The 70,795-nt window shown below is 45.1% G+C and overlaps 3 protein-coding genes across 6 annotated transcripts in view; 1 reads left to right on the forward strand and 2 right to left on the reverse strand.

The window, feature by feature from the left end:
• Window positions 1-2,975, forward strand: part of Kat6b (K(lysine) acetyltransferase 6B) — a 173,181-nt gene extending 170,206 nt beyond the window's left edge. For 3 of the 4 annotated variants that reach the window (XM_013025667.1, XM_013025666.1, XM_013025668.1), the window contains exon 18: window positions 1-1,535. This exon is cut by the window's left edge and continues 1,167 nt beyond it. In XM_013025667.1, coding sequence (XP_012881121.1) covers window positions 1-1,391 — 1,391 coding nt within the window. In that variant the 3' untranslated portion in view covers window positions 1,392-1,535. The other variant, XM_013025669.1, reaches the window with a different exon arrangement.
• A 5,944-nt stretch (window positions 2,976-8,919) lies between these two features.
• On the reverse strand, window positions 8,920-34,334 carry Dupd1 (dual specificity phosphatase and pro isomerase domain containing 1). The gene is made up of 4 exons (XM_013025602.1): window positions 34,270-34,334; window positions 34,027-34,158; window positions 16,351-16,571; window positions 8,920-9,149 (listed from the first exon to the last, which is right to left on the reverse strand). Exons 1-4 carry the CDS (start codon window positions 34,332-34,334, stop codon window positions 8,920-8,922), a joined length of 648 nt encoding a protein of 215 aa, XP_012881056.1.
• A 31,134-nt stretch (window positions 34,335-65,468) lies between these two features.
• Window positions 65,469-70,795, reverse strand: part of LOC105992656 — a 10,719-nt gene continuing 5,392 nt past the window's right edge. Inside the window, exons 3-5 of the mRNA XM_013025615.1 lie at window positions 69,199-69,345; window positions 66,764-66,984; window positions 65,469-65,849 (exon numbers count right to left, since the gene is read on the reverse strand). Of these exons, the coding sequence (XP_012881069.1) occupies window positions 65,647-65,849; window positions 66,764-66,984; window positions 69,199-69,345 (571 nt within the window). The 3' untranslated portion in view covers window positions 65,469-65,646. The remainder of the gene's footprint in view (window positions 65,850-66,763; window positions 66,985-69,198; window positions 69,346-70,795) is intronic.

Below are 70,795 nucleotides of genomic sequence, written 5' to 3' on the forward strand. Positions count from 1 at the left end.
TCCGTTCTGTCAGCAGCCCCAGTGTCCCTGCCCTGGAGAGCAGCTATGCCCAAATCAGCCCAGATCAGAGTGCCATCTCAGTGCCATCTTTGCAGAACATGGAAACCAGCCCAATGATGGATGTTCCATCAGTTTCAGATCACTCACAACAAGTGGTAGACAGTGGATTTAGTGACCTGGGCAGTATTGAGAGTACAACAGAGAACTACGAAAACCCAAGCAGCTATGATTCTACTATGGGTGGCAGCATTTGTGGAAATGGCTCTTCACAGAACAGCTGCTCCTATAGCAACCTCACCTCTAGCAATCTTACACAGAGCAGCTGTGCCGTCACCCAGCAGATGTCCAACATGAGTGGGAGCTGCAGCATGCTGCAGCAGACAAGCATCAGCTCTCCCCCAACCTGCAGTGTCAAGTCTCCCCAAGGCTGTGTGGTAGAGAGGCCTCCCAGCAGCAGCCAGCAGCTGGCTCAGTGCAGCATGGCTGCTAACTTCACCCCGCCCATGCAGCTGGCCGACATCCCCGAGGCGGGCAATGCCAACATTGGCTTATATGAGCGAATGGGTCAAAGTGATTTTGGGGCCGGGCACTACCCACAGCCATCCGCCACCTTCAGCCTTGCCAAACTGCAGCAGTTAACTAATACACTTATTGATCATTCATTGCCTTACAGCCATTCCGCTGCTGTGACTTCCTATGCAAACAGTGCCTCTTTGTCCACACCATTAAGTAACACAGGGCTTGTTCAGCTTTCTCAGTCTCCACACTCTGTCCCAGGTGGACCTCAAGCACAAGCTACCATGACCCCACCCCCTAACCTGACTCCTCCTCCAATGAATCTGCCACCGCCTCTTTTGCAGCGGAACATGGCTGCATCAAATCTTGGCATCTCCCACAGCCAAAGACTGCAAACCCAGATTGCCAGCAAGGGCCATGTCTCCATGAGAACCAAGTCGGCATCTCTGTCACCAGCAGCTGCCACCCATCAGTCACAGATCTATGGGCGCTCCCAGACGGTAGCCATGCAGGGTCCTGCACGGACTTTAACAATGCAAAGAGGCATGAACATGAGTGTGAACCTGATGCCAGCCCCAGCCTACAATGTCAATTCTGTGAACGTGAACATGAATACCCTCAATGCCATGAATGGGTACAGCATGTCCCAGCCCATGATGAACAGTGGCTACCACAGCAACCACGGCTACATGAACCAAACGCCCCAGTACCCTATGCAGATGCAAATGGGCATGATGGGAACCCAGCCATACGCCCAGCAGCCAATGCAGACCCCACCCCACAGTAACATGATGTATACAGCCCCCAGCCATCACGGCTACATGAACACGGGCATGTCCAAGCAATCTCTCAATGGGTCCTACATGAGAAGGTAGACATCTTAGGCAGTCCGCCAAACCCACTGGGCGTCACTATTGGACTGATCTGCACAAATACCTTTGAAGAGTACGATTTCAAAACCAGCAATTGGTGTGAATGCAAAAACATTTGTTGGCACCATTTATTTAAAAAAAAAAAAAGCTGTATGCAGCAGAAAGCCTTATAAAAGTTGTTTTTCTTTTTTTTTTTCCTCTCTCTCTTTCCTTTTCTTTTTTGGTACCTTTGTTTCTGTTACTTTTATATAAAATTCTCTGCAAAAGAAGGCCTCTCCTTGGACTACAAGTTGGAGCAGCCACTTGTGCCTGCCCCGATTAAACAATATGGATATCAAGCCCCAAATTATCTGTTTTAATATTGAGCCTAGAGCTTTTGTTTTTCTCTCCCTGTCCACTCCATGTAAATGCCTTTAGCATTTCAGTTATTGTATATTTTGTTTAAGGAGACACTTCAGCATGCCGCTAATGTCTTTGTTAGTGACAGTGCATTTTGTAGTACTGTACAAGTGTTGTGCTAACAGTAAGCCATTTCTTAAGTTTTTTGCCTTGATTAGGGTGCCCTAATTTGAGGGTTTTAAAAAAAACTATATTTTTGTTAATTATAAAACTGTAAAGAGCTATAAAAGCTGTTCCCATTTGGTTAGTCAAAAGGGTTTATTGCTAAATATTTGGTGTAACGTTGAGACCCTTTTCCATTTTGGTGACAGATTTCTTTGGGAAAAAGGCAGCTTTCTGTTTTATAAATGCAGACTTCTGTTTATTGAATGAAGCATATCTCAGTGTTTATCTGTCAGGTTTTGAAACATTTCATATATGTCCAAATACTTGGCAGGATTTAAAAAAATAGTGAATTTGGTGTAAAGTTGCTATTTTATGGAAATGCCTCTAACTTTACATTTTCATTCCATCTGTAGATTTTTCTATCTTTATAAAATATTGGAGTTATTTTTTAAGGAAAAATAGAGAAGTAGCTTGTGAATAGCTCAACTAAGCTTACAAATCGCATGTACAAAAGCAAAAAAAGTTATTTGTGTCTGTTTATATTGCTTCCTTTTTGTAGCCTTTGTACCTGTACAGGGTGACAGTAAGGGCCAAGCAGGAGAGGCGTAATCCTTGTATAAAATAGGAGCCAGCGACACTCTTGTATTTATCTGTTCTCTTTTTAGTCAGTTACTTCAAAAAAAAAAAAAACCAACAAAAACAAAAAAAAGCTGTACATTTTAACATAAAATAAATTATGATGAGCCATTTTTAGCCTCTGTGTCCTGTCATATTATGATTGATAGAGAATGACCAATCGAACTGTATCATGTGTGTCACATCTCAGAACACATACACATTTGGGGAAAATAAATTTAGTGTAAATTGGACTTACAAGGTTTTCTGATTTGTTTCTGACTTTGGGGAAGGGGTTGGCAATAATTAAGAGTAATATCTAATAAACCATCACATATACCAAATACCTATTTAATAAATTAATTTATAATGGATTTTAATGCTTTTCATGAAAGTTTATTTTATGCTAGTGCATACTTTCTGTATGCCAATCATTGTCTTTAAAATAAAGCGATTTTTTTTCTTTTTGACTTCTATCTTCATTTGCAAAGAGATCCCACACAGACAGCTACCTCATTATTCTATACCTGTACCATGGTAGTAAACTTTGTTTTTATAAAGATTAATATGAAATAACACCCAGTTTGGGATTGTATGTTTGAAAGTTTATTCCCTTTCAAAAGGTATGATCTGGGTCCTGGTGGCTCACACCAATAATTCTAGCTACTCAGGAGACTAAGAGCTGAGGGTCACCATTCGAAGTCAGCCAGGGCAGGAAAGTCTGTGAGACTCTTATCCCTAATTAACCATCAAAAAGCCAGAAATGGGGTGTTGGGAGGCATGATGCAGGTGGTAGGTTGACTGCCAATGAGTGGAATGTATCAGATATAGAGCTCCAATCCTGGTCTCAGACCAGAAAACGCCAGAAGTGGAGCTGTGTCTCAAGAGGTAGAGTGCCAGCCTTAAAACACAAAAGCTAAGGGACAGCATTTGAGTGCTGTCAGGACACTTAATACTCGACTGGTATTTTTTTAAAAAAGGAGTGAATGACTGTATGTTTTCTTTAGAGCCTAAAGGTTTTGTTTTTTGTTTGTTTTTCTGGCGGTGGTGGCACTGAACTTTGGGCCCTGGGCGCTGTCCCTAAGCTCTTTAGCTCAAGGCTAACGCTCTACCACTTGAGCCACAGTGCCACTTCCAGCCTTTTTTGCTCATGTGGTGTTGAGGAATTGAACCCAGGGCCTCATGCATGCAATCTATTTTTAAGTGCGTGTTCAGACATTTTGTAGCATTCAAAGAATGTCAAGAGTTAAGACATTCTTGATTCAAGCAGCAAGTTTAGAAATGAGTGCTTAGCACCTCTGTGAATCAGTCACACGTAACTCAAAGTGTCCAAACATGGATACTACTCTTAGTGTGGCACAAATACTTAGTTGTACACAGCAGAGGCAAAGACCTTGAAGTGGGCTCCAAATTAAAAGGGCAAGAGAGTGTACAGAACAGAAGGCCCCTGGGAAGGGAAGATACATGGCAAAGTTTAGCCTTGTGTTCTCACCCCTTGTTCTTTTTTTCCACAGCTACAAGTGCAGTGAGGTTAGTACTCACGTTTTACCTTTGAGCCTCTTGTTCCTTCACCTGCAATTTAACTGTAGAGACAGAGCATCCAAGACACTGCTGCAAGGGCCAAGCAATGGCAAAGGCAGAGCAGAATTCCATGCTGATGGGAAAGGAGATCCGCAGTTCATCTTCCAAGTGGCAAGTGATTGGGTGCTGCTGGTAGGAGTCAGGAGAGGCCAGATCTGCCGGCCCCTGAGCAACACATCATACATCCCAGACACCAGATGATAGGCACACACAACAGTCCCCACCTCATATAGTTAATCTATGGAGGCTGAGACTTACCTCCCTTCCCTTTGGCAAGGGTCTACTAATCACACCCTGTTTGCCTTGAGGGTGCTTAGGGACTAGTACCAGTCACTGCCTCAAACCTGCCAGACCAGAATCAGAGCCTTGGGTGTGGGGCGGGGGTAGGGGTGCAGGGGGAGTGTCTGGTGTCTCACGGGCCTTAATAGCTCACCTGGAGTCTGCCTAAGTGTGCTGGCATCAGCTCTTCATCAGCATGAAGCTTTAGAAATCATGGCAACATTGCCACAAAGTGTTTTGGGGACCAGTCTTCCCATCCCTCATGATGGGAAATGGAGCAGTTGCTTGCAATTTACAGATCAAGATATGCAGGCACAAAGCTGACTTGCGTGCCCAAACCCACCCAGGTGAAATTAGTAAGCTGAAACTGACCCAGGTGTCTCCAAATCACAGCTTTTTCCTAAAGCATTATACTTAGTGAAAAGACTGTAACTTGTCACCTATTTGACTTAAAGGCTAGGTAATGAGCATATGATGCTGTAAAAACTTTAGTGCAGCCTGTGCTGGTGGTTCATGCTTGTAATCCTAGTTAGGAGGCTGACCCCAGCAGAAAATTCTTTTTTTGGGGGGGGGGTCCGGTTGTGGGGCCTGAACTCTGGGCCTGGGCGCTGTCCCTCAGTTCTTCAGCTCAAGGCTAACGCTCTACCACTTCCGGCTTTTTTCTTCTTATGTGGTGCTGAGAAATCGAACCCAGGGCCTCATGCATGCAAGGCAAGCGCTCACCACTGAGCCACCTTCCCAGCCCACCCAGCAGAAAATTCTTGAGACTCCTCCAATTAACCAGCAAAAAAGCCAACCTGGAGGCATGGCTCAAGTGGTACAGTACCAGCCATGTGCTGATTGGCAAATAATTTCTAACTAATACTCTGTTGCAAAGCAAGCCTAAGGTCTTAAGATACCCAAACTTCAAGCACTGTTGTATTAGGGAGCAGTGTCTTCAACTTGTCTTTATCTAGGCTTTCGTAATTCCTTCTTCATTCCCTTCCTCGAATTTCCTTTACCCAGGCCTGTCTCTACATACTCATATTGAGCAGTCCTTGGACCTAGACACATCACATCTCCTCAAATAGTGAGCCAATGTGGTTCCACCTCTCTATAGGTAACACCTAAACTTTTTTGTTGTTGTTGGTCATGGGGCCTGAACTCTGGGCCTGGGTGCTGTCCCTCAGCTCTTCACCTCAAGGCTAGTGCTCTACCACTTGAGCCACAGTGCCACTTCTGGCTTTTACTGCTTATGTGGTGCTGAGGAATCGAACCCAGGGCCTCATGCATGCAAGGCAAGTGCTCTACCACTGAGCCACCTTCCCAGCCCAACACCTAAACTTTTATCCTCAGTAGTGAACATTCCTCCAAGCTCTAGATTTCAGGTCAAATGACCTGGGACACCTATTTGTGTCTCATGAGCATGACTTACTGAAGTGGTGATTTCCAGTTTTTTGTTTTTTGTTTTGGGTCCAGTCATGGGGCCTGAACTCTGGGCCTGGGTGCTGTCCCTCAGCTCTTCAGCTCAAGGCTAGCGCTCTACCACTTGAGCCACAGCGCCACTTCCGGCTTTTTTCTTTTTGCTTATGTGTACTGAGGAATCGAACCCAGGGCCTCATGCATGCAAGGCAAGCGCTCTACCACTGAGCCACCTTCCCAGCCCCATGATTTCCAGTTCTTCATCCTTGCCCTGGTCAACACAATTCCAGTGTTAGGGCATCACTAAACCATTATCTTTGATTTCTCCTCCCACTCTTAGAAGACCCTTTCTAATTTCCCACTTCTGTAATTCCAAAATTACTTGAATATTAATCCCCTGGTACTGTCTCTCTCTGGGCCACCTTTCCCTTTCCTGTTAATAGCCAATAATAGCCTTGCTCCTTCTTAACTCCCTAATACCTATTCTCCATCCTTTCCAAAGTGAATTTGATTTCTGGAGTGAACTTGGAACAGCTCACATTGTTCCCCTTGGGTCTCTTAACCCATATCCTCCTATTCCCCTCACCTGACATGCATTCCCTCAGCCTAGCAACTCTCCTCAATTGGAAGGAGAATTTCTTCAGGTCAAAGCCCATCTTCTTGGAGAAGTCATCCTCTACCACCCCATCCATCATGGGTTTATCCCTCTCATCCACTCTCCACCTTGGGACCTATTTCCCTCATTATTTATTACAATCTGTAAATTTATTTTTGTGCCAGTCCTAGGGCTTGAACTCAGGGCTTGGACACTGTCCTTAAGCTGCCTGTGCTTAAGGCTAGTGTTCTACCACTTGAGTCACAGAGCTCCACTTCCAGCTTTTGAGTGGTTAATTGGAGATGAGTCTCATAGACTTTCCTCCCCAGGCTGGCTTTAAACTGTGATCTTCAGACCTCAACCCCTTCAGTAGCTAGGATTATAGGTGTGAGCCACAGTCCCTGCCACAATCTATATTTTTGTTTTGAATTTTGGCTTCCTAACCCAGTGTTTGGCATATGATGAATCTCAATAAATAAGTGTTAACTCAATAAATACTGAAGACATGAAATAGTACTGCAAAACTTTGTTCCTTCACAGGAAGTGTCCAGACCTCCAACATTTATTCTTTGCTTCTGCTGTCCTCAGCTCCACTCAGCCTCACAAAGATATGGCATCCTGGAAGGAATGCAGAGACAGAGGCTCAAGAAAATGCCAGTGGTGAGCCTATACATGTTCTTTCTATGCATAAATTCATTTAGACGTAAGTACCTTATTAAAATAGAAATATAGGCTTATCTGGACATAAAACAGATTGAACCTAAGAGATAATGAAGTTCACAGGAACCATCATGATGCCATGATGAGAAGGCCTAGGGAGGGACCACTCATCTCAGGTCCCTGTAAGCACTTCTTTCCCAAGAGCCTATGCATGGCTTCCATTACAACCAGATCTGAGTCATTAAGCAATTCCATCTTTGGTCATTTTGCCCCTACCATGTTCTTTTCCTCACAACCACAAGAGTTGACCACAATGGGTAGATCTGTCTAGCTTAATACTGTCCCAATTTTCAGTGGCCACTATATTTGCATTTTAGTTTTGCCGCTATGTATGGTGTATGGGTATGTGTGGGTATGCCAGTACTGGGGCTTAAACTCAGGGCCTGGGCACTGTCCCTGTTCTCTCGTGCTCAAGTCTAGTGCTCTACCACTTGAGACACAGTTCCACTTCTGGCTTTTTGGTGCTTAATTGGATATAAAAGTCTTGGGACTTTCCTGCCTGAGCTGGCTTTGAACCATGATTTTCTATCTCAGCCTCCTGAGTAACTAGGATTACAGGCATGAGCCCCATGGCACCCAGCTTCTTACCACAAAGGAAGTCTCAGGTAGCATATACCACTATGAGGACCCAGACTCCTTCTGGGCAGGGGTCCCTCCCAAAGCATACTCAGGGAAATCCTAGGATACCAGGCCCAGGCTCAAGGACCCTGGCCACAGGTCCTCTCTTCAGCATAAAAGCAAGGCAGCTACCAGAGTTCACAGCTGCTAGGCCATACTCTATCCTCCCTACCCCAAGAATGAACAACCTAACTGGAGAGCTAGGTCCTTTGCATGGCGCCTGCTGGCCTTGAGCACTCTCTTCTCTGGGCAGCCTCCAATTCCAGTCTCTGGCTATTACATCTCTATCAGCTGTATCCCTCTGGGTTCTGTCTGGTTCAGGTTTCTCCTTTCCTGCTTCCTGCTGCTGTTTTCTCAAGAGTGAAAAGCATACCCTCAAGGCAATCAGCTTAGCTCTCACGGAGAACTTACACCTGAGCTCACCTGGCTGTTCTACCTTCTCATTCCACAGCAAAAAAAACATTTACAAACAAGCCAACTTGGCCTTGCTCTAACTAGGACCAAAATGAAAGGATTTTTCTAAGTCTCCTGAAAACTGTCTCCCCTTTCTCTCTCCTGTCTCTCTCTCTCTCTCTCTCTCTCTCTCTCTCTCTCTCTCTTTCCTAAAAGTTTAAAGTCACAGTCTTACTGAACCAAACAATTATCTGGGTAGTGGCAGCCTGAGAGAGGGTGCACAAGAGCCCAAGGTCCCTAAGAAAGGTAAGAAGCCAAGGGCAGAGACTTCCAGGCTCATCTCCCACTCTTGCCAGCTAAGCAATATCTATGTATGGAGACCCCCCACTTAGGGGGTACCCAAGAATTCCCCCTCCCTAGTAAGCTATAAAAGCTCTCCTATAACAGCTTGCCCAAGTGCTATTTTTTAAATTATTTTTATAAGACTGTAGCTTTCAGACAGCTCCAAACGTTTAATCACAACACAATGTCCACATTTTAAAAAAAAATCTTTCTGTTTCCTCCATCTTTAAAAGAAAAAAATACAGACTTTGTGCACAATGTCATGCTCATCTGCCACCAGTTCTGTCTGGAGCCCTTCTCACCCATGGCAACAGGGAATCCTCCTGGTTCCCCATATACACAGAGAAATTGAATAAAATTGTTTGGGAAAAAAATCAGACTTAGATTTCACTGTTCTTTGTCTTGAGGTGAGTGAAGTCAAAGGCCTGTCATGTTCAGCCCTCCCCTCTCTACCCAGTGTCCCTGTTTGGCCCTAAGGAGGCCTTACAGCTTCAGCTTGCTGTCCTCCAGCTGAGTCTGTCGCCTCTCCTCCACCAGCTGCTGGTCCAACTCTCGAAGCTGCTTCAGAAATCCCCTGTTTGGTAGGACACAGCGGTTCTTGGCCACTTGTTGGATGGCGTCCACCAGAGTCATGTTCTTGTAGATCATCAGGTAGGCCAAGACAAGGGTTGCTGACCTGCTGCGGCCCATGGCACAGTGAACCAGGATCTTACCTGCAGATGGAATAGAGGGAAGAAAACCCACGCAAGGGGCAGTGGCTTGGCTGGGAAGGACTTGTCCCAGGCCACAAACAACCTCACTCAAGCTTGGATCACTGGATTCTCTCCCACAGCCTAACTCTGGGCCATAGCTCCTTGCTCATTTCTATAATGGGTATCTTAATGCCATCCCCTTCTTAGGGATACTGTGAAGGTGATTGTATGCGGTGCATGTGTGCATTATTTGGCATATTAAAGGCTCAGTGGTGGCTCATGCCTGTAATTCTAGCTACTCACAAGGCTTAGATCTAAGGCTCAAAGTTCAAGGCAGCCCAGGCAGGAAAGTCTCAGGATCTCTTATTTACGTTTAATTAACGGAAAGCCAGAAAATGGAGGTATGGTCCATGTGGTAGAGTGCCAGCCTTGAGTGAATAAGCTAAGTAAGTGTTCAAGGCCCTGAGCTGAATCCCCAATACTGGCACACATGTGCAGCATGTGCACACAAACTTTTTTTTTTTAAACAGATTCTTTCATGTGTCCCAAGCTTGCCTCAAACTCTCAATCCTGCCTCAGTCTCCCAGGTGTGGGGATCACAGGCATACAACAACCACATCAGTCAGAAAAAAAAGGATTTTAATGTAACAGAATATGAAGCTCATTAATATGGCTTCAGAGTCCACATCACAGTGGCCTTTAAGAAGCTATCATTTGTCAAGTTTTCATGTAGCATCCTAAAAGAATGTCCACAATGATCTGGAAAGGCTACCAAAATATTCCTTCCTTTCTGCCTTTTTTCAAGCTTCATTAACATCATCTCTGCTTCACAGATGTGAATAGGCTCAAGCGGGGAAAAGCCTTACCAGAGGTCATTCACAAAGGTGATGCCAAGACAAAAGATAATTTGAGATCCTGTTGTGTGCTAGCCACGGCCAATGTACTCTGGGCACAGGAGAAAGCAGAGATTTGGCTTTTTGTCCAACCCACTACTTTCTCTCCCCTCCCCCTGCACCTGCACGACGGTTCTCTGCTCTGGCTGGTGGGATACCCCTGCTGGGACAGCTTAAACTGTGTGGCCACAGTGCTGCTCAGTCTAAGCCCTAGGGAGCCAAGTGACAAGACACACTTAGACACCAAGGGGATAACAAAGGGAGCATCAGGGAGAGGAAAGGAGCTGTCTGCAAGGGCTTGGCCTTTTGTGCCCTCTTACTCCACCCTCTCCTCCTGGGACCACACCCACACCGAAGTCAAGGCAGCAGTTAACTCTTCATCTTAACACAATTGGGACAAGCTAACAGGCCTTCACTTGGGCCTCACATCCCACTCACTCTGTTGCTGGGCTCTCAAGAATGCAGCCAAGGCCTTTCCTTCCTTCACAAAGGAAAGGACTGGAAGCAGGCCCCCTTCTTGACTGCTTTATAAATTTGGGGGGACACTGGTCCCATGTTTTCAACCAGTAGGATGTGCTCCTGGAATGTGGATGGGTCCAGGACATTCTAATCCGTACGGACTGTTCTAGAGGCTGGCTGGCCCCTGGCCAGCTCTGCTGATAAATAAAGCGTTTCTTCCTCTCCCAGCAAAATGGGTAATTCTTTCTGTCATGATTCAGTACTTGAACCAGATGAAAGCTGTAGTTCATTAAGCCTTTGGAAGCTTGAAGTCTGTTATGTGGGAGGAGGGGAAGGGGAGAGAGAAAGAAAGGAAGATGAGGAGGTTGGGGGAAGTGGAGGGGGGACCTTCAGTTCTGGCAGGAGCTCCTGGAGCTGAGTTTGGTTTTCATTAATGCTGTCAGACCTGTGAGTGAGGTTGGCCGCCCTAGGGCAAAAGCCTGCTGTTCTCTGGGGGCCTCTGGTACTGGTTGGGCCCCTGGGCTTCCTTCCCCTCCCCACCCTCCTGGGCCTTTCGCCAGAACCTCAGCACCCTATTCCCCCCTGGCTCTGTAGCTCTGCCAAGCACTACTCTTTGGACTGTACTGTCAGGTCATAGGAAATAATCTCTGGGGAGTTGGGGAGGTCCCAGCACAGACCACACAGAGAGGCCACAAGGCTCAGTGAATTAGAAACTAGCCATGGTAGGGCCTGAGCAAAGGGAACATTCAGAGCTGGCTTTTAAACTGTTTTGTGGATGTAGAGGTGTGTCTCAAGTGGTAGAGCACCAGCCGTGAGGAAAAAAAGCCAAGGGACACCACCCTAGGGCCCTGCGATGAGACTCCAGTACACACACACACACACACACACACACACACACACACAGGAGAATAAGTTAAAAAAAAAAAAACTGTTCTGTGCAACCCCAGAAAACACAGAACGACAAAACTCACACCTAAAGAATAGGTGGTATCTGGTTGCTGGCTCATATACCTATAATCCTAGCCATTCAAGAGGCTAAGATCTGAGGATCATGGTTCAAAGCCAGTGGGGACAGGAAAGCCTGTAAGACTCTTATCTCCAATTAACCACCAGAAAACTGGAAGTGATGCTGTGGCTCAAAGTTGTAGAGAGCCTTGAGCAAAAAAGCTCAGTGACAGCACCCAAGGCCCTGAGTTCAAGTTCCACAACTGACCAAAAAAAAAGTGTCTTCCCACCTGCACATCTCAGCACTTTGAGACATGGCCTCTCCGTATAGCCTAGGCTGGCCTAAAACTAGAGATCCTCTTGCCTCTTCTTCCTGCATGCTAGGATTAAAGGCAGGAGAAGCTACACCCAGCCACCAGACACTTTATGTATTTTGTCATAGTCAATTTTCAACTCCCCAGTGACATCAACAAAATTGTCCCTGTTGTACAGATGAGTTAGCTAAAATGCTTAGAAGCCACTTATCCAAACCACACAGCCAGCAGATCCGTGGCCCAAGCCCAAGCAGTGAGTCAACAGAAACTAGGCTCTGCTCTGCCAGTGTTCATACCAGACAAAAGTTTTACAAAATAATATATACCTTTGCCTCATGCAATAGGTACTAGTAGTTATCTTTTCCTATTCTTTTTTTTCCCAAAGAAATATTTGTCACACCTACCAAATTGACTTACAAACCACTAATCTCTATCTGAAAAATGCTGCACTCAATGAAATCTTTTCTTCTGCCATTTTCCAAAAAGTGAGTTTCCATATTTTATGAGTACCCAAGTTTGAATCTTTACTGCTTACAATGATCATTCAAATCAGACCTGTCAGTCAGCTCTTCACCACCAATATTACCCTGGTCCCTGGCCAGGTGTGTATCTTTAACATGTACCTCACTCCTTAGATTTAGGAGGGGGTACCCTTTTTAGCCATCCACTCACTGCTTTGGAACAGAGTTCCTACTCCTTCCAAAACTGTTCTGGAAATGTAATGGTCCTCAGGAAAAGGAATAATGTGTATATGGACTCCTGGGTTTTGTGTGCAACAGTACCATAAGGGACTCTCAAAATGCTTAGTGAATTTGGTACTGGTGGCTCAAGCCTGTAATCCTAGCTAGCTACACAGAAAACTGAGATCCAGACTGAAGTTCTGGGACAGCTTGAGCAGAAAAATCCCATGAGACTCCCTTTTCAAAATAATGAGCAACAAGCCAGGTTGGAGGCATGATTCAAGTGGTAGAACACCAGCCAAGCAAGCAAGCCAAGTGAATGCAAGGCTTTCATTCAAACTCTCAGTATTGGTCAAAACAAAACAAAAAACTGACAAAAGCATAGTATTCATTTCAAGTTGATCAACTGTTTTAAATTTTTAAAAAAGGATTCTGGTGATACTGACATGAAGTTTTCAGAAAGCCCTGTGACATCTGACCTGAAGTTTCCTAGATTTCATTACACTGAAACCACACTAATTCAGCAGGAGGAGGCCCCAGCAGGAGCAGTAAAGGCATGCACAGCAAGTTCTCTGATAAAGAAGTATGAGTTCAGTTGTGCCAGATCCTACAGCCAGTTGGCATGCCTTGCCTTCTAGGATATTTGGTGACCTCATACAGCTTAGTTACCAGATGCTCAAAATAGGGATGCTTACATGAGGACTGAGTAAAGGGAGGAACCCCTGACAAGTGGGTGTCATAACCATATTGCCTCTGTTAGATCTGCAACACTTGGTTTCTCTAGGCCAGAACAGCAGATTCAGTTAACACTCAGAATTTTCCCCCTAGTGTAAGTGAGGCTTCTTAGGAAGTTCTTGAAAGGTTAAACCAACATAGTATAGGGGAAGGCTCCATAGCACTGCAAGGGATGTTTTTCATAAAGATGCCAGGTGTGACTTTGTGCATGTCTGAGAGTCTAGCACTCAGGAGGCTGAGATAGGAGGATCTTGGGTTCCAAAGCCAGCCTAGGCTATGAAGCAAGGCTCTGTCTCAAAACAAATTAACAACATGAACACATATACATGGCCCTAGGTTCAATCTTCAGCACCACAATAAAATAAAATAAGTAAAAATAATAAGAAGGAACCATGATGGGTTGTGTGAATTAGAACAGGTCTGGTAGAAACTACCCAATAAAGGACAGGAAAGGCAGGGAGAGGCAGGAAAGAGGCCTGCCTTCAGGCCAGCCTGACCATCAACATCTCTTACATCAAGAGTATAATAAGAAATCTACGACTGGGTCTGACTCTGAAATGCCACAGTAATGTTCCTTGCTTTTCCAGTGCATGCCTAGACATAAACAGGCTACATACTGCCTGTGGCAGGCGGGCCAAACACCTGTTATCCACTTTGCCTAGAGTCGATGGCAATGCTGTCTCTGAGCTAATCAACATTCTGTTTTGTTACCCGCTCACTCTGGGCACAGGTGACAAGTTGATAGCCATTGAGTCGTTTTTTGTTTTTGTTTCTGCCCTTTATAGTACTTTAAGAAATTTCATTTTGTTGCCAATACATAAAATATGGGTGATTTCTCCAATGTGAAATCCACATTGGAGGCTTTTCCTGGAAAATCCAAAGTTCTACCACAGTTTTACAGATTCTCATAAGAACCCCTGGCTTGCAGCTGAGCAGCAGCTGACACCTTACATGTAGCTGGCTTCGTATGCTATGCTGTGCCTGGTGTAAGCATTGGTGTTTGAAACACTGGCTTGAGGAAGGCTTTAGACACCCAAAAGTAGAAGACACCAAGGACACACCCTGGGCTTCCACATGACTGTGTGGTCAGTCCTTCTCCCCCTAGAGCAGCCAACTAGGCTAGATTAGGTCTAGTCCTTGTACTCTGCCTATCCATTCTGTTTCCTGAATGTTCTCTGAACTCTGCATCTACTCTTTCCTCTTGACCCTTCCTTTGCTAGGTGCTTTTGCCCACCTGGTCTAACACTAACCTGACACCTCTTCACTGATGCTCTGTGATCTTCCCAGGGCCTAGCACCTGACTCAGAGCCTTATTCTTTTCTGATTTGGCATTTCTCAAATGGTGTGCCAGCCTTTCATGTGAGTATAGGATATGAGTTCAAAGTAGGAATGTCTTTTTTCCCTTTTCTGTTCTTTGAGGACTGGAAGGTTTATGATGATGATGTGCACATGTTGGTGTAGTTATATGCTTCACAGTACATGACCTCTCTTTATCAAATACATCCGAGAGCCTGCTGTGCACCAGATTCTATGCCAAATGCTTTATATGTTAGTTGATCCTCATTATAATCTCTCAAGGTAAATATTTTTATCACCAGATGGAGACACCAAGGCTCCAAGAAATCACATTTTTCTTCCATTCTGTGATGGAACTCTGAACCCAGCCCTATCTTCTTCAAACCTGCCAGGCCCCTTCCATTAAAGGAGAGTTCTACGATCGATATAAGAATGACAAGTCAGCACATGAAACAGAAACTAAAGGGTCAGATTGTAGACTTTTTATGTCAAATGTTTTCAGTTAACTTCAAATACTATGAGGCAGATTTAAACTCGTGGAGATGAACTGATACAGTTGCTTTTTTGATCCTGTATGCAAACCCAGCATGTTCAGAATACAAAAGATGGCCCATAAATAGACTCATAAGAAGACCATTTAGAAATGATACAAGCCTCACATACAAGTGGTTTGGATCTGTGGATCTTTTTCATTGTGATATTTTTTGAGGGACATGACAAATTGTCAGTAGCTATTGGTTGGCTGTGGGACTGGTACCACCACAGGATAGCCACCTAAGTCTACCAGCTGACAGACCATCCTAGTCCTAGCTCCAGGTTCCAAGTTCCCAAAGCAGGTCAGTGGGTCAATCAGTGAGCCTTGTAATCTTAACTTCGTGTGTCAAGAAAGGCTTTCAGTAACTGGATACCCTGAATTATGTGATGACTCACAAGTTTGACACATGAGGCTGAAGTCAGAGCATAGATCAAGGAGATGAAGTCCCTCTGGCCTCTGTGGAATGTACTGAAGCCCACTATGCAGCACTAACTGCATATTGTCTTACCCTGGTGCATACCTAAGCCATGCTCTTCTCTCCAAAATAGCCTTTTTGGAATTTGCGTGGCTAAAACTGCATTTTGAGCACAAGGACTAGCACTGTGATTTGAAAGATGGGTAACCAATGTTGTTAAACTTGGACATGGTACGTGCAAAACCCAGAATCTAACACCTTACATTCTTAGCTAAGGTTTTCTATGGGAGGCCCAGTATGGGTATAGGAGGAGAAATGAAAGATGGAAGGGGTAGCCTGTGGACTTAAGGCTGTAGGCCATACAACTTAAAAGTTTCCCCTGGATTCCTACTCAAATCAGTTCTAAAGTTTTCTGGCTTTGAAGTCCTTGGGTATAGTCAGGTTTGAGCCTAGGCACAATTAGCATCTTGGCTGCAGTTAGCTAGGAGGGCGCCCAGACCACCCTTGCCTTTCTTAAAGATGTCTTACGTTCTTTGGAACAAAGACTCACCAAAAGACTTTTCCCTCTTCTCATGCATACACACCCAAATAGCCATCCAGGTCAGAATCCCGCTAGAAGCACATGTGGTGAGCCAGAACTCCAAATCCTGACAATCAATCTCTAGGGATTGAGACGTTCATTTTTCACACCAAAACCCAGAGAACTGGGTTTGAAAACCACACACATTTCCTGCTTCTGGCCTGGACTTTAGGGTCCCACCCTTGAGGCGGGGCCTGGGGCGGTGACTCTGGCTGGTGCAGGGCCTGAGCGGTGAAGGGGGTCGGAGGGGGTGTGGCCTGAGGCTGGGCTGGACGTTGAGGGGCGGGGCTCTGACCGGGGCGGGGCTGTGAGGGGCGGAGTCTAGAGCAGGGCTGTGAAGGGGCGGGGCCATGCGGGGCGTGTCTCTTACTCTTGTCGCAGCTGAGGGCCGCGTGGATAAAAGAGGCAGCTGTGTAGAAGAAAATGCTGAGGTCGAAGGTAGGCACGTCGTCAGCCTCGACGCCGAAGTATTGGATGGCCAAGTCACTGTAGAAGTCGGGCCCGGTGTCCACGTTCCAGCGGCCATGGGCGGCGTTCAGCACATGCGTGAAGCCCGCCTTCTGCAGCCCGTAGCGGTCCAGCGCCGTCACCCTGGACCCCGGAGAGAGGTCAGTCAGCGGAGGGAGGTCAGTCAGCGGAGGGAGGTCAGTCAGGGGAGCGAGGTCAGTCAGCTGAGGGAGGTCAGTCAGCGGAGGGAGGTCAGTCAGCTGAGGGAGGTCAGTCAGCGGAGGGAGGTCAGTCAGAGGAGGGAGGTCAGTCAGCGGAGCGAGGTCAGTCAGCGGAGCGAGGTCAGTCAGGGGAGCGAGGTCAGTCAGCTGAGGGAGGTCAGTCAGCGGAGCGAGGTCAGTCAGGGGAGCGAGGTCAGTCAGCGGAGGGAGGTCAGTCAGCGGAGGGAGGTCAGTCAGCGGAGGGAGGACAGTCAGCGGAGCGAGGTCAGTCAGCGGAGGGAGGTCAGTCAGCGGAGGGAGGTCAGTCAGCGGAGCGAGGTCAGTCAGCGGAGCGAGGTCAGTCAGCTGAGGGAGGTCAGTCAGCGGAGGGAGGTCAGTCAGCGGAGCGAAGTCAGTCAGCGGAGGGAGGTCAGCGGAGGGAGGTCAGTCAGCGGAGCGAAGTCAGTCAGCGGAGGGAGGTCAGCGGAGGGAGGTCAGTCAGCGGAGGGAGGTCAGTCAGCGGAGGGAGGTCAGTCAGCGGAGGGAGGTCAGTCAGCGGAGGGAGGACAGTCAGCGGAGCGAGGTCAGTAGGCGGAGAGAGGTCAGTCAGCGGAGCGAGGTCAGTCAGCGGAGCGAGGTCAGTCAGCGGAGCGAGGTCAGTCAGCTGAGGGAGGTCAGTCAGCGGAGGGAGGTCAGTCAGGGGAGCGAGGTCAGTCAGCGGAGGGAGGTCAGTCAGCGGAGGGAGGTCAGTCAGCGGAGCGAGGTCAGTCAGCGGAGGGAGGTCAGTCAGCGGAGCGAGGTCAGTCAGCAGAGCGAGGTCAGTCAGCCGAGGGAGGTCAGTCAGCGGAGGGAGGTCAGTCAGCGGAGGGAGGTCAGTCAGCCGAGGGAGGTCAGTCAGCGGAGCGAGGTCAGTCAGCTGAGGGAGGTCAGCGGAGGGAGGTCAGTCAGGGGAGCGAAGTCAGTCAGCGGAGGGAGGTCAGCGGAGGGAGGCCAGTCAGCGGAGGGAAGTCAGTCAGCGGAGGGAGGTCAGTCAGCGGAGGGAGGTCAGCGGAGGGAGGCCAGTCAGCGGAGGGAAGTCAGTCAGCGGAGGGAGGTCAGTCAGCGGAGCGAGGTCAGTCAGCAGAGCGAGGTCAGTCAGCTGAGGGAGGTCAGTCAGCAGAGCGAGGTCAGTCAGCGGAGGGAGGTCAGTCAGCGGAGCGAGGTCAGTCAGCCGAGGGAGGTCAGTCAGCGGAGCGAGGTCAGTCAGCGGAGGGAGGTCAGTCAGCGGAGCGAGGTCAGTCAGCGGAGGGAGGTCAGTCAGCAGAGCGAGGTCAGTCAGCGGAGGGAGGTCAGTCAGCGGAGGGAGGTCAGTCAGCGGAGCGAGGTCAGTCAGCTGAGGGAGGTCAGTCAGCGGAGCGGAGGTCAGTCAGCGGAGCGAGGTCAGTCAGCGGAGCGAGGTCAGTCAGGGGAGCGAGGTCAGTCAGCTGAGGGAGGTCAGTCAGCGGAGCGAGGTCAGTCAGGGGAGCGAGGTCAGTCAGCGGAGGGAGGTCAGTCAGCCGAGGGAGGTCAGTCAGCGGAGGGAGGTCAGTCAGCGGAGCGAGGTCAGTCAGCGGAGCGAGGTCAGTCAGCGGAGGGAGGTCAGTCAGCGGAGGGAGGTCAGTCAGCGGAGGGAGGTCAGTCAGCCGAGGGAGGTCAGTCAGTGGAGGGAGGTCAGTCAGCCGAGCGAGGTCAGTCAGCCGAGCGAGGTCAGTCAGCGGAAGGAGAACTAGTCAGCCCAGCGAGGTCAGTCAGCGGAAGGAGAACTAGTCAGCGGAGGGAGGACAGTCAGCGGACAAATAGAGGAACGGAGTGGAGGGGTTCCCTAAATAAGGCATTTGCAAGATACATCTGCTCTCAGTAACGCCTTAGGCCACCGACCATTTTGTCTTTTCTGCTGTTGCACTGCACTGCAAGGAGAGAGAGGATTAGAGGTTAGGTAAGCTATTCCAAATTTTCCTTTCCCACCAGTCCAGCACTGGACACTGTGGTGGTTCACAGGACTGGACCTGCCAGATTGCCCAAAAGACCACTAGAATAACCCATGCATAGAGCCCTGATAAAATTCTTTGAATAGGCCTCTCTGGAACCAAGAATGGCTTATAAGTCACACTGGTGTCTCAGGCCTATAATTCTGGCTACTCAAGACTGGCTACTCAAGAGACTGAGGTCTGAAAATTGCCATTCAAAGCCAGCCTGAGCAGGAAAGTCTGTGAAACTCTTATCTCCAAATTAACCAGCAAAAAGCTGGAAGTGGAGGTGTGGCTCAAGTGGTAGAGCACCAACCTTGAGTAAAAAAGCTAAGGGAAAACATACCCAAGCCCTGAATTCAATCCCCAGCACTGGTTCCAAAAAAAAAGAAAAGAAAAGAAAAAAGAAAAAAAGGTTTAATGATAGTATTTATATGGGAGGATTTCATTGAAGATTGAGCAAAAGAATCTTGGGTTAACTTGGTTGTTAGGCACAACATGAAAATGATTGCTTGTGGATCCTTTGCCTAGTTGGGCAAGTACTGTTTTGAAGGGAGCTGGTTTCTCTGGGTTATAAATAGCCTTACCTTTCTGGACAAGAATGTCTAGAATATGGTTATGTTGAGGTAGGTGGCCTCAGAACACAAAAGGCAGCCTGATAGATTATCAGAAGGCATAGGAATTGTTTCTGGAAGGGGCTGGAGTGAGGGAATTTGGGAAAGAGAGGCCTTTGAGCTTCTGAGCTGAAGAAGGTAAGAGCAAGCCCAGCCAGTGAAAGAGCACAGCCTAAAGTGTAGAATCTGAAGATAATGAAGGCCTTTCAGCATGTTCTAAACTTTCAATCATGTATCTCCAAGTAATGGTCTGTTTTTACTGTTGGTACAGAGGACACAGGATAGTGAATAAATAGTAAATGAATGGATATGAAGAGAGAAGAGAGAGCTGAAGCCCTGTGATATGATACAGCCTGACTTCCCTCCTGCTTTTGTAGGGTGATCCAGAAGGTCTTTGTGGGAAGGCAATATTGGAGTGAGGCAGGGGAAGAGCTGGGACCAGAATGCTTCATCTAGGGAGAAGAACCAGAAAGTGCTAAGAATACAAGGGAAGCCAGTGTTTTAGAAAAGGGATGAGCAGTGTTTACGCTGTAAAAGATCAGTCTGGTTGAAATGGGAAGATAAATTGGAGAGGGGCAAAACACAAGTAGGCGCTGGGCACCAGTGTCTCAGACCTATAATTAATTCTTAGCTATTCAGGAGGCTAAGATCTGAGGGTCACAGATTGAAGCCAGCCTGGGCTGGCAAAAAGCTGAACATGGAGCTGTAGCTCAAGTGTCAGAACACCAGTCTTGAACGATAAAGCTAGGACTCAAGTTTAAGCCCCAGTACCAGCATACAAACACACAAAAGAAACATTTGCAAGCTATTTGAGAACTATCATATGGGAAGCTGGGACGTTCTACTGAGTCCCCCTGTTGGCTCAGTGTGCTGCCATCCTGACTATGGAATATATTTTGCTTTCGATTTTTCCTCAGAAAAAAAATCTGCTTTTCATTTTTCTTCTTGTCCCAAAGAATGTATACAACAAACATGCTTTTGGAACACAGATCTGCACTCAATTAAAGCCTCCTAATGCAGTCGTCTTGCTGAGTAGCAATCAGCCTTGCTTTGAGGTTGAGCTCAGTGGAAAAATTGAACTGTTCTTGACAGGAAGCTCCTACCTACCAAGGAAGGCCCTTCTAGCTGGGTTCAGCAACTAGATCTCAACAAAATCAAATAGCCTTAGGAATTTGAATATATAACGGTATGCACTTTGCTGCTTTGGGGGTGGGGGTCACAAATCAAACTAGATATACAACAAGTAATGTCTGATACTTCTATGTTTACCCTTCTCGGCATGCTCTGACCGTGTCTGAGAGGAAGAGGCTTCTAAGGAACATTAGACCTAGTGGGTAAGTGAGATTTTCAAGACTCTGCCTCCTGGGCCAAGGAGAAGCCACTCTGGGGACTTCCCCCAGCTCTGTTTACTCAGAATCCAGAAGAGACCTTGGAAGAACATCCACAGCAGAATGGAGTGTTTGCAAATAAAAGAATGCCTTTTTAAATCACACATACCCAGTTAGGCCATATGCCCAGCTCAGCAATTAACACTTCCTTCCATGGCTGGGATGACAAATGTGTACCAGTCCATCCAGCTATTAGTTGAGTGTGGTCTCCATAACTTTTAACCCACAGCCTGGCCTTAAACTGTGGTTCTCCTAAGTAAATATTGTAAACATCTTCCACTGTCTATATATGGCCTTCAATATCTGTCTGCTATTCTTTGTGTGTATATGTGTGTGTGCATTCTATTCTTTTACACAGATTAATCACAATTTTTCCTCATCCAGCACTTCACTGTATTTCTTTAGGCTCATGTGATTATGTCCTTAGGAAAGATTTTGTGTGCTTGTGTGCCAACTCTGGGGCTTGAACTCAGGGCCTTAAACTCTCACTCAGCTAGTGTACTCATGGCTGGTCCTCTATCATTTGAACCATGCCTCCTGCCTGGCATTTTGCTAGCTATTTTGGAGATAGTCTCTAAGACTTTGCCAAGGTTGGCTTCAAACTAAAATCCTCCAGGTCTTACCCTTTTGATGAGCTAGGACTATAGGTATTGAGCCACTGGTACCAGGCTCTTAAAAGATCTTTTAAAAGTAGAGTTGAGGATTCATGGATATATATTTTTTTTGGGGGGGGGTCCGGTCATGGGGCTTGAACTCTGGGCCTGGGCGCTGTCCCTCAGCTCTTCAGCTCAAGGCTAGCGCTCTACCACTTGAGCCACAGCGCCACTTCCAGCTTTTTTCTTTTTGCTTATGTGGTGCTGAGGAATTGAACCCAGGGCCTCAGGCATGCAAGGCAAGTGCTCTACCACTGAGCCACCTTCTCAGCCCGATTCATGGATATTTTAAAATAATATTTTTTACTCACTAATAAGCCACCTTCCAGAAAACAAATTGAAATTTACATTTCATTGTTTTTTGTCAGTCATGTAGCTTGAACTCTGGGCCTTGGCACTGTCCCTCAGCTCTTCAGCTCAAAGCTCTTGAGCCACAGCTCCACTTCCAGTTCTTCTAGTGGTTTATTGGAAATAAGAGTCTCACAGACTTTTCCAGGCTGGCTTTGAACTACTATCCTTAGATCTCAGCCTCCCTGAGTAGCTAGGATTACAGGTGTGAGCCACCGGTGTCCAGCTTACATTCCAGTTTTTATTCTTTGCAAATTTTATACACAAACAAAAAGATGTCTCGTTCTAATTTGTCTTAGTAATGAGGCTGGACATTTTGTCACAGATCTGTGAGATTACTGACATATTCCCTCCTGATCTAACTCAATTCTCTTCACTTCTCTGGCTTGTCTCTAGAATCTGATCCAAGTTGGGGAGCTGAGGAGGTGACATCCTTCTTACAAGGCTCAGTTTCACCAATCAGAGCCCCTTCCCTCTCCCCCTCCTCAGGCTTGGCAGTGGAGTTGCCTTTGCTTCAACCCCCACCCCTGTGGCAGGATCCTGAGATCACTCCTTATGTACAAGTCTCCTTGGCAGTGTTCTTGATGATCCATTTGACAAGACCCTTTGTTTCCTTCTTGATCCCAGTCCAATCCCCTTGCCTCTGCCAGCAAGCCCGTTTTCCCAGGTGTATGCTCATGCTGGAGAGGAAGAGACAGAAGCCCTGAACATCTACATTTGTGCAAACTCCCTGCAGCTTCCTTCAAGCAAAAAATGAGCTACTCCCATGTGGCACTGGGCTTCAGGAAAATCCTTTTTTATTATCAGGTTAATTCTCCCAATTCTGGTGTCATCAGGGGACCTGTTGATTTTTCTCACAAGGCTATGGCCCTCTGATATCTTTTCAGTCTGTTTTTTGAAGTGCTGTGGTGTTTACAGATCATTTCACGGGCAAGACCTCAATGGTGTCCTTTTCTGGTGGAGTCTTGACTATAGACCTTGGATCAATAGCACCTTCCAAGCTTTTGATCTCAGTTAATTCACATAATGTGAAGGGGAAGTTCACTGCCTTCTAGTTTCATCAGTGTTCTTTGTTCTTGCTGTTAGTGAAGCTCCTGGGTATTAAGGCTGCTCAGGACTGATAACTAAAACTAGTATATGAGCTAGAACATGAGCCTCAGAGGGCTGGGTTTGCTTTGCTTGCTGAATAGAGCCAATTACACTGGTAATGCTTTCCTTGCGGGACTCCAGGAATCCAACAGATCTGTGACAAGAATATTCAAGCTTCTTCACAGTTAATGGAAATGGGGGGGAGGGGGGGGAAGGGGAGGGGAATAACAAAAAGCTGAAATAAGGATACAGGTTGACCCATTGTAACAATGAGATATACAAGACACTAAGTTGAAAATGAACTTTACAACTTTGGGAGGGGGGAGTTGGGGAGGTGGGGAGGGAAGGGATTGTAGGGAAAAAATAAAAGAAGGGGGTAACAATGCTCCATAGGAAATGTACTCATTACCTTATTCATGTAACTGTAACCCCTCTGTACAGTATCTTTACGATTAAAAAAAAAGGGGGTGGGAAGGTGGTTCAGTGGTAGAGCGCTTGCCTTGCATGCATGAGGCCCTGGGTTCGATTCCTCAACACCACATAAGCAGAAAAAAAAAAAGCCAGAAGTGGCACTGTGGCTCAAGTGGTAGAGTGCTAGCCTTGAGCTGAAGAGCTGAGGGACAGCGCCCAGGCCCAGAGTTCAGGCCCCACGACTGGACCAAAAAAAAGAGAGAGAGAGAAAGAGCCAGGCGCTGGTGGCTCACATCTGTAATCCTAGCCACTCAGGAGGCTGAGATCTGAGAATCATGGTTCAAAGCCAGCCCAGGCAGGAAAGTCTGTGAGACTCTTATCTCCAATAAACCACTAGAAAACCAGAAGTGGTGCTGTGGCTCAAGCAGTAGAATGCTCACCTTGAGCTGAAGAGCACAGGGACAGTGCCAAGGCCCAGAGTTCGAGCCCCATGACTGCCAAAAAGAGAGAGAGAAAAAAAAATCAGGGTGAGAAATGGGGAGAAAAGTGTATTGAAATGTGTTTATTTCTCAGTAATGTGATTAAATGGGAATATTAGTTTTCTTCTTTTGGTCCATCTGTGTTTTGTAAATTTTCATAATGACATACTATATACATTCATTTACTATGTAGATAAAAGTGTGCCATAGTTTTACTGATATTATTTTCCTTAGTATTCAAGAGACATTGATTATTATAATGACATGAGATAACCTTAGGATTTTTTTTTTCTTTTTTTGCAGTGCTGGGAATTGAACCAAAGGCCTAGTGCATGCTAGGCCCTTTGTTCTACCACTGAACTACATCCCAGCTCTGACTTCAAGATTTTAAATTCCTATGAGAAATCTCTTTCTGGGGGCTGGGAAGGTGGCTCAGTGGTAGAGTGCTTGCCTTGCATGCATTAGGCCCTGGGTTCAATTCTTCAGTACCACATAAGCAGAAAAAGCCGGGAGTGGCACTGTGGTTCAAGTGGTAGAGCACTAGCCTTGAGCTGAAGAGCTGAGGGACAGAGTTCAGGCCCATGACTGAAAAAAAAAAAAAAAAAGCAATCTCTTTCTGGGGCATACCTTGTAGAATGAACAAAAAAGCCAAGTAAGAGTACAAGGTCCTGAGTTCAAAACTCAGTACTGGTGCATACACGCACGTGCATACCACGCCGCCCCACTCGCCCCAACACCTCTTTCTGGGCTGGGCACAACGGCTTGTGCCTGTAATTTCAGCTACTTGGGAGCTAGGGAAATCTCCAAGATCAAGGTCTGAGGCCAGCCATTGGCAAAAGCAAGACTGCATTTGAAAAATAACTAAAAGTAAAAAAGACCTGGGGTGTCACGCTTAACTGGTAGAGCTAGAGGTCCTGAGTTCTACCAGTTCTACCACTTGAATAAATAAATACTTGTTAGCCCCACTCACTCCATCTCTAGTTCTGTAAGGATAGAGGCCAAAGGATGAAAGAAAATCCATTCCACACAAGAAGTTTGTCTTTGAGAAAAGATGTGTTGATCATAAGACTAGATATTTGGTTCACTAAGCAAAGAAGTCATTGACATTACTAAGTCCTGGATTGAAAAGACTTTATCGAGCTTGAGAAAACCCAGCCAGGATGGAGCCTTAGGCATGTCTTCCTGACCACCTGGCCCATGACTGGTACCCAGTTATACCTAAGTCAGCTTCAGTAGCTGAAGGCTTGGAGTCTTACGTTTTCTGGGTCTTTTGTTAAAATGTCAACCAGGATATGTTTGTTGCATCCTGAACAGGTCATGTTGCACCCTGAAAAAGCAGACCAAAGATTTAGCTCTGCTTGGTTCCTTGAGGTCAAATTACTTCATTTGTTGGGTGGGGGGATCCACAGCTGTCTAGGTGTACAACCACAGGCCCTGGAGATACCTTTGAGGCTGAAAAAGACAGATGTTAGCCAGTTGGATAAGACAGATTCCTAGAGAGCAAGCAGGGGCTACAGGGTGTAGAGGGACTGGCTAGAGACAGGTAGGAAGAATCAGACTCTGTGAGGGAGGGCAGCAGTTTGTTGATGATCTCCAAAGCCGGGCCTTTGGAGGAGGCTGTAGTTTCAATAAAAATGGGGAGCTGCTTAGGGCCAGCAGCAGAACAGCTTAGCAGCACCCTGATGTGGCTCACAGGGCCACCCATGGTGTGGGGAGGGAAGGGAGATTTCTCAATTACCCTGCTAAAGCTCAAGAGTTATCACTGGCAGCTGTCCTGCCTAGGAATTTGCAATCATTTTGGCAGTAGCTAGGATATTTCCCTTCCTGCTGACTGTAGAAAAAGAGAAAAAAAATTGCTAAGCAAATGAAAGATGTGAAGAAGATTAAAGTGAGAATATTTAAATTACAGAAACTTAGTGCTTTCAAGCATACTCAAGCATTTTTTGAAGCACCCATTTAGGGACTGCTGATTGATAAGAGGTGATGGATTATTCTTATCTCCCAGTCCCTGGTTCTCTGGAGGGCAACATTTGGTTAACCTAATTTAAATCTAATTTGAATGACTTAAGAGTAATAAAACAAGTATGTCCTTGAACCTAATAAAGCCTAATTTATTTAATAGGATACTCCTTAAGGAATTTTATTTTGGAACTGGAAGAGGCCTGGGAAATCATCCTTTATTTAAAAATAAAGAAATCAAGTGGCAGAACGATAAAATGTTTTGCGAAAGGCAGCACAGGGTAGTGGCCACATGCAATGAGAATGCAGGGCCCTGAGTCTTGTATGAGAGCTTTTACTCTGTTTCATATAGCACCTGCAGCTCCCTCTGTGGCAGATTGGGAAATGGATGGAACGTTAGTGTCCCCAGAGGGATAGCCAGAAGGTGGCCTGTTGGCCAGGTCCCAACCCTCCACTAATCTTCTGTGACCTCTTCTCACCAGGCTGCAGTGGTGGGGTCATCAATTCCTGGGTCTGGAGACTAAGAGCTTCCAAGAATCCCACTTAGTGAATATCTTTGGGATAATCTGGGATTGAGAAAGGACTTTAGGACCCAAAAGGCTTTGATTTAGCCTTAAGGGATAAAGTCTCTGTATGGCCAGGATGGTGTCTGTGGAGAAAAGAATGGATTGAAGAGGCCCATGAAAAGAGGCAGGCCTTCCTTCCAACACTGTGCCTTGAAATTGTGATAGGAAATGACAGGATAACAGGAGTAATCTGACCCTGGGTATTTTCTGTCTCCATGCTGCCTTTAGGACCAAAGGATCTCAGCTATAAAACCTAGTGCCTGAGGGGCTGGGAAGGTGGCTCAGTGGTAGAGTGCTTGCCTTGCATGCATGAGGCCCTGGGTTTGATTCCTCAGCACCACATAAGCAAAAAGAAAAAAAAAGCCAGAAATGGCGCTGTGGCTCAAGTGGTAGAGCGCTAGCCTTGAGCTGAAAAGCTGAGGGACAGCGCCCAGGCCCAGAGTTCAGGCCCCACAACAGGACCCCCCCCACCCAAAAAAACAAAACAAAACAAAAAACGAGTGCCTGATCTTTACTTTCACACTGTTGAATTTGCAGAACCTGCCTCTTCTCTAGGATTCACACTCAAATGTGTCAGGCACTACTCTGAGATTATGATAGCTGTTAATACAGTACATAAATGTTAATAATCTACATTTTACATCTATGTAATACAGCTACATTTTCTAAGTGAAAAAAATTAAAGCTGCCCAAGGTCACAAAGAAAACAGCATTAGGCCTAGACACTGAACAAAAAGATGCTCAAGGGGCTGGGAAGTTGGCTCAGTGGTAAAGTGCTTGCTTTGCATGCATGAGGCCCTGGGTTCGATTCCTCAGCACCACATAAGCAAAAAGAAAAAGCCGGAAGTGGCGCTGTGGCTCAAGTGGTAGAGCGCTAGCCTTGAGCTAGCCTTGAAGAGCTGAGGGACAGCACCCAGGCCCAGAGTTCAGGCCCCACGACTGGACCCCACCCCACCCTCCAAAAAAAAAGATGCTCAGCCATTCTGCTTGTCCCTTGTGTAATGAGGAGAAAAAAAGAGCCACCTTTGGGACAAGTCTTGGGTTCCCAGTAGGTCCCAATGGTTACTGTCCTGGGCTCCATCAAGAGATGATGACCTGGCTTTCCCAGAACATTTTCCCAGACTGCCTTCATTTCCACAGCCCTGGCACTTGGCTTTCAAAATTTGTTTTTGTTGTTGTTTTTTGTTTTCTTTTTTTGTCGGTCATGGGGCTTGACCTCTGGGCTTGAGCACTGTCCCTCAGCTCTTCAGCTCAAGGGGAGTGCTCTACCACTTGAGCCACAGCACCACTTCCAGTTTTCTAGTGGTTTATTGGAGATAAGAGTCTCATGGACTTTCCTGCCCGGTCTGGCTTTGAATTGCGATCCTCAGATTTCAGCCTCCTGAGTAGCTGGGATTACAGGTGTGAGCCAACAGCACCCGGCTTCAAAAATCTTTGATGTAGCTGGGTGCAGGTGGCTTACGCCTGTAATCCTAGCTACTCAGGAGGCTGAGATCTGAGGATCGTGGTTCAAAGCCAGCTTGGGCAGGAAAGTCCTTGAGACTCTTATCTCCAATAAACCACCAGAAAAGCAGAAGTTGCACTGTGGCTTAAGTGGTAAGATTGCTTGCCTTGAGCTAAAGAGCTCAGACAGTACCAAGGCCCAGAGTTGAAGCCCCATGACCGACCAAAAAAAAAAATCTTTGATATTTTTTGAGAAAAGAAAATGCAAATATTAAAACAAAGACTTTGTGTGTTTTCAGAAACCATGAAACATAGTCAAAGCCCTGTTTATTCACATGGTTTTAACCTCACATGGCAGTGCTAGCCAACTTCAATAAACCTCAGATCTCCTTAATCTTGATGAGTAGATGTCATAGGAGGAAGCCCAGATAGGATGAGGGATAAGCAGGAGACAGAGCTGACCCAACTGGGCATGCAGGTCCCACACATACCTGACCACAGAGCCTGCCTGACAGAGCTAGATTGAATGGAAAAGGCAATGACATTTTCTTGGTTGAAAGAAGCAAGGTATAGTCAAAGGTCAAAGGAGGCAAGCATGTCTCATTGTCTGGCACTCTCTTAAACAAAACATGTCCATTTTGCTCAGACATTCCCAGTGGCCTGGATGGAATTGTTGCCCAGCATTTTGGGCAAACTGGCCCTGACTTCCCTTTCTAGGTTTTTCACTAGATAACAACAACAATAATACTAGTAGTAGTATTTACATTTACTCATTACTTTACAATATACAAATGTTTCTCCTTGATATTATTATTATTATTATTGTGTGTGTTTATGTGTATATTTGTGTGTATTCCTGTGTGTGCTACTACTGGGGCTTGAACTCAAGGCTTATGTTCTGTCCCTTAAGTGTTTTTGCTCAAGGCTAGCACTCTACCACTTGCATCAATCACAGCCCTGCTTTCAGCTTTTTTCCAGTTAATTAGAGATAAGCATCTCATAGACTTACTTTCCTGCTAAGGCTGGCTTCAAACCATGTTCCTCAAATCTTAGCCTCCTGAGTAGCTCAGCTACTATTTTTAGAGGTGAGGACATAGGTCCTCAAAAGTAAAATGCCTTACCTAAAGCCACCACACCTTATCAGGGGCTATGGTAGGATTATATTTTCCCAGCCCTGACAGGAGGCCTTGGCATGGATTTGCTTGATCCAATGAAATGTGGACAAAATGCTATTTTGGATAAGGCAAATCTCATCAGTATCACAGATAAGGGCTGCTTCACCTGCCTGGGCTCTGTGGCCAGGCTCTCTAGAGGGCACTCCAGTGGAGCAATCAGAGCTGGCCCACTGTGGTCTGTAGCATAAGTAAGAAATAAACCAGTATTGGGATGACCATGGAGATATTGAAATAGTCTGTTAGATTAGCCATGTTAATTTAAGGTAACCACAGAGTGGTAGAATTTGCCCTAGTTGGGCTGAGAAGGTGGCTAAGTGGTAGAGTGCTTGCCTTGCATCCATGAGGCCCTGGGTTCGATTCCTCAGCACCACATAAGCAAAAAAAGCTGGAAGTGGTGCTGTGGCTCAAGTGGTAGAGCACTAGCCTTGAGCTGAAGAGCTGAGGGACAGTGCCCAGACCCAGAGTTCAGGCACCATGACTGGCAAAAAAAAAAAAAAAGAATTTGCCCTAGTCCTAGACTTCCTGAAAGTATACTTTCTCCCCCACTTGCCTCTGTGTTCCAGATAGGTTACTCTGTTCTCACCTACATGGCCTTTTTTATCCTGCTCCCTCTGTTGTAGAGTATCTGAAATCCTGCCCATTTTCAAGACTAGGTTTGTAGTCTACCTCTTTTATTATCTATCTCAGCACTATAATGCCAGGCTTTCTGAATACTTACAATGGTTAGATAGTCCTCAAGCATTTGTGTGTTTGTGTGTGCCAGTCAGTCCTGGGACATGAACTCAGGGCCTGGATGCTGTCTCTGCACTTTTTTGCTCAAGGGTTACACTAACATTTTTACTAGCGTATTTTATAAGACAATGGATTTTATTATGACATTTTCAAATCTGTATATAATACTTTGATCACATGCTAGCACATTAGTTATGGTATTGAGTTTAAACTCAGGGCCTTGTATTTGCTAGGTAGGTGCTCTACCACTTGAACCACTCTGCCAGCCCCTTTTGTATTGATTCCTCTTTTTCCCCCAAGTGGCACTTCGAGATAAAGTGAAGAGCAGTAAAATAACTTGTTCAAGTTCAAACCGGCAATTGGCAGTATTCCTTCCACTCTACTTCCTTGTTACATTTCTCCATGTATCTTTGTCTTTATTCAACTGGAGAACAGCTTCTTTCTCTTATTATAGGTTTTGGATCTGGGCTTTGAGTACAAATTCTACCACTTATTGGTAATACCCACTAAGTCAGTCTGTCTGTCCTTCCTTCCTTTCTTCCTTCCTTCCTTCCTTCCTTTCTTTCTCTCTCTCTCTCTCTTTCTTTCTTTCTTTTTTTTTTTTTTTGGTCCAGTTATGGGGCCTGAACTCTGGGCCTGGGTGCTGTCCCTCAGCTCTTAGCTCAACGCTAGCACTCTACCACTTGAGCCACAGCGCTACTTCCGGCTTTTTTCTTTTTGCTTATGTGGTGCTGAGGAATCGAACCCAGGGCTTCATGCATGCAAGGCACTCTACCACTCTACCACTGAGCCACCTTCCCAGCCCTTCTTTATTTCTTTTCTTTTCTTTCTTTCCATCTTTCTTTTCTTTCTTCCTTTCTTCCTTTCCTTCCTTCCTTCCTTCCTTTCCTTCCTTCCTTCCTTCCTTCCTTCCTTCCTTCCTTTCTTTCCTTCCTTCCTTTCTTCCTTCCTTTCTTTCTTTCTTTCCTTCCTTTCTTCCTTCCTTCCTTCCTTCCTTCCTTCCTTTCTTTCTTTCTTTCTTTCTTCCTTTCTTTCTTTTTGGTCAGTCATGGGGCCTGATCTCTGGGTCTGGGCACTGTCCCTCAGCTCTTCAGCTCAAGACTAGCGCTCTATCACTTGAGCCACAGCGCCACTTCTGGCTTTTACTGCTTATGTGGTGCTGAGGAATCAAACCCAGGGCCTCATGCATGCACAGCAAGCACTCTACCACTGAGCCACCTTCCCAGCCCTAAGTCTGTCTTTTCTTTGTAGCCTCCATCCCCTCAGCAAGGTGTCCAGTATATATTTAGTGACTGATGGACTGAATGAATGAACTCTTGGAGCCTTGGTTTGTCCACTTGTAAAATGGAAATAACAGTAGTGCCTGTATAGAGTTATTGTAGAGTTCAGTAATATCTAGCATGTGGGACATGGATAGGAATTCAACAAAACATTATTATTATTATTATATGTCAATAAAGTATATAATATGGAGAGATAAATGTACTTCTTATTGTGGGAATTAGAGGACGCTAGCTTTATGACTGAAGTAACTTGAGAGAACTTTCAAGAAGGTGTGGAATCTAGACACTGTGGTAAGATATAAAGAAATAGCATAAACAAAGAGATGGAGATACAGTAAGCCTGGAACCTGAAGCCCTCTTCCCCCAGTTGGACTATTTTTGAATTAGATCTAAAGAAATAATTCTGTCGGGCACCGGTGGCTCACACCTGTAATCCTAGCTACTCTGAGGATCATGGTTCAAGCCAGAATAATAAACCACCAGAAAACAGGAAATGGCACTGTGGTTCAAGTGGAAGAGTGCTTGCCTTGAGCTGAAGAGCTGAGGGTCAGCAACCAGGCTCAGAGTTCAAGCCCCATTACCAGCAACAAAAAAGAAATGATTCTACATATGGGGAAAAAAGTATGCATGAGGTTGTCTACTTAAACATTGTTTATGAAAGAGGGAAAGATGTAAGCAACCTGCATGTTCAAGAATAGGCCAGGCTCCAGTGGCTCACCTGTAATCCTAGCTATTCAGGGGGCCAAGGATCATAGTTTAAAGCCAGCCCAGTCAGACAAATCAGTGAGACCCTCATCTCCAATTAACCAACAAGAAACTAGAAATGGAGGTATGGCTCATATGGTAGAATGCCAGCTTTGAGAGAAAATGCCATGCAAGAGTGAGAGGCCTTGAGTTCAAGCCTTAGTATCAGCATAATTTAATTGAAATAATAAAATACAATGCCAGGCTGGAGTCATCTCAAGTGTTAGAGGACTAGCCATGTGTGGGAAAGTCAAGTGAGAGCCAGTTCCTGAGCCCCAGTATTGGTTAAAAAAAGAGATTGTTTCATAATTAAAATGAATATTGATACCTGGTACAACTTGGATGAGCCTTGAACAGTATGCAAAGTGAAAGAAAAATCACAGATCATCTTGAGTCCATATATTTGAAATATCCAGAACAAGAGAATGTATTAAAAACAGAAAGCAGATTTGTACTTGCAGGGGAATAAGGAGTGAGTGCTTAATGGATTCTGGTTTTCCTCTTGAAGTGATAAAATGTTCTGAAATTAGATACTTGTGATGGTTGCATAACTCTGAATATAATAAAACCACTGAATTGTGTACTTTAAAAGGATGAACTTTATGATACGTGAATTATAACCCAATAAAGCTGAAAGCAAAAGAGAAAAACACAAAGTTCCTATGCAGTCCTCTCCCTCAACTCCCTAATATTCTCCACAGGGCATTGACTGGATTAATTGTACCACAGTTATACTGTGGAATATTAAAAGTAAAGGATAGTGTGTATAGTATGATTCCTTTAAAAATGTTAAAAAGAAATGTAAATCCTCTGTATGTGTGACTATGATTCTTTATGTTTACAATAGCTGTATGAACTAGTAAGTTTGCACATGAACTTAGGTACTACTTAGTGGTAGGAATCACAGAAGCAAAGAGCTAGCAGGGTAACAGCAGTTCATGTCTGTAATCTTAGCTACTCAGGAGACTGAGATCTGAGGATCGCAGTTCTAAGCCAGTCTGGGCAGGAAAGCCCTAGAGACTATCTCCAATTAAACCAGCAAAATGCAAGAATTAGAGGAAGCATAACTCAGTGGTAGAGGGTCAGCCATGAACAAAAAAGCTGAGCAAGCTTGAGGCCCTGAGGTCAAGCCCCAGTACCTGCACACATACAAAAAAAAAAAAAAAGGAGTAGTTAGGCAGTTTTTCTGACCCCTTATTCAGTTTAATTTAGTAATTTAAAAATGCATGTATTTTTTTTAATAATTTGTCACATTTAAAAAAATGAAAAAGATGAGACAAGGGATAGTGTCTTTTGGTGACTGCTGTGATTAAATCAGTTTATCTTATTAAGCATGGTGGTGTGGATTAAGATCACACATGGCAGGGTTCTCCATGGGGAGGCAGAACACAGCTATATTTCAGAGGATATGGGAGCAGCTGGAATGGTAACTATGACCAAGGTTTCTGGGTAGAACAAAACCATAATAGAACCCTACCATCAATCTGTTGAATTATAGGGTACTTACTGAACTGTTCTGTTCCTTGGTTCCTTACCTTTAAAATGAGAGAAATTATGTGATCTCTTTTCATTGGGTTAGCATGAGGATAAAATAAGTTCGCATGTATATGGTACTTTGTTCAATGCTTGGCATAGTATTCCATAAATGATAGCTATCACTTTACTAATAATATGTATAGTAGGTATTTCTATTTGGGGGATGTGGTTATAAAAATCTAGAAAACAACTGGGCGCCAGTAGCTCACACCTGTAATCCTAGCTACTCAGGAGGCTAAGATCTGAGGATTGTTGTTCAAAGGCAGAACAGGCAGGAAAGTTGGTAAGACACTTATCTCCGATAAATTATCCCCTTTTTACCCCCCCCTCCAAAAGCCAAAATGCAACTGTGGCTCAAGTGGTAGAGCATTAGCTTTGAGTAAAAGAAGCTTAGGGACAGTGCCCAAGCCCTGAGTTCAAACCCCAGGATTGGCAAAAACAAAACAAAACTAGAAAACTTCAACTTTGGCTTATCATCCTTCCAGACACATTGGTTGGTGGACTCCTTTGCTGTCAACCAGAGAATTGATTTTATTCTTGTTATTGTTGTACCTAGCTAAAATGTAAGACTACATTTCCCAGACTCTCTTATAGTTAAGCAGACTTAGGTGGGACTTCCTCTTGGAAGACTGTCCCTTTTGTCTTCTTTTTCTCCACTTTTCTGCTCTAGCAGCATTCTGGTACCCTGAAACAATTTAAGGAAGGAGGCCAGCCTCTAAGGATGGTGACACACAATACTGGGGCTTGAGTCTCTGATAACCCTGCAGTTCACCCTGTCAGCCCCAGCAAACCTTCCTCCAGATTTACATTAAGTGCATGAGAGAAATAAATCTCTATCTTGCTTAAAACCCCTTTCTGGGTTTTCTGTAAAATACCTAACGTTTGCTCATAGACTTCTCACAGAACAACTAACCAAAAAAACTAAAGCTATGGCTAGGAAGAGATGCCTGGTGACCTGGGAGGAAGCCAGAGTGAGGCAGGACCTGGCACTTACTCATCTCCGATGTGGAGCCTGGGCCAGACCTCGTTGACATGGGTGTACTGGGGACTGCTCTTCCAAAAGAGTCGCTCCAGTTCGAAGGCTCCAGGTGTGCAGTAGTCCTCTGCCTCCTCTTCCTTCTCCTCCTTCTCCTTCTCCTCCTCCTCCTCCTTCTCCTTCTCCTCCTCCTTCTCCTTCTCCTCCTTCTTCTTCTCCTTCTTCTTCTCCTTCTCCTCCTTTTTCTCTTTCTTTTCCTTCAGGGACAGCCCTTTGGGACACGGGCAAGCATTCTTGAGTCTTGTCTTTGTACGTCCGGATATCATTTTGGAGCCCAAAGATTCTTCCTTTTCTGCAGCTGGTTGTGAGAGAGGGTTAGCAGAACAGGGGTTAGCAGAAAGGCACTGAGGTTGGGAATAGGTATTACAGAAAAATGTGGAAAGAAACAGTGCTTAAATATGCTGGTAGGTCCCTAGCCTCATCTCTGTTCCCACTTGCTGGGCCCAAGCCACACAGGTAAGCCAAGAAGGCCATGGTAACAGTTAAAAACAATGCTCCCCAGCATTCCAGGGTCCCAAAACAAATGTGTTGGTTCCTAAGGAAGATTTGCAGCTTTTGGCATACAAGTCCTTCAGGCAGTCAGTCCCTTCCCACCTTTCTTTTAGGCTTTGTTCCTTCTTTGTTGTTATTGTTGGTCATGGGGTTTGAACTCTGGGCCTGGGCACTGTCCCTGAGTTCTTCAGCTCAAGGCTAGCTCTCTACCACTTTGAGCCACAGAGCCACTTCTAGTTTTCTGGTGGTTAATTGGAGATAAGAGCCTCACAGACTTTCCTGCCTGGGCTGGCTTTGAACCTCGATCCTCAGATCTCAACCTCCCCGATTAGCTAGGGTTACAGGTGTGAACCACCAGTGCTTGGCTGCTTTGTTCCCTCTTTCCAACCTACTTTTTCCTGCTAGTTTCCTACTAGCCTGTTAGTTTGGGCTATTTTGACCCCAAATAGAAGACCAGAGGGCTCCTGGCATTTCAGGTCGGTGGCTCTCCCAACATCCACAGGGAGAAGGTGGCCAGTGGAAAGGGCATGTGGCTAAGTCTAGAGCAGGTGTGGGCTGAGTGTGGACAACCATGCTCAGAGGCCTTCATGGCTCACCCTAGAAGGCTGGCTGTGGCAATATTACCTTATCTGAGCTAGAGAGCTCTGCGGATTGAATCATGTATTGGTGAATCAGAACTTGGTGATGCTCTGTGAGTAGAATGTGGGAGAAAAGTTTCCATTGTTCCCAAGGAAATGAATTCTCTGTGGAATTGGGCAGTGTGTGTTCCTTGAGTTGAGTACAACAGCTTTGATCACACCTGAAAAGGGAAGCTGTGCTCAGGCCCTGTGGCTGGTGGGAAGGAGAAAAGGATGGAATGACGAAAGCACAGAAGTGTGCAGTGGGGAGGGAGTGTTACTTATTTGATAAATACAACCAGCCCTTATAGCCACTTTTTGCAAATCCACAGATTTAGCCAACCAAAGGTTGAAAATAACCCACAAAGATAAAGTGCTCTTGACATTCTTCCCTAAACAATTCAATATAACAATTACTTACACAGTATTAGGTATAAGTCATGTAGAAATGATGTCAAGAATGTGGTAAGATGCCGGGTGCCAGTGGCTCATGCCTATAATCCTAGCTACTCAGGAGGCTGAGATCTGAGGATCGAGGTTCAAAACCAGCCTGGGCAGGAAAAACCGTGAGACTCCTATCTCCCAATAAACCATTAGAAAACCGGAAGTGGCGCTGTAGCTCAAGTGGTAGAGCGCTCTCCTTGAGTTGAAGAGCTGAGGGACAGCGCCCAGGCCCAGAGTTCAAGCCCCATGACCAACAACAACAACAACAAAAAAGAATGTGGTAAGATGTACTTAGGTTATAACAAATTATACAATCTTTTTGTGTGTGTTTGTTTTTGTTTTTTGTCAGTCATGGGACCTGAATTCAGCCTGGGCACTGTCCCTCAGCTCTTCAGCTCAAGGCTAGCACTCTACCACTTGACCCACAGCGCCACTTCTGGCTTTTACTGCTTATGTGGTGCTGAGGAATCAAACCCAGGGCCTCATGCATGCAAGGCAAGCACTCTACAACTGAGCCATCTTCCCAGCCCAACCTTTTTATTTTTTATTTTTAAAAAAATTTTCACTTTTGTCAGTCATGGGTTTTTGAACTCAAGGCTTAGATGAGCTTTTGTGCTCAAGGCTAGCATTCTACCACTTTAGCCATAGTACCACTAATGGTTTTCTGGTGGTTAGTTGGAGATAAGAGTCTTATGGACTTTCCTGCCTGGGCTGGCTTTGAACTCCGATCCTCAGATACCAGCATCATAAGCCACTAGTGCTCAGCTTCTACAGCTTTTTAAATCAGGAACATGAACATCAATGGATTGTGGTACCAATCCCCCATGGACACAGGGACAATTGTATTTAAGTTGCACTTGTGCCAGACACTACTCCAAGTCTTTTTTATTTCATCTCTTGAGAGTTGTTATTTTGAAGATGGTTAAGGGAAAAGAATGTATCATGTATTTATTTTATCCTTCCTGATATAAGCTATACAACTGGTAGATGAGAAAAAATTTCTTTTTGATAAAGTTTTCCAGATAATAAAGAAAAGAAGAAGTCTGTAGTTTAACAAGCTCAACTACAGGTTGATAATAACTCCTCAAGGACTAGAGATCAGGAGCTGGGTTTTTTTTCTTCTTTCTTCTCTCTCTTTCCTCCCTCCCTTCCTCCCTTCTTTCCCTCTTTTACTTCCTCTCTCTCCCTTTCTCTTTTTCGCTTTCATTTTTTGTTTTGTTTTGTTTTTGCTGGTTCTGGGCTTGAACTCAAAGCCTGGGTGCTGTCCCTGACTCTTATTTGCTCAAGGCTAGCATTCTACCACTTGAACCACACAGCTCTACTTCTGGCTTTTTGGTGGTTAATTGGAGATAAGGTCTCATGGACTTTTCTGCCTGAGCTGGACTTGAACTGAGATTCTCGGATCTCATTCTGCTGAGTAGCTAGGATTATAGACATAAGCCACCAGCCCTCAGCTTCTCTTTTGTTTTTGTACTACTCCTGAGGCTTGAACTCAGGTCTTATGCTCTCACTTAGCTTTTTTGCTCAAGGATGATGCTCTACCATTGGAGCCACACCTCCACTTTTGGCTTAGTTGGAAATAAGAGTCTCAGCTGGCTTCAAACTGAGATCTTCAGACCTCAGCCTTCTAAAGTAACTAGAATTAAAGGCATTGGCCATTGATACCCAGTAAGGAGCTATTTCTCGTAGAGAACCATGCCCAAGGTGCTTTACATCTTCTTATTAAGGTGGGGACATATCATTGCTCCAAATGGAAATACAGAGCAAGGAGGAGAGGGCCTGTTATCTAGTCCACTCTCAGTTCTGAAATGCAGAGGTGCTTAGAAAGTATGTGTTGGAGCTAGGTGCTGATGGCTCACACCTGTAATTCTAGCTACTCAGGAGGCTTAGATCTGAGGATCACGGTTCAAAGCCAGCCCAGACAGGAAGTCCATGAAAATTTTATCTCAAATTAACCACCAGAAAACCAAAAGTGGCACTGTGGCTCAAAGTTGGTAGAGCACTAGACTTGACCAAAAGAGCTCAAGGACAGTGCCCAAGTCCTGAGTTCAAGTCCTACAACATATAAAAGAAAAAAGAAGAGAGAAAGTATCTGTGTTGGGTGAGAGAATTACTTGGTGAATGGATGGCCTGGGAAACAATTGAATAAACAATGCAAACCTGTGAGGCCTTTTTGGGGACTCAGAGGAGGCATGTTCAGGACATAGCATGGACTGTGCCTTCCTCAGGGGAACTTGGTCAGGCCTGAAATTCACTGTGGGGCCTGCCTACTTGTATTTCCATAGAAGGAGAGAAATTATTTCACAGGATAGTCAGAAACTTCTCTTGCAGGAGCAGCACAGACCCCCCAGTGTCCTAAGTCATAGCTTTGCTTGCTTCAGACCCACAGGGGCTCCCACCGTTTTTGTTTCCCCATGAATGGAACCTGGGCACCATATACCTAAAAGTTGTGGTGTGGGGCCTGCTTTTGGAAGAGGTGATTTCAGGGAGACTGGAGTCAGTTCTATTCTGACAACTCCATCTGCTGCCTTTGATCTCTGAAGCTGACCTCCCCCTTCAATGAGGCTGTTCCCCCTCATTATGCTGTGGAGGGAGCCATCACTGGCCCCACCTCTGCGCTGAAAGCCTCGGCTGGATTTCCAGACAGAAGAGGAAGTAGTGCGGTCTGCCCAGAGCCACTTGGCACGCAGAGGGGGCTCTGGGATCTATTATCCTCCAGAATGCAGATTTGATGGGGGAAGAGAACAAAGCACAGAGCCGTCCAGAAACCACAGACCTGTAATCTTTCCAAATCCTGAAGGCGGCTTGTGTGCATCCCTCTCTGCATGGCTCCCAAGTCTCTCATTCTCACACAGGCCAGGAAAAGCCTGTTTCCCAGATCACAGCCAAAATGGAAAGGGAAGACAAATCTATTCTGTTTGGTTTCCATAGATTCAACCCAGAGATTGACTGCCAAGGTCTCCATGACACATGCAATATCAATTCCAAGCTAAATGTCATAATGAGAGCTGGGCAAGCTGTCAAGAAAGGCCTCCAGGTTCCTATTACAGCTTCATATTTAAAGATTTTTGTCCTAGGAAATCAAATGCCAGTTCTGAAGGCTACTTGGCCTTATGTGAGCACCCTTCTCAGAGGGTAGCCAATTGAGATTCCTTTGTGGAGGGCCCAGGAGTAGTTAAATAGGACAATAATTTAAGCAAGACATTATGGAGGGGTGGGCACTGTGTCACATTAAAAGTAAACGTTCTCTCTCATGGGAACAGCAGCCATTCCACGTAGGAATACAAGTCCAGATTTTCTGATATTTTTGTGACTATCCAGAAAGCCAGATTTTTTGTAAGCAATGTGCTGATTTTTAAATGCAGGCAGCTGTCGCAGACGTTATCTTTGTATTTTCCCACTCCTTGCTCAAGTCACCATGATGTTAGTGGGCAGATCCCTTATCCACACCTAGCTTCATACTTAAAGCACTTATGTTTCTTCTATATGGCATGTTTTTGGTTTTGGCTGATGGGAAGCAGAGGAACATCCCAGAAGTTATCACCAAAAAGAGGCAGCTTCTTCACTCTGAGAATCAGTTTTAAAGTGTGTCCTACAAAGTCTTCTACGTCTTCTTATTTTTTTTTTTTTTGGTCGGTCATGGGGCTTGAACTCTGGGCCTGGGCACTGTCCCTGCGCTCTTCAGCTCAAGGTGAGCACTCTACCTCTTGAGCCACAGCGTCATTTCTGGTTTTCTGGTAGTTTATTGGAGATAAGAGTCTCACAGACTTTCCTGCCCAGGCTGGCTTTGAACCTCGATGCTCAGATCTTGCCTCCTGAGTAGCTAGGATTACAGGCATGAGCCACCGGCGCCTGGCTTACAAAGTCTTCTAGAGATGACCTCATTTGTACATTTTTCACTAGCCTTGTCCCCCTTAGGTCCCTTGCACCCAGGACCCTGCTTCCTGGAGCACCCTGTTTAACCCTATAAATAGCTTAAACCTTTACCCTGGTCCTGAAGGCTGCATTTCAGGGAACCTAAATTAAGAGTTAATTTTAAAATATGTCCATATATGTGAGTTTTATATATTAACACATTACATGTATCATGTAAATGTATGCAATTCTTTTTTTTATGTATGCAATTCTTATTGTCAGTTAATAGCAAAAATTATAGCTGGGAGTCAATGGCTCATGCTTATAATCCTAACTACTCAGGAGGCTGAGATCTGAAGATCGAGGTTCAGTGCTAGCCTAGGCAAGAAAACCCATGAGACTCTTATCTCCAATTAATCACCAAAAAACTGGAATTGGAGCTGTGTTTCAAGTAATAGAACACCAGTCTTGAGTGAAAAAGCTAATGGACAGTGTGTAGGCCTTGAGTAGAAACCTCAGTACCAGCACACAAAAAAAGTGAAAATTAGGGCTGGGAAAGTGGCTCAGTGGTACAGTGCTTGCCCTGCATGCAGGAGGCCCTGGGTTCGATTCCTCAGCACCACATCAACAGAAAAAACCAGAAATGGCACTGTGATTCAAGTGGTAGCATGCTATCCTTGAGCTGAAGAGCTGAGGGACAGTGCCCAGGCCAAGTTCAAGCCCCATGACTTGTGAAAATTAAAGAAGGGAAAGCTGACAAAGATACTATGATAGTAGAGGATGTAAGAGGCTAATAGCCCTTGACCCAGAGGCCTGGAGTGCCTACCAATCCTGCAATAAACAGACCTGGTTTGGGAGACCTACTTTCAGGAATGGTTGATGATGTAGTTCACATGTGACTAAAGTTTTCCTTTTCCCAGGGAGTAAAGGCGTCTGAATTCAAAACTTTTTTTTTAATGTATATTAGTTGTACAAAGGTTTTTCCATACAAACATACAATATACTTGTATCAAACTCACTTCTCTTTCTCAACCCCCACATTTTAAAGTGATTTTTAATATCTTTCATTATTACATTTTCATAATTAAAAATTAAAGTTTGGCCACTATGATTTGACTGACAGCAAAAAACAAACAAAACATGCTCATAAACATATGCATAAAACTATATATAAAAACATACAAAATTATATATATGGGGCTGGGAAGGTGGCTCAGAAGCAGAGTTCTTGCTTTGCATGCATGAGGCCCTGGGTTCAATTCCTCAGCACCGCATAAAGCAGAAAAAGCCACAAGTGGAGCTGTAGTCAAGTGGTAGAGAACTAGCTTTGAGCTGAAGAGCTGAGGGACAGCGCCCAGGTCAAGTTCAGGCCTAGGACCGACAAAAATAAATAAAATAAATAAATAAATATATATATATATATATATCAAAGCTACAGACATTTTATTTTCTTACATAATGAATATATATTTATATATAAAGAAATATGTATATTTATACACACATGCGCACACATGTATTTTTAAACTTATATACATATGTACACACATATACATTTTTCTTTCCAGTGCTGGAAATTGAATTCATGGCCTCTCACTTGCTAGTTTGTTTTTCAGATAGGGTCTCTGGCTTTTGCCTTGGCTGCTCTTTAACCTGTATCCTCACTCTTCTACCTCCTGAGAAGCTAGGAGTACAAGTGTGGGCTGCCATACCTGGCTAAATTTTTGTTTGTTAAACATCAAAATGTTATACTGTGGGTCATTTTCACTCTACACCCACAGCATAGGCCTTTTGCTTAACAAAACACATCATCTGAGGATCGTTTTGATGGGATAAGTCCTATAGCCTCCCTCCCCCTCAATGTGTTGGAATGAACTAAAGAAAATGCTCTATAGTAAAGCAGGAGTGTTTTGAGTTTCCAAGGATCCTTTGGTCCTGGAAGTTGGGGAAAGGCATTTTTAGAAGTGAACTACCAGACTACTGAGAATAGGATTGCCAGTGTCAATTTGGAGAACTTCATAGCTCTGCCAGCCCTCTCTTGTTAGTTCTCTTAAACCTTCAGCAAAACCATTCATTACACAAAATAGCTATGTTAATGGTGGTTTTGAAAATCAAGAAGAGACTTGTGCCAGTGAAGAGAATAGACCAGAATTGTCTAAAGCTGTATATGCAATATAATCCTGTTCTTACACAAAAATATATGGCATGAAACTATCAACTCTGGCTGTCTGCTTGGTTTAGGGTAATGAAATTATGTATGATTTGTCTTTCCTTCCTTCCTTCAAGTAACCATCTTTCCTAAATTACCCCCCATATTTCCTGGAGAATCTAGGCTATATGGATCCGAAGCTCACCTAGTTTCTTTAAGAAGAAAAAAGCCGGGCTGGGAAGGTGACTCAGTGGTAGAGCACTTACCTTGCATGCATGAGGTCCTGGGTTTGATTCCTCAGCACTACATAAGCAGAAGAAAAAAAAAGCCAGAAGTGGCACTGTGGCTCAAGTGGTAGAGTGCTAGCCTTGAGTTGAAGAGCTGAGGGACAGCGCCCAGGCCCAGAGTTCAGGCCCCACGACCGGACCCAAAAAAAAGAAGAAAAAAGCTTAAGGATCAGGGCCTCACAAGAGTCTAGGGAAAGTGGGGCATTCAGGGAATGCCTTTAAGGGAAACTCCATCCCCTTCCTATTTCAGATTCAGAGAGTATATCTTCCCTGTGAGGGTGGCTGGGGCAAAGACCATGACTTCCCCTTTAGCCTGGGCTTGGCTTAGTCTAAGTCAGCTGCATCAGAGGCTCTGTGGAGTCACAAGTGGGGATAGAAGCAGATCATTTCCTCCTTGACTTGACCTCACATTGGGCCTGCCCCTGTCCCCAAAGCTCTACTTCTCTGTCAAATACAGAGGAGGGGTGAGCCAAGACAGGGTGAGAAGAGATTGGGCAAAGTTAGAACAAGCTGAGTCAAAGATATCTCTGTCTTCTAGAAGTTTTAGGTTAGCCAAGCAATTTATAATCTAATTTTAAGGGTCTTGTTTTGGTTTATTTGTTATAGATTTGTTTTGAGACAGAGTCTCACTACCACAGCCCAGGCTAAACTAGAATTCTGTATAGCCCAGGCTGCCCTGAAACCCTCAGTCCTACTGCCTCAGCCAACCTGTGCTTACACTATAGATACGTAATTCATGCCTGGAAAGCCTTAAAAAAATTCTATTCTGTATCTATGGATATTTGTATTCCTAGTGTATTATGTGTTTACAAGATTTCTTCCATTAAAGAAGTCGGGCCAAGTTGGGCCTGAACTATGCTTTTGACAAAGGGGGATAGTAAAAATGTTATTGTGGTCATGTAAATGACTACTAGTTGAGTAATATTTACTGCTGGGTACAATCGGGCGCATGGAATTATGTAAATATATACGTATTTTTAATTTGCTATAAGTTGTGTTTGTCTTTATGTACTTTAAATCTACCAAAAAAAATCCCAACTAGAAAATGAAAGTCATGGATTTATTTTTTAATTTGGTGCTGGGCATGGGGCTTGACCTCAGGTTCTAGGCATTGTCCCCGTTCTTCTTTTGCTCAAGGCTAGTACTCTACCACTTGAGTCACAGATCTAATTTTGCCCTTTTTTTGAGTAGTTTATTGGAGATAAGAGTCCCCTGCTGGGCTGACTTTGAGCCATGAGCCTCAAATCTGTTTCCTGAGTAACTAGGATTACAGGCATGAGCCACCAGTGCCTAAAGTCATGGTTTTTTGTTGTTGTTGTTTGGTTTTTGTTTTGTTTTTGTTTTGGTCATGGGGCTTGAACTCTGGGCCTGGGCTCTGTCCCTCAGTGCTTCAGCTCAAGACTAGTGCGTACCACTTGAGCCACAGCTCCACTTCCAGCTTTTTTCTGCTTATGTGGTGCTGAGGAATCAAGCCCAGGGCCCCCATGCATGTGAGACAAGCACTCTACCACTGAGCTATCTTCCCAGCCCCAAGTCATGGATTTTTGAAAACTTAAAACTTGGGCTTAAAAATTCAGGAGTTTATTTTGTTGCCTCTAACTTATGTATCATACATAATCCAAGTTTAACAGATTGGTTTTTTCCTTTTGAATTCTGACGAGTGTGCTAATAGGCAATTTAGTGAACTAATATAACATCCTTCTACTTAAAACAGAAAAGTCTTCATTTAAAAGGAAATTTAATATTCCTTCTGCAATAGTATTGATGTCATGAACTTGTTTGATTAACTCTTCAGATGATTTCTAAGTACTTTGGGATGGTAATTTATGAACTCCTAATTGATTTCCCCAATCTTGGTTTGGCAGAAATGGGCCTCCCGGAAATGTGAGGGACTGGAGTCCCACATTCAGTTTCCTTCTCAGACAGAGGAGCCAGCCAGGATGGACATTACCCAGACAGAGGGAGCACTGATGAGGGAGATAGGCCAGTTGTGGTTCCTGACTATCAGCTGGGCCTTTGCCTCCTCTGGTACTATATGGAAACACTGTGCCTCTTAAGAACTGTGTCTCACTGAGTGAGATGGGCAGAAGAGGTTTCAGACTGTGTTGAGGTACAGCCCTCACGCAACATGAGCCCCTATACCCCCATCCAGGCCACTATTTCATAGTAGCTTGTCTCTCAGATGCCACACAGGGAAGGCTTTGGGCTTGGTAAGACTATAGGACAAGACCACTACTTGAGTTTTCAGAGAAGTCAGATAGATCTAGCCACTTAGAGGTGGTTACTTTTTGTGTGTGTGCTGGTCCTGGGGCTTGAACTCAGGGCCTGGATGCTGTCTTTGAGCTTTTTTTGCTCAAGGCTAATGCTCTACCCTTCGACTTTGAGCCACAGCTCTATTTCCAGCTTTTTGGTGCTCAATTGTAGATAAGAATCTGACTGAAAGTCTCACAGACTTTCCTGCCTGGGCTAGCTTTGAACAGTGATCCTCAGATCTCAGCCTCCTGAGTAGCTAGGATTACAGGTGTAAGCACCAGTACCCAGCCCCAGGTGCTTGCTTTTACTGTGTGAGTTTAAGTATTGAGTATCTACTCTCTAAACCTTCTAGATGAAGACAGGTGAGAAAATGGGTGTCAGCAAGATTAAGAAAAACAACATCAAGCTAGTAATAGAGGTACATCAGTCCAAGCAGTCCATGTCAGCACCCAATTCACTATATCCTGGTCAGACAGTATAAACTCCTGAGGCCTTTCGGTTTGGTACACCCTCTACCCCATTGTGAAGAAGAGTGATGTGAAGAAGTCATGACAAGAGGTCTCATGTTCTTCTGATTCAGCTTCCTCATGTGTAACTGGAGGATAAAATCCACCTCAATGGTAGCTGGATTGAATGAGATAATCTGAGTTCTTGACACATCAACATAGGCATTGAAGAAACACTAAATATAGTGTGAAGTAGGTAAATGGAGGCGGCAGAGAAGTGAGTGGAGCTATGTTCTGATCCAAGAACAGGAAGAGTGGAACATTTTGACTGGGGCAGAGAATTCAGTAGGGCAATTGTGAGGAGCCTGAATACCTTTCTTTGATGTATGTGAAGTACAAACAAGGCTTTTGGGAGTAAGAGAAAATACTGTCTCCAGCTAGTTAATATCTTATGTTTGAATCAGGCCCCTCTGAACTGTTACCCACCCCCTTTACTATGGGAACAGAGGCCCCCAGACCATCAAGAGTCACTAGCAGGAGAAAAATTAAACACTGACTGATTCTACAGTCAGACTGAGGAGCTATGACCCTTTGCCCCAGCACTTGGCACAGCTGTTCCCAGACCCAGATTGGTGTCCCCAACCTTACCAAGACCACTAGGCCCCATTGGTTATGCCATGGGGTTCTAAGATATGTTGGATTCCAGAATCTACCACTTTCTAGGCTGTGTGCTCTGGAACATACCATCAAATTCTTTGTGCCTCAGTTTCCTCATCTGAAGATGGGGACGATGATGTATATCTCTAGTGGAGGAAGTGAGTACATATTTTCAATGAGAGTTGTTAGAATTGGGCATGTAGTCAGCTCCAGAAAGCGCTGCTGATTGAGCAGGCCTGTGTAATGTCTGGGAAGGCCAGCCCTGACCCTGAGGCTGGCGGAGGTCAGCCTGCTCTACCTTGAATAGAACCCACTAGGTCTCAGTGGGATTGCCAGAAAATGTAATAGTCAACCCTCTTGCCTCAGTGTCTTTCCTGTGGCCCCATCTGCTGTGGGATTGGCATTGAACACAAGAATTATACCCTTAAACAGGACCTGGAGTCTCTCATCCTCAGCATAGATCATCCTTTCACTCTGAAGAGCAGCCTTACCTCAAGTCAGCCTGTAATCTTCAACCCTGTCCTGCCTCCCATCCCCATGCCCAGGGCTCTTGCTCAGAAGCCCTTGAGGAGTTGATCATAAATGTTGGGAGTCCTCAGTTTGTTGGTGGGACCAAAATGAGGATAACAAGGAGGAACCACAAGAAAAAAAATGTCAAGTCAACAGAAAAAGCATCTATCTTATTATAGAACATCCCCCTTGGAATATTTTCAGATTACCTAAATAGTGCCAGCCCCCTGGTTCCAACAGCTTTTAGATTACAAGCCCTGAACAACCTTTGGGCCCACAGGACCAGGATACTGAGGTCTAAATAAAAACCCTCAGATTGAGACGACAGATCCCTTCTTCTTTCCTACCTGTACACAGTGCTCTTTTGGTTGAGTCACCCATCCGTCTGTGACCCAGTCTCCCTGTCTCTTCCAGGACAGTGCCATTTCAACTCCAGCCTCCCACCAAGATTAGAAAGGCTGTAAAGAGTCACACTTTGTCCAGGACATAGAATTCTTAGCCTTGCTGCCTAAGTACTTATTTGTCATTCGTGCTGCCCTACATACAATCCAGGGTACACTCATGCCTCTGTCTCTCCTGCTTCTAGACTTTTTCCTCTCAACAAGAGATAGACACATGTAGAACCTTGCTGGAATGTGAAATATGATACAACACATCCAATATCCCAGAAAAGCCCAGTGAGCTTTAGCCCACTCCATTATCCTTTAGAAATGGTCCTTGAACTGGAAACTCAGATTTAGTGGGAAGAAAGTGGAGAAAGTTCAGTAGTGTCTCCAGAGACTGCTGGGGTAACAACAGACTTTTCATAATAGAAGGATGCCAGCTGTTTCCCACAGCTCCAGAGATGGTAGAAAAAGATCTTCCAGTGCTCATGCCCAGGACCCCAAAAACACCTGGCTGAACCCAAGGGGTGCCAGCCACCCCTTTTAAAGGCCTTACCTGTGTATGCTGGGACCTGCCTGAGTCAAGAGGTCCTGGTCTGTGCATCGGGTGTGTGGCAGCTAGCTGCACACCAGCCTCCCCAACTGGCATCAGAGTTCCTATTTTTAGGGTCAGACCTGCTGACGCTGTCCTTGTGTGCTGTCCAGTCTGAGAGCAGATCTGTTGCATTTGTTTGCAAAAATATTCACCAGTGTGACCTGAAACTCTTGACTTAAAAAGTCCTGTACCTGTGACCCACATGCTTGTCTCTGGCCAACCCATGGATGTAGGACATGTGGGATGGAGACAAACAACGGGAAATTTCCTAGCTTTGTTTATTTAGGATGGACAAGACAAGGTGTCTTCTGGTCCTCCCCCGGGCTTTGTCCTAGAATGGCTCAGAGGGGAAGTTTGTCTGCTGGCAGAATCCAAAGGAGGCCTGGGAACATCCAGCATAGAGAAGAATGCTTTATTCTAGAGTTTGTATAGGTATCTCTGGGTACCATACAAGGTAGTAGTCAATGAAACACAAAGAAAACATAGATCATATTGTGCCACTTTCTGTGAGACACCCCTCACCTCCGCCATGCCCCGAAGTTCTCAACCTTATAGTCTCAGGCACAATAATGATCATAATCCCATCCTCTTTAGTTGCTGCAAGGATTGGCATGTGGTAAACATTTTTAAATGTTAGATGGTGCTGGGCACTGGTGGCTCAAGCCTGTAATCCTACCTACTCTGGAAGCAGAGATCTGAAGATCACAGTTTGAAGCCAGCTTGGACAGAAGGTACATTGAGACTCTTTGCCTCCAATTAACCAGCAAAAACATTAGAAATGGAGGTGTGGCTCAAGTAGTAGGTTTCCAGCCTTGAACGAAAAAGCCAACTGAGAGCACAAGGCCCTGAGTTCAAGCCCCAGTACGAACATCCCTCCCCCAAATTAAAAATAAATGATAATAAAATGCTAGGTGGTGCAAGCATGACAAAAATATTCCTGACTCAACATTCCCAGGAGCCTCTTGTTGCATTTTTCTTCTCAACCTCTTGCTTCATTAGCTCTAGCTTCTTTTTACTCCATAATCCCCCTACCAAGCCTTACAAATATAGGTAGCCTTTTAAATATCAAGGAACAGAGTTCTACCTAATCTCCTCTGATTTTCTAGTAAAATTAAGGCTTTCTACAGTGCTTTATAAAGAATGATGTAGATTTCCATTCTTACCTGTCCTTGTCACCTCTTTATGAGCACACTTTAATGTGTGAAAGCCGGTGAGGAAGAGGTAGCAGTCTCCCACATCTTTCAGTAGGGGATCATTAGGGCCATTATACTTCCCTTTGCAACTGTATACAGCAAATTAAAGACCTCACAACCTGCAAGATTAACTTCCTGTTTCTGTTATGTGAAGTAATTGTTTATATTAGCGTTATTCACTGGGAACCTGCTGAATAATTTAGCTCTTATTGATTTCTTGGTACAAAGAATATTCATAAAGGAAATACACAGAGCTTGAGCATTCAATGAAATCAAAATATCAGGATCCAGCTGTCCATGCTGTCAAGTGTTTGGGTTGAGATAACATTGTCAAAAACCCTTCTACAGGGGCTGGGAAGGTGGCTCAGTGGTAAAGCACTTGCCTTGCATGCATGAGGCCCTGGGTTCGATTCCTCAGCACCACATAAGCAAAAAGAAAAAAGCCGGAAGTGGCACTGTGGCTCAAGTGGTAGAGTGCTAGCCTTGAGCTGAAGAGCTGAGGGACAGTGCCCAGGCCCAGAGTTCAGGCCCCATGACCAGACCCCCCCCCCCGCCAAAAAAATAAATAAATAAACCCTTCTACAAAGCTAGGTGTGGGTGGCTCACACTTGTAATCCTAGCTACTCAGGAGACTGAGATCTGAGGATGGTGGTTTGAAGCCAGCTGTGGCAGGAAAAGTCTGTGAAATGCTTTTTTTTCCTTTTTTGTTTCTTTTTTTCTTGTCAGTCGTGAGGCTTGAACTCAGGGCCTGGTCACTGTCCCTGAGCACTCTTGCTCAAGGCTAGCTCTACTTCCAGTTTTCTGCTGGTTAATTGGAGATAAGTCTCAGGGGAAATTTTCTGCCTGGGCTGGCTTTGAATCACAATTTTCAGATCTTAGCTCCTGAGTAGCTGGGATTACAGGTGTGAGCCAACAGTACCTGGTTTTATATCCAATAAACCACAAAATGCTGGAAGTGGTGCTGTGGCTCAAGTGGTAAAACACTAGCCTTGAGCAAACTCCAGTAGTGGTATGTGGGTACACACACACACACACACACACACACACACACACACACACACCATTTCTGCAATTACCCCAAAATCTACCAGTCAGAGATGGTGGAATTGACATACTAGGTAAAGATTTTTTCCCTAGCAGAGAGACAGAAATAATGCTTCATACCACCTAGGAGGATGCTTAAGTAAGTAAAGCCAAGAGAAATATTGGAGGGTGATGTATTGTTATCTCTATTAGAGTAGTCCCTAAATATGGCTAACCAGAGCAATGGTGAACCCCATTTGTATGCCCCATCTCAATTCTTATCATATGAAAATGCACCCAAAATAGAGTAGCAAGGATGGAAAAGGGTGGAAGACCATGTCATTTTTATTTTCTTTCTTTATTTTTTTGTTGGTCATGGGGCCTGAACTCGGCCTGGGCGCTGTCCCTCAGCTCTTCAGCTCAAGGCTAGCGCTCTACCACTTGAGCCACAGCGCCATTTCCAGCTTTTTCTGCTTATGTGGTGCTGAGGAATTGAACCCAGGGCCTCATGCATGCGAGGCAAGCGCTCTACCACTGAGCCACCTTCCCAGCTGCCCATGTCATTTTGTATGAGGAACTTCAGGAATGATTTTTTTTTTGGGGGGGGGTCTGGTCGTGGGGCCTGAACTCTGGGCCTGGGCACTGTCCCTCAGCTCTTCATCTCAAAGCTAGTACTCTACCACTTGAGCCACAGCGCCACTTCTGGCTTTTTTCCTTTTTGCTTATGTGGTGCTGAGGAATAGAACCCAGAACTTCATGCATGCAAGGCAAACACTCTACCACTGAGCCACCTTCCCAGCCCTTCAGGAATGATTTTATCAGAAGAGTGACAGTGTTGACAGGACACCTGGTTTATCTTCCACTGGTTGAAGGGCTGGCCTATAAGGAACAACAATATTCTCTGTATAAGAGCAGAGTCATGAGTAGATACCTCAAAAGTTGCCTCCTGTGAATGAAGCAAATTAATCATTCTGTTAGGATGGGAGCAAGAAAGGCAGCCATCATCAGCTGGCTCAGAGGTACATCCAGGTATTCCCAACTCCAGGAGATTTATCCAGGATGTATACAACAGCGAGCTACTATAGTACAGAAGTCTGAGCCAGTATTATATTCACATAGCTTTCTAAGACCTTACCTGCAGCAGTATTTGACTCTAATCTCTTCCCTGCCTCTAACTCTTTGTTGTGGTTAAAAGTAATCTGAACAGAGGTTCAGATGGGTCTCACTTTTGGCCCAGGTCCGTTTCTAGACCATGTTAGTCCTATTTCATGCTTCCTGCTGTAGCTAGGATGAAAGGTGTGAGCCACCATGCCCAGCTTTTTCTTTTTTCTTAGAAATAGGGTCTCATGAACTCTTTTGTCTATCATAGCCTCAATTCTTGATCCCCTTGAACTCATCCTCCTGTGCACCACCATGCCCACCCATTACTAGGGATGTGAAGAGTATCTTAGGAGATGTTTTTGTTGTGGGCTGGCCTTGAGGCATGATTCTCCCCATCACAGCTTCCTAAGTAGCTAGGATTCCTGGCATCTGGCTCAGAATCCCATTTTTCTTAAACCTTTTTCTCTAATTTCAAAGACTTATAAGCACTGTACTTTGTCCCAGCTTCTCTGAATCAGAGGCTCATTAAAGCTCAATGGCAAGGAGTGAGAGACAAAACAATGTTCCACTTCCAAAGGTGCCTACTTCCTAATCCTCTGTCAGTATATTGTATTGCCTAGCATAGGGGCATTAAGATTGCAGATGGCATGAAGGCTAACTGATCATCTCACCTTAAGATAGGGAGATTATCTTGCTTAAGTCCCTATTAAGCATATGGGCCCACTATAATCACAAAGTTTCTTAAAAGTGGAAGGAAGATAGAAGGGATAGACTGACAAGATATGAACAGGACAGAATTCCCTGCTGCTGACTTTGAAGATAGAAAAAGGGGCTCCAGCTGGGATTATAGAATACTAGCAACTCAGGAGGCTTAGATCTGAGGATCGAGGTTCAAAGCCAGCCCAGGCAGGAAAGTCTGTGAGACTCTTAGCTCTAATTAACCACTAGAAAACTGGAAATGGCACTGTGGCTCAAGTGGTAGAACACTAGCCTTGAGGTAAAAAGCTGAAGGACAGTGCCCAGGGCCAGAGTTCAAGCCCCATGACTGACAAAGAGAAAAAGAAAAAAAAAGAAAAAGGGGCTCCAAGCCAGCTGTAAAAGCTGGGAGAGGCCAAGAATGGATTCTCTGGAGATGAGGCTTGCCTGATAATTTTCAAAAAAAAATTGGAAGGTTTGACACTGGTATACAATAATTATGTATTCTCATTTGTGTGTGTGTGTGTGTGTGTGTGTGTGTGTGTGTTGGTACTAGGACTAGAATTCAGGGCCTCTCACATTTGGCTTTTTTACTCATAGTCTGTACTCTACCACTTGAGCCATGCCTTCAGTTCCTGCTCATTAATTGGATATAAGAGTCTTGTATATCATCTGCCTTGGCTGGTTTTAAACTATGAGTATCAGATCTAAGCCTCCTGAGTTGCTAGGATTATAGGCATGAGCCACTGGCATCTAGCTTCTATTTGCCTTTGAAGAAATTTAGAATATTTAAAAAGTAAAAGAACTCTCAAAAAAATACAAGGGATAATTTTAGCTTTTTGTTGTTTTCACTTATTTGTGTTCTAGGAAAAGAAAACATATTCATGTTTTTTCACTTTGAATTCAGTGGATCATTTTATTTTTAGTTCTTTTGAGCAGAGCTGTCTGATAGAAACATAATGTAAGCCATGTATGTAATTTAAATGTTTTAGTAGAGACATTAAAAAGACTATGGAGAAACAGGTGGAATTGATTCAAATAATGTATTTCATTTCACTGACGATAGCCAAATATTATCATTTCAATGTGTAGTGAGTATGCAAAATTATTAATGAGCTATTTGGCATTGTTCCTCTTCCCATACTAAGTCTTTGAAATCTGTTAGAATCTTTGACATCCAGCTCGATTTATACCAGCCACATTGCAAAAATTCAGTGGCCCTATGGGCTGGTGGTCCAGGCTTAGATCACTAACAATGGTGACAATGGATGTGTGGTGACAGGGACATGGGCAGGGGAGGAGGGGGGAGGGGGTGCAGGGAGGGCTTCCATTTGTCCTCCTGCTCAGGCCTGTTTCACCCTCCTCCCACCAGAAGGGCTCTTCTTAAGTAAATACAACCCTTTCCTTTCTGCCAGCCTGGTCTGCTCAGTTCTTAATGCTGGTGATGTGGGTGCCTCTGGAGGTTTCTGTGGCCTGCCTGGAGTTTGCTGGCAGCTGGCCAGGCCACGTCTGTTGCGGAGCTGTCACTCTTGACTTTGATGGCTGAGCTATGTGAGGACATGTGTTTGGAGAGAAAGTCTAAGGACCGAAAATGTTTCCCTGAAATTGATACCTCTGTTTATCACCCTGCTGTCAAAACACTGGATATGTCTGCTGCTGTCCTTCTGCTGGGGGATGTTGGAGCCCTTAGGTCCCAGGGTATAGGTTGTGGGAGGGAGTCTCCCCCCCCCCACTCCCACAAATTTCCCCCTTTATTTAGGAACCAGTGCCTTTTAGCTCTCCTCAAGCCTGTCAGTATTTTCAGCAAATCGGTCAATTGCGTCTCTATTAGCACCTCTGTGTGCGTGCCTGGGCTTGTTTATTTTACAGATAGACGGCTGTTTCCTCTTCACAGACTGTTAGCACATCACAGTGACATTGATGAGGTTTGACAGGGGGACTGTTTGCCTGGGCAGGCAGGAAAGCTCAGGAGAGAAGGACACATGCCCTCAAAATACGAGGAGCCAAGTTCAAATCCTTCCTTTGCTACTCAGCTCTGCATTGATACAAGTGGCCCAATGTCTCCAAGTTACACCCTTATCTGTACATTGGAAATAACAAAGGAATGGGATTGTAGGGTTATCATGATGGTTGAATAATATACTGCAGTAAATAAAGGGCCTGCTTTGCAAGAAGCAACCAAAACATACAAGCTGTTGGCATTCTTCCTCCTTCAATTCACAGAACCTTTTGGACAGGTTAAGAAATCTCTAAAGAGAACTAAATTACTAATCCATGGGGTCTGGGATCTCCCTGTGAATCCCTCAGACAGTGACTATGAGGCCCTACTTGGTATTCAGTGCCTGATCGAGCAGACAGCAGAAGGAGGCAGGATGTTAGGGCCGCCCTCAGGTGGAGTTGCTGTTCAGTGGGGAGCCAGCTTCCTGAGTTCACACTGGCCCTGCCTTGCTTCAGGGCTATGATAGGGGTGCACAAAGTGGGAGGGCTAGGAGATTCAGAAAAGAGGTTTTGGAGGAGGGCAACTTGGCATTGGGGGAAGAAATCTAGATGGAAGTAACAGGTAATCACGTGGTAGTTCCCCCATAAACACAGTAGGTACTCAGCAAACACTTACATTATGCCAAATTCCTGTGAATATTTTGGCTCCAGGATAGGCAATAGCTAAAATATGGTAATTTAGACATGACAGGCACCTTGAGCAAATCCAAGTTAAATTTTAAGTGCTGTTGGCCAGAAATAAAGCTCTGTGACAGAGTTTTTGCCTAGCATGTGCAAAGGATTCCATCCTCAGCACCTCAAAAAAATAAACAAAGCAAAGTTTTCAGGGGTATTGGAAGAGGAAAAAGGATAACATATAGGTTGGGATGAGCTCAATTTTAGGAAGGAGTTGACTTTGATACATTGTGCCATGGATCCTGTATTGATCAGAATCTAGCAGGGATGGTTTAAGCAATAAAAACTATTAATGGGGTGCTACTTGCAAAGAGTATATAGGCTTAAAGGAACAAATTAGAGATAGTGAAGTCTACAGAAAGTGGCCACCATAGAAAGCAATGGGATACAGATGTGGCTGTGCCCAGTAGATTAAGACTAAAGCTCTCAAGAGGTGGCAGAACAATGAGATGGAAGGAACCTGGGCTCGTGTATGACCTTGAGTCAAGTGACCTCACCTGTCTGGATAGAGAGATAGGTGACTGTCTGTTTAAGCCTCTGAATTCTGTGACAGCCACCCAACCTGTACCCTAATTCACTCACAAGCCATGATGGGTAGAATAGGGTGAGTAAGGAAGTTTTAGCAGATGAGGACTAAGATCCCACAGGCTTTTATAAGGACAAAGAGTTTGGATTTTATTCTAGGGAGAATGACTATTTAATCTGGTTTACATTTAAAAAGGACAGTATGGTGGGTGGAAACTGGAATACAGCAAGAAAAAGTTAAGGTCTGGACCAGTGTGGGGCCTCCGGGATCTCAAGACAAGACGTGCTGGGTTGCCTTGATCAGCGGTGGAAGGAGCAGGCATCATAAGTGGGTAAGATTTTTGATGTATTTTATTGGCAAATTAGAATTATCTGATAAATTTGACTTTGTAGGTTTGTAGGTTCAGGAATAAACTAATACTAAGTACTCAATACAGGCCCTAGTATATCACTATTGGTTTCTTCCTTCTCCTTCCTTCTTTTCTCTGGTGCCATTCCTGGGTCTTTAACTCAGGGCTTGGCTGTCCCTGTGCTTGTTTTGTTAAAGACTAGCTCTCTACCACTTGAACTGCAGCTCCACTTTTGGCTTTTTGGTAGTTTATTGGAGATAAGAGACTCATGGGCTTTCCTGTCCAGGCTGGCTTTGAACAGCCTCCCTCAGATCTCAGCCTCCTGAGAAGCTAGGATTACAGGCATGAGCCACTAGCACCCATCCCTACTTCTCTGTTATTTTTCCCTTTTCTGTGTGGTTCTTCCACCTGTATCAGAGACATTATCTTAGAGAAGGGAGGTGGTGATTATTACCCATCAGCCTTTCTGCTGGCTGCCTTTTCCTCTACTCCTATCTTCTTCAACCATGCACTGCTTTGGATCTGAAATGTCCCCCTAGGCCCATATGTGTTAAAGGCTTGGTCCCCATCTAGCCTGTGGTGTGTTTGGGAGGTTGGAGCCTAGTTGGAGGAAGTTAAGTCACTGAGAACATGACCTTGAGGGTGAAATTGGTATTCTGAACCCTTCCTCTCTGTTTCTTGGTTGTCATAAAGTATGCAGCTTCTTTGGCTAGGCTTCTACCATAATGAACTGTCTTGCTACAAGCTCAAAAGTAACTTAGTCAACTTACCATAGAGTAAAACCTCCAATACTGTCAGCCAAAATTAACCTTTCCTCTTTTTTTATGTTTTTGTTTTTTGCAGATCCTGGGGATTGAACTCAGGGCCTAGGCTCTATCCGTGAACCTCTCTGTGCTCAGGGTTAACGCTCTACCACTTGAGCCACAGCGCCACTTCCAGCTTTTTTTTTCCTTCTGTTTATGTGGTACTGAGGAATTGAACCCAGAGCTTCATGCATCCTAGGCAAGCACTCTGCTACTAAGCCACATTCCAGCTCCTTTCCTCCTTTTTTAAAGTATCTTACCTACTCTTTTTTTTTTCCTTACCAGAACACACTCTTGGTCTGTTCTTACTGGATTTGGACTTCTTTTCCCCTTTCTCTGGGATGTTAGTGGTGAAGTGACTCCTAGTAAAGAGTTGACCAGTTTATAAATACATTTTAGTATAAGTATGTTTCATGAAATATTTGGGACATTGATATGTGAAAATATTTGTTAGGGATGAGTGTAATAGTGCACAGCTGCAATCTCAGCTACTCAGAAGACAGAGATCAAAACAATCATGGTCTGAGTCCTGATCAGACAAAAAGAAAAGAGATACCCCATTTCAACAAACAACAGAAGCCTAAGTGTTATATGTCTGTCATCCCAGCCATAAGGGAGGCATAGATAGGAGGATCGTGATCTGAGATCAACTCAGGCAAAAACATGAAACCTCTATGAAAAATAACTAAAGCAAAAAGAGCTGGAGGCATGGCACAAGTGGTAGAGCATTTGCCAACCAGTGCAAAGTCCTGACTTCAAACTTCAATCCCACAAAAAAAATGTGTTAAAAGTCAAATCTAATTGGATGTCCTATATTTTCCCTGACAATCCTACTTCTAGGAAACTTGCTTATGAGGAAGAAGGATTAAAAACAGCTCTTTAGGGGCTGGGAAGGTGGCTCAGTGGTAGAGTGCTTGCCTTCAATGCATGAGGCCCTGGGTTCAATTCCTCAGCACCACATAAGCAGAAAAAGCCAGAAGTGGCACTGTAGGTTAAGTGGTAGAGCACTCACCTTGAGCTGAAGAGCTGAGGGACAGTGCCCAAGTCCAGAGTTCAGGCCCCATGACTCAAAAAAAAACAAAAACAAAAAAAACCAGCTCTTTTTTTTTTTTTTTTGGTCAGTGGTGGGGCTTGAACTCAGCACTTCAGCTCAAGGTGAGCGCTCTACCACTTGAGCTACAGCACCACTTCTGGTTTCCTGGTGGTTAATTGGAGATAAGAGTCTCATAGACTTTCCTACCCGGGCTGGCTTTGAACTGAGATCCTCAGATCTCAGCCTCCTGAGTAGCTAGGATTACAGGAGTGAGCCACCAGTGCCCGGTCCCCCAGCTCTTTAGGGGCTGAGCACCAGTGTCTCACAAATGTGAGACTCAGGAGGCTGAGATCTGAGGATTTCTGTTCAAAGCCAGCCAGGAAAGTTAACCACCAAAAAGCCAGAAGTGTATTATGACACAGTGGTAAAGTGCTAGTCTTGAGCAAAGGCGGGCGGGGGGGAGGAGGAGGGAGAAGAGGAAGGAGAAGAAGAAGAAAAAGAAGAAGAGGAGGGGGAGGAAGAAGGGGAGGAAGAAGAAGAGGAGGAGGAGGAGGAGAAGGAGCTGCTGCTCAAGGACTTTTACAAAGGACTAGCACAAAAACAAAACAAAACCAACACACACAAAACCAGGAGTTGGGAAGGTGGCTCAGTGGTAGAGTGCTTGCCTTGCATGCATGAGGCCCTGTGTTCGATTCCTCAGCACCACATAAGCAGAAAAAGCTGGAAGTGACACTGTGGCTCAAGTGGTAGAGTGCTTGCCTTGAGCTGAAGAGCTGAGGGATGGTGCCCAGGGCCCAGTGTTCAGGCCCCACAACTGACAAAAAACAAAAACAAAAAACAGCTATTTGATATCTTTAAAATGAGCATGATGCAGACAGCTCTTTCCCTTTCTCTCAGCTAGATAGAGGAGCTTCAGAAGGAAGAAGGCTTACCCGCCTTACCTCTTTTAGGGGAGCCAATTGTGCATGTTGTGTGTGAAGGGGAAGATTAGAGGGACAAGGAGGGAACCAACTTTGGCTTCCTGCATCTCCCCCTACCTCCCCCGCCACAGCAAGCAGGCTTCCTGGAGGTGTGGAAGCCTCATCACACTGGCCAAGCAATTACTTACCTAGTACTTTTATGAGGACATTTTTACTGAGCTGAAATTGAAAAGGAAAAAAAAAAACTCCTAGACACTCCAGATTTTTCTCATAAACCTGCTTCAGCCTTGTATGCACACACACACACACACACACACACACACACACACGCGTATGTATGTATGTGTGTTTGGCTAGACCACATCAGAGTTTTTGTGGAAAGAATAAGGAGGTTTTTAATGTAAGACATTTAACTTTTTTCTCATCTTCCCCAAGTTAAGGATCCGAATAAAGATCAGCTGGCAGTCCAAAGTGCCTGTAAGACCTTTTTCATTAAAGCAAATACTCTAGTAGTTGGGGAACTGGGATTTTACGGAGAAGGACTGCATTTATCATTACAGCCTAACATCCTAATGTAAGTTTACAACCATATTTAAGAAAACTGCAACAGAATACAGAGTTAGTTCTGCATGTAAAACTGCTTTGGCAAAAGTTTCTAAATCTTCCACACATATTTAGAAGGAGATAAAATTAAATCCATCTGATGGCCTTTTAGGAACAAGCCAATTGCTTGTCCCTCTTGTGTCCCAGTGGTCTAAGAAGTGGCAGGAAAAAAATGCATCCAGCATAGATGCAATTTCACATCTGCTTGGGTTTCTACAGCTGGCCAGACAGTGGAGGGAATCTGTTCCATTTCCACCCCACACAACAGCTTGGCTCAGCTTAACGGTAGTGGTGGTCACAATGTAGGGGTGATCAGATGTAAAGATCTCCTTGTCTAGAGATATATTACTGCTTCTCTGGAAGGACAAAGCTGGATCAAGAATGAAAGAGACCATGCTGAGTACCATTGGCTCACTCCTATAACCCTAGTTACTCAAGGGGCTGAGGATTGAGGTTCAAAACCAACACGGGCAGAAAATTCCATGAGATGCCATCTTCAATTAAGTAGCAAAATAAAGCAGGAGATATGGCTCAAGTAGGGTGTCATATATTTACTTGCCATAAGAAAGTAAGCCAAGCAAACCCAATGCCAGCAAAGAAAAAAAGGGGTAGGGGGAGGCCAGGCTGCATAATCCTGCTTGTGGCTATTTCTGGAACCATCCTGAACCTACTAAGCCATTGTCCTCCCAAAGGTACACAGTCATGTCAGATAGTGCCTGTGATCTGATTGAAGATCAACACATGAATTGATGAGCGTCTTTTGGGTACCAAAAAAATAGACTCCCAGGGCTGGAAAGGTGGCTCAGTGGTAGAGCGCTAGCCTTGCATGCATGAGCCCCTGGGTTCGATTCCTCAGCACCACATAAGCAAAAAGAAAAAAGCCAGAAGTGGTGCTGTGGCTCAAGTGGTAGAGCTGAAGAGCTGAGGGACAGCACCCAGGCTCAGAGTTCAGGCCCCACAACCGGACCCCCCCCCAAAAAAAAATAGACTCCCACTCAGGTAACCTCAGGTTCACTGGAAGAATCTCATAAGAAAAGGGCTCTCATAAGAACAGGAATGTGTCCTGGGAGATACTGGCTCCAATGACGACTAGGGCAGTGAGGGGAGGTATCATGTTAAGATATTGTGCGTTCTCTGGCTGGCTTTATGCAGACTCTGCTCTCCCCTGCCTTGCCTCTGATACTCTTTCTATCATCCTATGCCCTCTGCTTGTCCACTTCTGACTTCTGCTGCCATGTGGCTCTTGCTTCCTACTTCTCTCCATGTTCTTCCTACCTATCCTACTACTTTTGACTCTGTGTCTCCTACTCCTGTTCTCCAAGGAAAAGGTCAGGAAAGACTTATGTAATAACTAAACATATGAGTTAGGTATATAATTTGTCCAATGTACTTATGTAATATTTAAAGAAATTTATATCAATGTAAATGTAAAGAAATTTATAGCTTGGTGCTAGTGGCTCATACCTGTAATCCTAGCTACTCAGAAGGCTGAGATCTGAGAATCCTGGTTTGTAGCCAGCCCAGGAAGGAAAATCCTTGTGATTCTTGTTTCCAATTAACTATTTAAAGGCTGGAAGGAGAGCTGTGGCTCAAGTGGTAGAGCACTAGCCTTAGCACAAAAGCTCACTCACAGTTTATATATATACACAATTTATATACAATTATGTAGACATATATTGTATCTACATAATATATTACATTTATTGTACACATTATATATACATGTGTATTACATAATATATAGAATATATATTATGTGTATATTATATATATATTAATACCTACTGTGGAAGGCCTGCTCATGCTAATACCTACAATTTCTTCTTTTTTTTCTCCCCAAGTGACATCCTAAAATATTTTCCATCCTCCCCTATAGGTGTGAGCATGTAACTGGCATCTACCCCACAAACTTGAGAGGTCCTATCTCTAGTTTCTCCATCTTCCATCCCTCCTTTGACTGTGAATCAACAGGAGAACTGGGTTAACTGTCAGCAACTAAGCGCTGGCATTGTCAGAGATATTAGCATGACACACTAGCACTGGTTCCTACACAGCTCACAGTTAATGTCAGCTTTTGTTGCCACCTAAATTCACTATCCCTGTTTTTGCCTAGTGACAGGGAGATAAGGACCCCCCTGCACCCACACACCTATATCAGGCTTACCAGGAGTAACAGAAACAATGGATAGTTTAACTCATTGGCTTAGCTTCTCTTCAACTACAGCCAGTCCATCTAAATACTTTAGACATTACCTAATTTATTTATGTATATTTATTTATGTGTATGTGTTTATACTGTCCCTTAGCTTTTTCACTCAAGGCTAGTGCTCTACCATTTGAGCCACAGCTCCACTTCTGGTTTTTTGCTTGTTAATTGGAGGTAAGCTGGCTTTGGACCTCAATCCTCAGATCTCATCCTTCCACCTAGGTAGGGTTACAAGCACGAGCCACCAACACCTAGCTTGTCTTTTTTCTTAAAGCAAGATTATTCATAATAAAGCCTCTTCTAGGCTTTAAAAGGAAAATGTGCATGTGTAATGTTTCAGGCCTGGAGCCAGCAATGATTGTACTGTTTTCATTTGGAATACTTCCTAAAATCCATTTGACTTGATGGGTTTCAAAACCTAAATACATAGAGTAAGATGTTTCTAATTTAGAAGTGGGTTGGATTTATTTTGTTTATTAAACTGTGAAATAACTTTAAAGAATGCAAGAAAAAGTGTAAGAAAATCTATCTTCCCACAACTCAAAATGGCCAAATCTTAACAATTTTGCTATATTTGATGCATGGTGTTTATGTTTTTTCCTAAAGAAATGGAGGAAAGTTGTACCTAAAGCACTTAGTACAGTGCCTGACATATAAAGCAGTCAACTCATTTCTAAAATTTTATAGTAGGGGCTGGGAAGGTGGCTCAGTGGTAGAGCGCTTGCCTTGCATGCCTGAGACCCTGGGTTCGATTCCTCAGCACCACATAAGCAAAAAGAAAAAAGCCGGAAATGGTGCTGAGGCTCAAGTGGTAGAGTGCTAGCCTTGAGCTGAAGAGCTGAGGGACAGTGCGCAAGCCCAGAGTTCAGGCCCCACGACCAGGCCCAAAAAAAATAAATAAAAATAAAAAAATAAAATTTTATAGTAGTTTGAGATTTAGAGAATACTTATTAAGATAACAGAGACATACACTGTATATCCTTCACCTGGCTTTCTGATATTAACATCTTATATAATTATGCCATATTTATCAAAGGAGTTAATATTGGTTTGACACTATTAATAAAGCATCAGCTTTATTCCGATTTCAGTGGTTTTTCCACTTAGTTCTTTCGGCTGTTCCAGAATACCATGTTGCATGTAAGCCAGTATGTTTTCAGTCTCTCATCAATTCATTTACCATGCTGAGCACACTGCCAACTTTTTATTCTGGGTAGCAAATGACTCTAGGACCCTCTGCACTATATGCTATGATTTAAATCAACCTAACATTATTATTATTATTTCTTCTTCTCCTCCTCCTCCTCCTCTTCCTCCTCCTCCACTTCCTCCTCCTCCTTCTTCATCACCATCATCGTCGTTGTCATCATCATCATCATTATTTTTTGGCCAATCCTGGAGCTTGAACTCAGTCCTGAATGTTGTCCCTTCGTTTTTCACTGAAGGTGAGTGTTCTACCATGAACCACAGTTCCACTTCTGGCTCCTGGTGGTTAATTGGAGATAAGAATCTAATAGACTTTCCTTCCCAGGCTGGCTTTAAACCTTGATCCTCAGATCTCAACCTCCCGAGTAGTTGGGATTACAGGCATGAGCTAAAGACACTTGGCCTTTTTTTTTTGAGTGAACTTGGGTCTCTTGAATTTTGACCATTCACTCTAACACTGAGCTATACTCTTAGACACTACAATTACCTTTTTTGTTGTTGTTGTTTTTGTCAGTGTTCTGGTCCAGGGACTTGAACTCTGGGTCTGGGTGCTATTCCTGAGCTTCTTTTGCTCAAGGCAAGTGCTCTACCACTTGAGACACAGTGCCACTCTGTCTTTTTTGAGTAGTTTTATTGGAGCTAACTCAGAGTTTCCTGCTCAGGCTGGCTTCAAACCACAACCCTCAGATCTCAGCCTCCTGAATAACTAGGATTACAGCATGAGCCACCTGCACCCAGTTTACAGTTGTCAATTTTGAAAATACTGTGTAAAACACTTTCTATGCCCCCAGCTCAATAGTTTTCCATGGTGTTATTATCCTATGTTATAGACTGGGAAACTGGAGTATAGATAGATTAACTCAGGTCTCATGTCTGGTAAGGGTCATAGGTAAAATTTGAACCAAGGAGTTTGGCTCCATTGCCTTGAATAAAGCACTGTTTTCCTTTACAAGGTTGTCCCAGAGTGAGTCATTGACCCAGACTTTCCCATTAGTGTGGCAAGAAGGAAAGCATTCTTGGGAGGTGCTGGCTTGGAGCTCACCTCTTATTTCCTCAGGACGTTGGGGGCAAGGACTTGACTTTCTTGCTGTGTGCCACTTAAGGCTTCCCTCTTTCTTCCCCCTGAAGCTCATGACTCTGAGCCTAATCCACACAGCCAAAAGAGGTGCTGAAATCCAAGCCCCAGGCACAGACTGGGAATCTATCCCAGCCTCTAGGACATCCTGCTCCAGCTGTCAGGGGCAGGCTGCCACATGAGAGACCAGGGTGATAATTTAGAGACTGGCCTATGAAGTCACTATTTTGGGTCTTGCTGATGGTGCAGGTGCAAGAAATAGCAACAAAGACTGAACTATCATGCTAGGGGTGAGAATCCTGGAGAACTGGTGAACAGGTTGGGCTTCTGAGCTAGGCCAGGCTTTGTCTGCTCTGGAGATTGTAGATCCCACCAACCCAAGGATGAATTGAGACCAGCTTTCTATCCCAAGAAGAGCAGAGGCCCTATGTGGTTGGGCCTGGGACTTTGATAAAGCTGGGCACAGAAGCACCAGCCTTCTGTCATTTTCAGCTAGGACATATGCACACCCTCTATAGAACAACATATAGAACATCCAAAGCAGCCAACAGCCAGTCTCAGCTGGTTGAGATTGGGACTTGGTGTCCCAGACAGGTAAGCAGAAGAGCTGGCTGAGCAGTAGGTGCCAGAACCCAGAGATGCTGGACCTTTGCAAGGGGGATGAGGGAAAGTTCACATCATAGCCCTTTCTCATATCCTCTGAGCCTCAGTTTGAAAAATGGGGACATTAACCTGTCCCCATATGTAGATGATAAATTGCAAAAGGGGTGAAAGGAAGCTAAAACCCTGCCTGTCACCAACTTGTCCCACCTAGGTACTCTGATCTGGGGTTATGTCTACTTGGAAAGAAAGGACATATTTTTCTTTACTAAGCTACTAGTTGACCAGGGCTGCTTATGCCTGAAAATTTGGTTTGTTCACAGGAGACACCTATTCCAAATATACACAGAGGGAGGGTACTTGTTTTTTCAGGAACAGAAGAGATGGGGCAAAACTCCTTATGCACCTTGGGGAGGACGACAGAGGTGCCACCAGCACAGTTCCACAGGCAAGGCAAGACAGTGAAGTGCATTCTGGGAACTGCACTATTTCTTTTTTCTTCTTTTCTTTCTTCCTCTCTCTTCTTTCTTTCTTTCTTTTTTTTTTGGTCCGGTCGTGGGGCCTGAACTCTGAGCCTGGGCACTGTCCCTCAGCTCTTCAGCTCAAGGCTAGCGTTCTACCAGTTGAGCCACAGCGCCACTTCCGGCTTTTTCTTTTTGCTTATGTGGTGCTGAGGAATCGAACCCAGGGCCTCAGGCATGCAAGGCAAGCGCTCTACCACTGAGCCACCTTCCCATCCCCTTCTTTCTCTCTTTGTGCTGGTACTCAGATTTGAACTCAGGGCCTTGTGTTCTCCCTCTGATCACTTGCTTATCTGGTGTTCTACCACATGAGCCACATTGCCAGCTGGCTTTTTGCTGGTTAATTGGAAATGGAAGTCTTACAGACTTTTCTGCCCCTGAGGAATTTAAATTGATATTCCCCCAGATCTCAACCTTCTGAGTAGGTAGTATTACAAGCCTGAGCTACTAGCCTCCAGCTCACCATTTCTCAATTACACAATATGTAGGAGAACTGAATTACAATATGGCTGGAGATATGAGATGATCTTGGGTAAAGAAGCACCTTTATCTTTATCAAGGTGTTTGTACTTCAGTAAAGTACAGAAATGGAATGATGATGTGATGGGATTTTCAGTTTAGTAGTAGATCTCTGCCTTACTGGGGCAAGCTGGAGCCAGAGAGACTGTTAGTGGGGGTGTCATGAGAACCCAGGTAAGAGGTGGGGGGACTTGAACTTGGGTATAGTCATGAGGAAAATGAAGCTAAGTGAGAAAATTGAAGTAGAAAGTTAGGGGTAGTACTGTGGAGTCCAAGATGGCTCTGTCCCTGGCTTGGGAGCAAATGGCTAGGGGAATTTTTATTGAACAAGGAAATTTGGAATGGGTCTGGATTGCAGGATGACGAGGTCTGCTGATTTTGAAGTTCAAGGGCAGTTGCCTGTGAGATACGGAGGTTTGGGGCTTTGCAAAGAGAATTGGACTCTATCTGGGACCATCAGCTTAGAAATTCTCACCAAGACTGTGGGAGCAGAGGGTCCCCCAGAAAAGAAGGAACATTGACAGAGACAAGAGACAAAGTATGGAGCAGCAACCTTGATGTTCTCAGGTCAGCCAGTGGAGACAAAGGCTAAGCAGGAGCAGCTGGAGAGGAAGGAGGAAATCTTGCACCCTCACAACCTCTGAGTGTGAGGAACTTGGAGAGTGGCTTTCTGGTCTGATTTTATGAGAGAAGAAACTAAAACTTGAGTTCAATGTTTAGCCTATCACAGAACAGTCCTTGGCCTAAGACTTCTAGCATGTCTACTTCTCCCCACCTCACACACCCCCATTTTCCTCTTGATCAATGTCTCTACTTCTGAGGTTTGTATAACATGAAGCACAGTCCTTTTAGAAGTGCAGTGTAAATGAAAACATTGACTGGCTCCAAAAGATTTGAACACAGCAAATGCTTTGTTGTTGGTTTTTGCAGTCATGCTGCTGGACCCAGGGCCTTGTGCATGCTAGCAATTACTCGAGCACATAGCTACATCTCTGGCTGCAAGCACAAGTTGTTTCCTTTTTCTTTTTGGTGCTAGTCCTGAGGCTTGACCTCAGGGCTTGAGCACTGTACCCGAGGGGTTTTTTTTTGTTGTTGTTGTTGTTTGCTCAAGGCTAGTGCTCTACCACTTAAGCCACAACTCCACTTCCAACTTTTTGGTAGTGGCTTTGAACTGTGAACCTCAGATCTCAGCCTCCTGATTAGGGAGGTGTGAGCCAATGGCTGCCTCCACGTACAAGTTTTGGTTGTTGAAGTTGGATTTAGGCAGGACTGGCATGGAGAAGATGTGACACGTGGAACTTTGGTCTTTCTCAGACAAAGCTGCCTTTTGGAGAGGGTTGCAGGACAAGATGAAGAAGAAATCATTTAATCCTCAGTACCTGAACCCCAGATCCTCTCTCTTGCACCCAGAACCAATATCACTGATATGCCCCTGACCTCCTTCCCCCATTAGGGCTTAGCACGGACTTAGACATCTTCCTTAGGTAGGCTGCCAAAGCAACCTGGATTGTTGCAGACCTTGGGAATATTAAGCCTTGGCCTACAAACCACCAGAAGATCTCCTGTGTTTATTATGATGAACCTTTTTTATTATAGAGACAGACTGAATTCTCTTTTGCATAAAGAATCTCTGGATTGGGTCGGGGGATTCACCATCTAAAGATTACCAGGCTGGCTCTCCCTGCCCCTGCCTCAGCTAAGTCCCTCAACCCCTCCCTTCCCCTTAGCCTGCTTGTTGACATCTCAGGGCCTCTGGAAACAGCAGAGGCAACCATTCCCAGGACCAGACTGACTGGGTCACACTGTGTTGATGGAGGGTCAGGGCTCCTGGCTGCTCATTGAGTCACAGCCGCCCTGTCCCCCGCCCTAGCCGGTTGTCTAGAACCTGAAGCTGACGAAGGAAGCCTGAGTTAGGGCAGATATCTCGGTGGGCCTGCACCGTCTGGATGGCCTCTACGAGCGTCATGTTCTCGCAGATCATGAGGAAGGCCAGGACAATTGTGGCAGATCGGCTCACTCCCATGGCACAGTGGACCAGCACACGACCTGTGGGGAGACCCAACCCAGCATTAGCCCCCAGCCTCACCTACCTCTTTTGGCCTTGGGGAAAGAGACATGTAGCCATCTCTGTCTGTGTATGTGTGTGTGTTTGTGTGCACACGTGTGCACGTGCACACACATGCATAGATTCTTCAACTTAGGGCCTGGGCACTGCCCTTGAGCATTTGTTTTGTTTTTGCTCAAGGCTAGAGCATTACCACTTGAGCCAGCAGCTCCACTTACAGCTTTTTTCTTTTTTTCTTTTTTTTTTTTTTTTGCAGTTAGTTGAGGATAAGAGTCTCACAGACTTTCCTTTGAACTGTGACCCTCAGATTTCAGCCTCCTGAGTGAGCTAGGAATGAGCCAACCAACCCCTGGCTTATAGCCATCTTTTTTAGCTAGCATCTTGGGAAACCTACACTGTCCTCATTCAGGTAGGCAAATGAGATGGACAGAGAGGAGACTGGCTTAAAGACAGTAAGAAGCAGCAGGATCGAGGTGAGAAACAGAATTCCCTTCTCTTGGTCTAGGCTGCTTCAGCTGATATCCTTTGGGATTGGGGACCAGATGGAAGGGGAGATTCCTGAACTCCTGGGGCCTCCTAGATTTGCATCAGATTACATGTCTACTTCCCTCCCTTCTTCACCTTCCCCTAGTACTGCTCCCCTTTTTCCCTCCCCCTGCATCCTGGGCCAGCCAGCTAGGGGTCTTTGCTAGGTTTTGTGCCTTCTGCCCACTGCCCTCTTCCTGCTGACCATCTGACATTGTTAGTTTCCAGGGTGTCCCCGAAGAGACACTAAATGGAAGAAGCTATTTGCCCCATAGGGTTGCTGACAGGGTTGGTGTTCTACACAACCCACCCATCCTAGCTCATTAGCATTCTCTGGCCCCACCCACCCACTGCCTTCCCAGCAGCTCACCTCGGGGAGAGCTGAGGGCAGCTCGGATGTGTTGAGCAGCAGGCAGAAAATAGACACTGAGGTCGAAGAAGGGGTTATCATCAGCTTCAATGCCATAGTACTCCAAGGGCAACCCACGGTAGAACTTGGCACCTGTGTCCACTTGAAACTTGCCTGCAGCAACATTCACAACGTGGGTGATGCCCAGCTGGACCAGCCGGTTCTTGTCCCGGGCAGCATACCTGAAGGAGGGGCATGAGAGGAATTATCAGGATCTCAGTGGTCAGCTCTGACTGGCTTGGACCTTGCCTGTCACCCCACTGTTCCTCTTGAAGGGTGGAGATTGGAACCAGTCAACTCTCTTGATAAAGGGGCTCCTCTAGGAACATTTGTTTTCAAGGGCAGTTTGCCTGTATTTACCAAAAGCTATAGAACACTACATGTACTGTGTGCTCCAACTATTCCTCAAGGAATAGAATCAAAGCATGACATCTACTCATGAGGCTGAGATCAGGCTCATACCTGTAATCCTAACTCCTGAGGAGGTGAACATTAGGACTGTGGCTTGAGACCAGTGCGGGTAAAATGTCCATCTCAACCAATAAAAAGCTGGATGTAATTATTGAGAAATAACTAAGCAATAAGGGCTGGGGGTATGGCTCAAGTGGTAGAGCACTTGCCTAGCCAAATGCAAGGCCCTGAGTTCAGACCCCAATCTTGCCTAAAAAATGATAATAAGTATGCCCACAGACATGCATAAAATGAATCAAGTGATATTTAAGACAGCTAAAAATCATAAAGTATGAACCTGTTAGTATCCTATGATAAAATATTAACCTTTCTCCAATGTTTTGTTTTTCACAGTTTCATTTACTCAAGCAATCATAGTCCAAAAATATTAAATGGAAAATTCTAGGAATAAACAAGTCATAAATTAAAATTGTTGACTATTGTGAGTGATGTGTTAGATTTTGCACTCTCCTGCTAAGCCATGCCCCGGATATGAGTCTTCCTGTTGTGTATAGTGTTCACTATGTATATTCTACTCCATTTTTTAGTCACTTAGAAGCCATTAGCTATCAGTTTAACTGTCATGGTAATGCAGTGTTCAAGTGATCCTTACTGAACAGAATAATCATTCTATTTTGTTACTCCCTTACCCTGTCTAATTTAGTTCATTATATTCTTTTTTTCTTTTGATGATGGTCCTTATGCTTGAACTAAGGGCCTGGGCACTGTTCCTGAGCTTTTGTGCTCAAGGTTAGTGCTCTACCACTTGAGCCCACAGCTCCACTTGCAGCTTTTTCAGTGGTTAATTGGAGATAAAAGTCTCACAAGCCAGGTGCTGGTAGCTCACTTCTATAATCCTAGCTATTCAGGTGGCTGAAATCTGAGGATCACACTTCAAGCACAGCACAGTCAGGAAAGTCTGTGAAACTCTTATCTCCAATTAATCACCAAAAAAATCTGGAAGTAGAGCTATGTCTCAAGTGGTAGAGCTCTACCCTTAAGCAAAAAGAATTCAGAGACAGCACCCAAGCCCTGATCTTAAGCCCAGGATAGACATACACACACTCACAAAAGTCTCATGGACTTTCCTGCCTGGACTGGCTTTGAACTGTGATCCTCAGATCTCAGCCTCCTGAGTAGTTAGGATTACAGGTGTGAGCCACCAGTGCCTGGCTAATTAAATTTTTAATAAGTATGTATGAATAGGTAGAACTTGGTACTCTCTTTCGTTTCAGGTATCCAATGAAGATCTTGTGACATACTTCCCACAGGTAAAGGGGAACACTGTATAGCTACATTTAGAAATACTCTGCAACCAATAAGATGTGGTTGGTAGATACAGGTAAACAAAGGAAGACCATTATGCTTATCAAGTACCTGTGAAACCACAAGCTACAGAATGTGTTGCTACAAACTTTTTTTAGATAAGGACATATAAGTCACTGGGATTACAGAAGGACCACCACATCAGATCTGTGATTCTTCCAATCTTGGCTTAAGTAGCAAAGATTACAGTCCTAAGTCACCAAGCCCACCCTCATCTGTGTTCTATTTCCACCATTAAAAGTGCTAATAATAGCCAGGCGCTGGTGACTCATGCCTGTGATCCTAGCTACTCCAGGAGGCTGAGATCTGAGGATTATGGTTCAAAGCCAGCTCTGGCAGGAAGAAAGTCTGTGAGACTCTTATCTCCAATAAAACACCAGAAAACCAGAAGTGGCTCAAGCGTAGAGCGCTTGCCTTGAGCTGAAGAGCTGAGGGACAGCGCCCCAGGCCCAGAGTTCAAGCCCCACGACTGACAAAAAAAAAAAAAGTGCCAATAATAGAAGAGGAAAGGAAAATGTGGAAAGAGATGGTGGGATGCAGAAGGTGTCATTTCTGTCTTTCAAGGTAGAGGCTGATGCTGCCATTCGCATGGAGACACCATGCCCCAAGATATTACTCACGCATCTCCCAAGAAGAGGTTAGGCCAGACCTCATTGATGTGATTGAGTGTGGAGGGTCGGCGGACCCACAGCAAGCGTTGCAGGGAGGCCAGTGTGGGTGGCTGGTAGAGGGTCCCCCGGATCTTCGACTTCTGCAGTGACTCCATCCTGGAACAGAGGGGACACTGCAGTGGCTTGGAGACAGGTACTCCAGGGCTGGTCCTGCTGACAGGGAGGCCCAGGATACTATTCCCAGGGGCCCCTGGGAAGGTGTGGGAAGGATTTCAGAGGTTATTCATCAGCTGAGCTGGGCTAAGACCTAAAACCTTCTCCTCAGCAACAAGGGAAACAGAACTCCCTGTTACTGCCATGACATTGGACAGATACCTCTCCAGCCCTTACCCAGGGCCACAGATGTTGAAAACTTTAGCTTTGGGACTTTAGGGTTCTCTGGTGGTAGTACTAGTCTAGATCTTAACCTTTAAGTGGCTGGTCAGTTGGGACTTTGTAGACATGGAAGCCCCAAATAACTAAGGCTGTCAAAGTCCCCCTACCTCAATCTGGGCAACTTATCTCAAGTCTTTTCCCCCCACGACTGTTTCCAGGACTAGTACCCAGGCCTCCAGCACTTCCCTTTTTCAGGTGCATGAGATCAGAGCCCCTCTCTGGGATACAGGCCAGTGGATATGAGCTTTGTTAACTTTTCTATCCTGAAGGAGCTGGTCTCCCTTCTCTAAGGCCTCCCTGTGGTATCCTTGTTTTATAGCTGGACACCGAAGTTCCAGGTTTCTTTTTTTTTTTTTTTTGGGTCCAGTCGTGGGGCTTGAACTCTGGGCCTGGGCACTGTCCCTCAGCTCTTCAGCTCAAGGCTAGCGCTCTACCACTTGAGCCACAATACCACTTCCGGCTTTTTTCTTTTTGCTTATGTGGTGCTGAGGAATCGAACCCAGGGCCTCAGGCATGCAAGGCAAGCGCTCTACCACTGAGCCACCTTCCCAGCCCCCAGGTTTCTTAAGTGACAACACAAGGTCATGTAACTGAGTAGGGCTGGGGTTTCAATCCAGTCCCCTAAGTCCTAGTTTCCTGCCCCAACATTTCACTTGCCATGTTTGGGGATTCCATAAAGCAGTCGCTAACAATTGTGTCTTCTCAGGGGGCCCCGGCTTAGCTGAGCTACACATCTTCCTCCAGGCCCTGGGCTTGTCCTTCTTACCCCCACGACTCAGGCCCATGTGGCTCCGTAGCCCTCACCCGGGTGGGGTGGGATATGTCTGGAGTCAGGTGACTCAGGGTATCCGAGACCTTGCAAGGCTGGGCTGGCAGTGGCACCAAAACCTGAGTCTGGTGCCGAGACTGGAAGGAAGGCTTGTCTTGGCCAACTGTCCCTGGTTCCCTCAACCAGTAACTAGGGAAACTACAAACTGGAAAGAACATCTTTTCCCTCTGGTAGGCAGTGCCAGGACCAGAAAGAGAAATGGGTACCCAGGAAGCCACCGGCTTGGCCAGGCTCACCCAGCATCGGGGGGCCGGTGAGCAGGGTGGAAGTGAAGATCCAGATTTTCCCTTCATCCCCCACTGTGACCTCTCAGGGCAGGCTAAATGGCCTGCCACCTAATTA

Source organism: Dipodomys ordii, unplaced genomic scaffold (genome assembly GCF_000151885.1).
Source record: "Dipodomys ordii isolate 6190 unplaced genomic scaffold, Dord_2.0 Scaffold86, whole genome shotgun sequence".
Classification (NCBI taxonomy): domain Eukaryota; kingdom Metazoa; phylum Chordata; class Mammalia; order Rodentia; family Heteromyidae; genus Dipodomys; species Dipodomys ordii.

What these genes read in the sequence shown, in the direction of transcription:
- Dupd1 (XM_013025602.1), bottom strand. Translation starts at nt 34,334, where the DNA reads ATGATATCCGGACGTACAAAGACAAGACTCAAGAATGCTTGCCCGTGT. An exon ending in AGGCTCCACATCGGAGATGA is followed by an intron (nt 16,572 to 34,026) that starts GTAAGTGCCAGG and finishes TCCGGGGTCCAG; the next exon opens with GGTGACGGCGCTGGACCGCT. An exon ending in GGCCCTCAGCTGCGACAAGA is followed by an intron (nt 9,150 to 16,350) that starts GTAAGAGACACG and finishes TTCCATCTGCAG; the next exon opens with GTAAGATCCTGGTTCACTGT.